This window comes from Coregonus clupeaformis, chromosome 36 (genome assembly GCF_020615455.1).
Source record: "Coregonus clupeaformis isolate EN_2021a chromosome 36, ASM2061545v1, whole genome shotgun sequence".
Taxonomy (NCBI): Eukaryota; Metazoa; Chordata; class Actinopteri; order Salmoniformes; family Salmonidae; genus Coregonus; species Coregonus clupeaformis.
The window spans coordinates 21467534-21539622 of NC_059227.1; the positions used below are offsets into that span (position 1 = coordinate 21467534).

General features: G+C 42.4%; 2 protein-coding genes across 2 annotated transcripts in view; one reads left to right on the forward strand and one right to left on the reverse strand.

The window, feature by feature from the left end:
• Positions 1-8156: 8156 nt before the first annotated feature.
• Positions 8157-59367, forward strand: LOC121552268 (sorting nexin-3). Its single transcript, XM_041865044.2, has 4 exons — positions 8157-8464; positions 56311-56406; positions 56539-56663; positions 58496-59367. The coding sequence occupies exons 1-4, from the start codon at positions 8303-8305 to the stop codon at positions 58599-58601; spliced, it is 489 nt and encodes a 162-aa protein (XP_041720978.1). The 5' UTR covers positions 8157-8302; the 3' UTR covers positions 58602-59367.
• A 4117-nt stretch (positions 59368-63484) lies between these two features.
• Positions 63485-72089, reverse strand: part of LOC121552508 (nuclear receptor subfamily 2 group E member 1-like) — an 11548-nt gene continuing 2943 nt past the window's right edge. The window contains exons 2-9 of the mRNA XM_041865463.2: positions 71747-71892; positions 70994-71081; positions 70504-70739; positions 69976-70122; positions 69649-69745; positions 69230-69379; positions 66523-66631; positions 63485-63878 (exon numbers count right to left, since the gene is read on the reverse strand). Coding sequence (XP_041721397.1) covers positions 63716-63878; positions 66523-66631; positions 69230-69379; positions 69649-69745; positions 69976-70122; positions 70504-70739; positions 70994-71081; positions 71747-71892 — 1136 coding nt within the window. The 3' untranslated portion in view covers positions 63485-63715. The remainder of the gene's footprint in view (positions 63879-66522; positions 66632-69229; positions 69380-69648; positions 69746-69975; positions 70123-70503; positions 70740-70993; positions 71082-71746; positions 71893-72089) is intronic.

Below are 72089 nucleotides of genomic sequence, written 5' to 3' on the forward strand. Positions count from 1 at the left end.
GAAATTCTTCGATTGTGCAAACCCACAGTTTCATCAGCTGTCCGGATGGCTGGTCTCAGACGATCCCACAGGTGAAAAAGCTGGATGTGGAGGTCCTGGGTTGGCTTGGTTACACGTGGTCTGTGGTTGTGTGGACATACTGCCAAATTCTCTAAAACGGCGTTGGAGGCGGCTTATGGTAGAGAAATTAACATTCAATTCTCTGGCAACAGCTCTGGTGGACATTCCTGCAGTCAGCATGCCAATTGCACGCTCGCTCAAAACTTGAGACATCTGTGGCATTGTGTTTTGTGACAAAACTGCACATTTTAGAGTGCCCTTTTATTGTCCCCAGCACAAGGTGCACCTGTGTAATGATCATGCTGTTTAATTAGCTTCTTGATATGCCACACCTGTCAGGTGGATGGATTATCTTGGCAAAGGAGAAATGCTCACTTACACGGATCTAAACAAAGATATTTTATTTCAGCTCATGAAACATTGGACCAACATTGCGTTTATATTTTTGTTCAGTATATTTCTATGGTTTCATCAACATTCTTTCCAAATGTTTTGAGGGCAAGGCAAATGTCAGGAACATTATAATAAAGTGACTAATTGCTTCTGTTTGCTAACAGGGACACAGTAGGGGGAAAACACAAGTCTCTTGCCAACACTGGAGAATACTGATCCAGTTAGTGAGAGAAATGCCGTGTGACAGATGAGTCACCCAATGACAACTCAGCATTTTCCATCAACTTAAAAAGTATAGGGAAGAGAAAACTTATATGAAAGGTTTAATAACCGTGGTACAATATTGCTATGCAAAATAGGGCTATATAAGATCTCATGGTCATGCAATACAATAAGGACAACCATTCAGCATACAATTATGTATTGCATAAATTGGTTGCATTAGTGCATCAGTCAAGTGATCCACACCGCCTCTGTGGGATCATCATCCTCTTCCGTTTTACACAGTTTGGGGTCTTTTCATTTCTGTCGCTTTGCGTTACCGTCTTTTGCCTCCTTCACCTTTGTCCGGGTGGGGTCAGGTAGATGCTGTTGGAAAAGCTTTGCAGGGTTTTCTGCAGTTGCCCCAACTGATGTAGAGCATCTCTTTGCTGAGTGTCCTCCTTTAGCGAGCCACAGTGGATGAGACTATCGTAGTGCTGGCTTGGTTCAAGGGGGTCAATGGTGATGTGGATGGATTACCTATGCTTGTTGTGTAGCCTGTGTAACCGGTGTGAAATGGCTAGCTAGTTAGCGGTGCGCGCTAGTAGCATTTCAATCGGTGACGTCGCTCGCTCTGAGACCTTGAAGTAGTTGTTTCCCTTGCTCGGCAAGGGCCGCGGCTTTTGTGGAGCGATGGGTAATGGTGCTTTGAGGGTGACTGTTGTCGATGTGTGCAGAGGGTCCCTGGTTCAAGCCCAGGTAGGGGCGAGGAGAGGGACAAAAGCAACACTGTTACACCTGGCAAAGACAAAGATCCTCAAAAAGTTCTACAGCATCCTGACTGGTTGCATCACCGCCTGGTATGACAATTACTCTGCCTCCGACCGCAAGGCACTACAGAGGGTAGTGCGTACTGCTGCTCTTTAATTATTTGTTATTATTCGATTTGTCTTCTTTTTACATTTTTACTTATACATTTTTTACTTCACACTTATTGTTCTTAAAATTGCATTGTTGGTTAAAGGCTTGTAAGTAAGCATTCCACTGTGAGGTCTACACCTGTTGTATTCTGCACATGTGACAAATACAGTTTGATTTGATTTGATTATGTCAATCTGCTCCGAACTTCTCACAGTCACTCCCGTCCGCTTAGCAGCATGCCACTACCTTCGGTGACATGGGACCAGCGCTGATTGGAACAATCTTCTTGCTGTTCTCTGTCTACTTCACTACAGGATGGAGAAGGAGAAGCAGATGGAGACGACTTCCTTGGCAGGCAAGTTCCAGGTAGCGCAGGCCATTCAGATAGGGACAGATGACAAGGCGGGGAAACATCCATCAGGCCCAAGCGGCATCCAGCCATAGGAGTTGAGAACGAGAAAGTTCCAATTTGCGTTTTCCCCATAAGTTCGTGCAGAATTGAGATTTGCTTGCTAAGTATAGCCACCTCATTCCTGTAATCCTCACTAGCAAAGAATTGCCGCATTGGAACTCCGGATTGTCAATATTGTCCCTGACAAGAGCATAATAAACACAGCTTCTACAGCGCTGGAAACGTTCATAGATTTAGCCGGTGGTAACTTATGGAATAGACACCGGCTGGAATGCGGTTTTAACCAATAAGCATTCAGGATTAGACCCACCTGTTGTATAAACACACACACACATATATACAATGCCTTCGAAAAGTATTCAGACCCCTTGACTTTTTCCACATTTTGTTAGGTTACAGCCTTATTCTAAAATTGATTAAATTGTTTTCCCCCCTCATCAATCTACACACAATACCCCATAGTGACAAAGCAAAAACAGTTTTTTTGAAATTTTTACAAATCAAAAACAGAAATATCACAGTTACATAAGTATTCAGACCCTTTACTCAGTACTTTGTTGAAGCACTTTTGGCAGCGATTACAGCCTCGAGTCTTCTTGGGTATGACGCTACAAGCTTGGCACAGCTGTATTTGGAGAGTTTCTCCCATTCTTCTCTGCAGATCCTCTCAAGCTCTGTCATGTTGGATGGGGAGTGTCGCTGCACAGTTATCTTCAGGTCTCTCCAGAGATGTTCGATCAGGTTCAAGTCCGGGCTCTGGCTGGGCCACTCAAGGACATTCAGAGACTGGTCGCTAAGCCACTCCTGCATTGTCTTGGCCGTGTGCTTAGGGTTGTTGTGCTGTTGGAAGGTGTATGTCAAATCAAATCAAATCAAATTTTATTGGCCACATGCGCCGAAAACAACAGGTGCAGACATTACAGTGAAATGCTTACTTACAGCCCTTAACCAACAGTGCATTTATTTTTTAATGAAAAAGTAAAATAAAACCTCAACAAAAAGTGTTGAATAAAAGAGCAGAAGTAAAATAACAGTAGGGAGGCTATATATACAGGGGGGTACCGGTGCAGAGTCAATGTGCGGGGGCACCGGCTAGTTGAGGTAGTTGAAGTAATATGTACATGTGGGTAGAGTTAAAGTGACTATGCATAAATAATTAACAGAGTAGCAGCAGCGTAAAAAGATGGGGTGAGTGGGGGGCAGTGCAAATAGTCCGGGTAGCCATGATTAGCTGTTCAGGAGTCTTATGGCTTGGGGGTAGAAGCTGTTAAGAAGTCTTTTGGACCTAGACTTGGCACTCCGGTACCGCTTGCCATGCGGTAGCAGAGAGAACAGTCTATGACTAGGGTGGCTGGTGTCTTTGACAATTTTGAGGGCCTTCCTCTGACCCCGCCTGGTATAGAGGTCCTGGATGGCAGGAAGCTTGGCCCCAGTGATGTACTGGGCCGTACTCACTTCCCTCTGTAGTGCCTTGCGGTCGGAGGCCAAGCAGTTGCCATACCAGGCGGTGATGCAACCAGTCAGGATGCTCTCGATGGTGCAGCTGTAGAATCTTTTGAGGATCTGAGGACCCATGCCAAATCTTTTCAGTCTCCTGAGGGGGAATAGGCTTTGTTGTGCCCTCTTCACGACTGTCTTGGTGTGTTTGGACCATGATAGTTCGTTGGTGATGTGGACACCAAGGAACTTGAAGCACTCAACCTGTTCCACTACAGCCCCGTTGATGAGAATGGGGGCGTGCTCAGTCCTCTTTTTTTCCTGTAGTCCACAATAATCTCCTTTGTCTTGGTCACGTTGAGGGAGAGGTTGTTATCCTGGCACCACACGGCCAGGTCTCTGACCTCCTCCCTATAGGCTGTCTCATCGTTGTCGGTGGCAAACTGGCCATGCAGTCATGAGTGAACAGGGAGTACAGGAGGGGACTGAGCACGCACCCCTGAGGGGCCCCCGTGTTGAGGATCAGTGTGGCAGATGTGTTGTTACCTACCCTTACCACCTGGGGGCGGCCCGTCAGGAAGTCCAGGATCCAGTTGCAGAGGGAGGTGTTTAGTCCCATGATCCTTAGCTTAGTGATGAGCTTTGAGGGCACTATGGTTTTGAATGCTAAGCTGTAGTCAATGAATAGCATTCTCACGTAGGTGTTCCTCTTGTCCAGGTGGGAAAGGGCAGTGTGGAGTGCAATAGAGATTGCATCATCTGTGGATCGGTTGGGGCGGTATGCAAATTGGAGTGGGTCTAGGGTTTCTGGGATAATGGTGTTGATGTGAGCCATGACCAGCCTTTCAAAGCACTTCATGGCTACAGACGTGCGTGCTACGGGTCGGTAGTCATTTAGGCAGGTTATCTTAGTGTCCTTGGGCACGGGGACTATGGTGGTGTGCTTGAAACATGTTGGTATTACAGACTCAGTCAGGGACATGTTGAAAATGTCAGTGAAGACACTTGCCAGTTGGTCAGCACATGCTCGGAGTACACGTCCTGGTAATCCGTCTGGCCCTGCTGCCTTGTAAATGTTGACCTGCTTAAAAGTCTTACTCACATCGGCTACAGAGAGCGTGATCACATAGTCATCCGGAATAGCTGGTGCTCTCATGCATGCTTCAGTGTTGCTTGCCTCGAAGCGAGCATAGAAGTGGTTTAGCTCGTCTGGAAGTCTTGTGTCACTGGGCAGCTCGCGGCTGTGCTTCCCTTTGTAGTCTGTAATAGTTTTCAAGCCCTGCCACATCCGACGAGCGTCAGAGCCGGTGTAGTATGATTCAATCTTAGTCCTGTATTGACTCTTTGCCTGTTTGATGGTTCGTCGGAGAGCATAGCGGGATTTCTTATAAGCGTCCGGGTTAGAGTCCCGCTCCTTGAAAGCGGCAGCTCCACCCTTTAGCTCAGTGCGGATGTTTCCTGTAATCCATGGCTTTTGGTTGGGGTATGTACGTACGGTCACTGTGGGGACGACATCATCGATGCACTTATTGATGAAGCCAGTGACTGATGTGGTGTACTCCTCAATGCTATCTGAAGAATCCCGGAACATGTTCCAGTCTGTGCTAGCAGACTTTCTGAAGCATTGGAGTCTACATGGGCCAACATCCTTGTGGAACGCTTTCGACACCTTGTAGGGGGGGTGCCTATTTAGAAGACACACATTTTGTGCATGCAATATTTTTTTGTTCACAACTGAAGATAATGACCCTTCAAATATGAAAGATCATTGTTGAGAAGCAATGATGCATGTATGAGTGTTTATCTTACAAAGACCAACTGAATGTTCCAATGTAAAATTAGAATAAATATGAGTTGCATTTGGAGCATAGAATAGTGGAAATGCAGATGGTAAATAACACCAGTAGTGTATGCTAGTGATGAACAACAGCAGGAATACACTAATAGCCAATTTGCTGGAATTATTGTTGAGAGAGTACTCCATGTCCATGCAAACATAGGTCACCAATGTAGCACCTAATCACTGACATATAAGCCTGAAGTGTTAGACTACTTCTACTGTTACCTGATCCATAACTTGTAGACTAGTTATGAACCTGTAATCATTTTACATTTTAATCATTTAGCAGACGCTCTTATCCAGAGCAACTTAAAGTTAGTGAGTGCATACATTTTCATACTGACCCCCCGTGGGAATCGAACTCACAACCCTGGCGTTGCAACCGCCATGCTCTACCAACTGAGCTACAGAGGGCTACAATCTGGGTCACGAATTTGGTTGCCATCGGTGTGAGGATGCATCAAGTCAGGACCCCTACCACAACCCCCCCTTTTGCTCCTCCAACTTTGAGAGGACCTCTTCTGCAACCCCACGGTTGCGCAGGAAATTCGACATGGTGATGATTGACATCTTCAAGAAGCTGGACCGCTAGCTACAAACTGGACTGTGTAAATAGTGGTCATGAACCCAGTCATTTTGAACAGAGACTGTTCCGTCTAAATTACACCATAGTGACCTGGAAATACGATGACATTGCCAAAGTAGGCAAATATTTAGTTGGAAACAACTTTGCCATCATTATCAGGTCGTCAAATGTACTTTAGATGTGACAATGTTGTCATTAGCGAACAAAGTTAATCAAAAATAGCTAGCAATGCTAATGTTAGCTAGCTATCTAAAATCCACTGGTCTCCCCTCAATCTAGCTAGCTAACATTAAACTGCATCTAAAGTCAATTTGGCGACATAAAAATGATGACGTTTTTTTCCTAATAATTATTTGCCTCCTTTTGAAATGTCATTTTTCCAAGCCACTGTAATAAACAAACTAGATTTACAACTCAGCTGTGTACCGGCTGGCTGGGCTGCCAGTGGTGGTGTACCGACGGTACTACCATGATCTGTGCTGATGCCAGCAGTCGCATGTGATTATGGCTGTGAAAAAGATCTGTAGCCTAATGTAAAAAATATCTAAAGGTTTTGTACTTTATTCACAAAATGTTATTTCGACTTTATTCCCGAAATATTGCCACTTGCAAAAAATATTGTTTTCCATGTACCACAACCCATCGCCGTTTATAGTTTTTTCTATCTTCACAGTTTTTTCTACTCTTCACTAAACAGTAATGACACAAGTCGACTGGACCAGTGCTGTTCTTGAAGTGCAGCTCACGTGCGGAGCGAGAAGTGGGGGATTGCTTATCTAGGAGTTAGCTAGAGAGGAGGTTGTCACCGTAGGACGGTGAGATGGCAGAAACAGAAGTGTCGTTTGAAGCTGAAAGCGCGTCAAGTACAGTTAGCGAGAAAGATGAGTGGACAACAGTGAAGTCCAAGAATGGAACAAAAAGGGCTAAAATTGTTGTGGAAAATGAGTCTGATGAATCGTTCCTTGTTGGAGTACGTTTTTTGGATAAAGATGTTTATTTGGGAAACCCTTTTGAAGTCACAAGGATGGTGAAGATGGCGTTGGGAAAAGTGGATGCAGTCAAAGTAACCAGGAGTGGTGTGGTGTTGATATCGTGTGTATCTAAAGAGCAAAAGGAGAGTGCATTGTGGCTCGGAAAAATATCGACGCATGAAGTGTACAGTTTTGATTTTCAGAGCAGGGCACCGGTAAAAGGTGTTATTTCTGGCATCCGGTTGGACATTAATAATCAATATCTTAGGCACAAAATTCCAGGAGTAGTTAATGCATGTCACTTGACCCGCATGGAGAATGGGAAAAAGGAGTAAAGTTTATCTGTGTTATTGATGTTTGTTGAGTATTTACCACCCTATGTAAAGTTGGGATATATAAGATACGCTGTAAGAGCGTTCATGCAAAACCCGATGCAATGCAAGAAGTGTAAAACGTTTGGCCATGTGTCAAGTGTTTGCAGACGGAAGGAATATGTTATTGAAGAGTCTGTGAATGTAAAATGTTGCAACTGTGGTGGGGATCATATTTCCGAATTCCCTGAGCGCCCTGTTAGGGTGAAAGAGGTTGAGGTGTCAAGTATCAGGGCTGTACAGCAAATCTCCTATGTGGACGCGGTGAAGAGCATTGAAGGGACAAGAGGCCACATTTCTGAAGAAGATATGGCGGTGGATGCACCACAACCAGTTGCAAATGTTATACTTCAATCAAGTAATCTGGATACACTTATTGTGGAAAAGGTGGATTTTGTAGCTTTTATAGCCACAGTTATTAATTGTACTGCACAAGTGTCCAAGAAGTCCAAGAAGCTGGACATCATTATATCTTCAGTTTTTGGGCCTCCAAGACCTAACAGCAGAAGCACTGCAAGGACTACTGTCGCCTGGAAACGTCCCGCCATCACAGGATCCTTCTGAGCCTGTGTAGGGACCTGATTAAAACAGAAAAGCAGGCTGATTTAGTTTAATTAACATTTCGTTACTGATAATTTGTATGGAAGTTTTTGAATGTGTTTTTTTTCCTTTTTTAGATCCTTTTTATCCACCTGTACAGTAGGTGGCGGAATGCACATATAATTGTTGCGAACGCCATTATACCAAAGAAGAAGAAATAACGCAAGTCATTTTCTTTGTAATAAACTACATTATGGACGAGTTATAATGCCCATCAAAAGGGTTTACATGTAATATGTCTTCTGTAAAGTGTATTTTGGTATACGTATGTGGGTTTTTTATTTAGTTTGTGGGGAATGAAATGCAACACTTGACACAGCGCATATAACTCTGATTGGTCAATATTTGAGATAGTACAATTATCAACCAAGAAAATTCAAATGCGTTGAGACATCGGTTGTAAACAAAACACAAGGAAGCTGCCAAGCGTCAGCTGCATTTCAGCTGATCGGAAGTGGAGCGCGCAACGCGAAACGATTGAGGCTAACTTAGCTAGCTAGTGGGGGAGAAATGGCTGATACCATAGCTGATACAAGGAGGCTATTCTCCAAGCCACAGAACTTGAACGACGCGTATGGACCACCTAGTAACTTTCTAGAGATTGACGTGAGCAACCCTGAGACGGTCGGTGTCGGCAGGACCAGGTTTACCACTTATGAAATCAGACTGAAGGTGAGCAGACCAACTAGCTTGCTCTTTAGGGCAATGAACCTGGTCATCTTGATAAAGGGAATTGAGTTTAGCGAGGGTCACACTAAGAGATGTGTACCAGTCAGATGTTAATAATATTCAAGCTGTCAAATCAGTTACAGTAGCTAACTAACAGCTAGTTAGCCAACCAGCTTTTAGACACGGGGTAACTAGCTAACGTTAGCATAATAGTTAGCCAACTACCTGGTGGGTTTAGTTGAAATAAACTAACGCGTCGTTATAGTGACATTTTACCAAATCAGATGTGTATTAAAACAAATAAACTAAATCTGGTGAGGTTGTCAAAGTATTGATGCATTGTATCATTGCATGGGCCTCCAGTTATTGTCCATAGCCTAGCCAACTTGCTTGCTAATTGTTAGCTAGCTAGCTAGATGTTCTCTTACTTAAGGAATGTGACGTCAATGGCAAGTTACAAAAATGTTGTTGAAGGTAGGGAACTTGTTTTGTTTGCAAGAGCTCTATGTTAAAACTTCAGGGAGCCATGTAGTTAGCTACAGTAGCTAATTTGTATTATCTACTTGCTAGGCTATATTTACCAAAGTAACTGTCCTACGAACCGTTAACAAACGCTTGTTTTGTTCCAGCCACACCCCTGTCATCGGGTGTAAAGGGTAGATAATGGTATTTGTCACACACACCCCAACAAAAGTAAAGAGCTTGACAAGGGCGTATTTAAACACAGTAAATTAGACTTTAATTCCAAATCTCTACCTAGAAACAGAGCCAGAGCTCAGAGACCAGCTCCCTCACTCAGTAAAGAAATGTCTGCTCTCTTATGCCCCAACTCAGATATTGAGCAATACAGATTACCCCAGTGTTTGTCCCTCCCCCTCTTAGTCAGAGTAATACTATTCCAGTGAAGGGGCACTGTGTAAAGTTCAGTTCTATGTCACGTTGATGTATTGAAACTGTACTGGTCAGCTTCTCTGGAAGGAAGGCAGGATGTTGAGCAGGCTCAGCATCAGCGAGCCCCACAGACCACTCACTCACCCCATGCATTTCCTTCCTGCTCTGCTGAGGAGAGGATGGGCTGGGGGGTTAAACAGGACAAAATGCATGTCCTCACAAAGCCAGACATTGGGTCCTCCAATTCTCTCCTTGCTTCCCTCTGGTGGGGAAAGGACAGTTGGATTGGAATCGAAGATGGATTTTTGAGATTCACCTTTGGTTTCATCCATGTTTTATAAACTGCACTATGAAAGTCACTCTTCATCAACTGTTGAACCCTCAAATCAGCTTAAGGTGCTCTTGAGTGCTTGTAAAGAAAACAAAGTTACTAAAAGTATCATCATGACAATTAAGATGAGGACAGACATAATGCATGGGGTATAACACAATTTAAAGAAATATATTTATTTACATGTCTGGTGCTTGTTCTCATGTTTTTATGAAAACTAAAGCAAACCAACTGAATATGGTTACCAACGCAACAACACTTTTTTTGAGAATACTCTGTTTTTCATCCTCTGCTTTTATGCTATATGTTTCACACGACTCTTTCCGCCACCTACACAATGTGCAGAAAATACAAAACAAATGTCAAATGACCAGATTTATTGCATTTGAAGCAGTACATCAAGAGCTAAGCATGTTATCACCGTACGACCATCAACCCTGTCTGATTGTCTGGGCTGTCTCTCTGTTGTTGTTTGCCTCTGTGTCTGTCTGAAGCCTTGACTGACGTCCCCCGTGGTTATCAGTAGCGTGGTGGTTTAGCGCCTAGCAGTCCTATAGTATTTATAGCTTTTCCCTACCTAAAGAAGCCAGAGCAAGAGAAGCCAGTCTAGGCATTAGAGCTGAATATAAGGCTACTGTACTTGATTAGCGTGCAGTAATGAGCATATGCGTGTAATCAGCATTATTGTGCGCCTCGTAGCCCTCCTTGACCCTGCTTTGCATAAGAGCCTGGAATAAGAGGAACATCCCTCACTTCTCAACAAACGTGGCCTCAACTTTGCTTCGCTTCTCTCCTCATTCCTTTCTTTTCCCTTTCTTTAGAAACTTTACTCCCGATTCTAAAGGCGTTTCAGCTATAGCGAAAGGCCTGCCTGGTACCTTGACCAGCTTGGAATGCTTTGCAGAGTTAGTGTTTCAGGTTCCCTCACCACTTAGCTATAATATTTGGAACTGATTTAGATTTTTGTTTTTCTGTAATTATGCCATAAAATATTAGTTGATCAGCCCCCCGTCTCCTCTTTCCCGGTCCCATTCATCCGTCCCAAATCAACCTCCCCCAATACGGCCGTACTGAGAGAGTCTTCTTAATCCCCTCATTGAGGGGGAGAAGAATGGATCAGGCCGGTGGGTAGGGGAAGGCCCCCCCTGGGAGACCACAAAGGCACTGCCTTGCTCTTCATCTACCATATCCCTCCGTCTCCAACGTCCCTCGCCCACCCATCCCAGTTGAGAGAATAGTCACCTTGGCCCACGATGACTCTTTAAAGTCTACTGATATGACACCTGACCTTTTAACAGGTGAAATGTGTGCTGTACCTGCAGCAGCAGAGTCGGGGGTCAGGCAGGTCAACTCTTCCCTGCAATGCCTATAGGCTAGCGCCTATACTTTCTCCCAACTTCAGTAACTGTTGCACAACTCTTTAAACAAGTAGTATGCCTACTGTAGCCTAAATAACAATCATGCAATGTCTTGGTTTGGTAGTATACATTTATTGTCATTACGGTATTCGCTGATATAGTCATATGACATTTTTTTCATGGTCAGTGCAGTGGTCATTTTATGGTCACTCACGTGGCGCATTTCATGATGAAAGGTGACTTATTATGGTCACATGACAAAAGCCACGGTGAGAGCGTGTGTGGTCAGTCAGTGGTCGTTTAGGCCTATCGATTGAATATCAGAAACTGCGTTGTGCAGATGGTGACAGTTTCTCTGCTAAAACCAGTGTCATGTCCTCAAGTTAACCTAGAATTCACATGTGCAGACTTGTAAACCTGAGAAATATGGTGTTGCAAAAAACAATGGAATGTTGCCTTTGGTCTTTTCATTTGTTATATTTTAAGTGTGCCTTCTGCCTATAATATGCCGTTTAAATAAGCCCCCTGAGAATAGAAGGCTATTGGTTATAGGCCTACATTTGTGGACAACAGGTTGGAGCGCCTAATTTTAGTTCGCTTTTCAGTTAGTTCATCCACAGGCTTTAGTTGTGGGTATTTAAAAAATAAAAAATGGTATTGAATGCTGAGGAGATGCAACATAGTCCTGATGTCTCTCAAATGGTTTTCAGTTTGATGTGAGGGTGAAATGACTTTTCTCCATCTCTATCTCTCTCAGCAGAGTAGTGTATTTGTTTTTTAACTCAACAAACAGGGGAGGGGGGTGGAAGCTTTGCCACCAACATTAGACCTTGCCTTTGGTAGCCTCCATCTCCCCCTTCAGAGAGCACACACTGGAGAAAATGGACTTTGGGATCTCACTTTATTTATGGACAGACTGGAGCATATAAAAAGGACTCTTACAGCTCTCTCTCGTGTCCTCCACCTCTCCACTCCCATAGCTTGCTTCTTTCTTTCTTTCTTTCTTTCTTTCTTTCTTTCTTTCTTTCTTTCTTTCTTTCTTTCTTTCTTTCTTTCTTTCTTTCTTTCTTTCTTTCTTTCTTTCTTTCTTTCTTTCTTTCTTTCTTTCTTTCTTTCTTTCTTTCTTTCTTTCTTTCTTTCTTTCTTTCTTTCTTTCTTTCTTTCTTTCTTTCTTTCTTTCTTTCTTTCTTTCTTTCTTTCTTTCTTTCTTTCTTTCTTTCTTTCTTTCTTTCTTTCTTTCTTTCTTTCTTTCTTTCTTTCTTTCTTTCTTTCTTTCTTTCTTTCTTTCTTCTTTCTTTCTTTCTTTCTTTCTTTCTTTCTTTCTTTCTTTCTTTCTTTCTTTCTTTCTTTCTTTCTTTCTTTCTTTCTTTCTTTCTTTCTTTCTTTCTTTCTTTCTTTCTTTCTTTCTTTCTTTCTTTCTTTCTTTCTTTCTTTCTTTCTTTCTTCTTTCTTTCTTTCTCTTTCTTTCTTTCTTTCTTTCTTTCTTTCTTTCTTTCTTTCTTTCTTTCTTTCTTTCTTTCTTTCTTTCTTTCTTTCTTTCTTTCTTTCTTTCTTTCTTTCTTTCTTTCTTTCTTTCTTTCTTTCTTTCTTTCTTTCTTTCTTTCTTTCTTTCTTTCTTTCTTTCTTTCTTTCTTTCTTTCTTTCTTTCTTTCTTTCTTTCTTTCTTTCTTTCTTTCTTTCTTTCTTTCTTTCTTTCTTTCTTTCTTTCTGGGAACCTTTTTGGTCATTAATAAAATAGGTGGGGGTGCGGGGGGTTGTCAGGCCTTGTCAACTGTAATCCAAACTCTACAGCATCCTCTCTGACAACTATTTTAATGGAAATGGGAACATAATGTATCAAGGCTACCATGTCCTACTTGAAATGACAGTATCAAAAGTGGGAGTTGATACTATGGCAACAAAGCAGCTTTCTGCCAGCTAGGCGAGTCGGAGAGGAGAGAGGGAAGGCTGTAGGGGCGAGAGAGAGAAAGTGAGCGTGCACAGAGAAAACGATAGAGAGAGACCGACAGACCCAACGCCATTGTTCCCCCCTCTCTTTCCCTTTTGGAATAAGATGCGATGAGATGGTATTGTTTTGCCATTTTTCATACTTTGTATTTTTAAAAGGGAGTGCTAGGTAAGAAGGGTGCAAGGGGGTTAGGGATGTGGCACTCTCGAACTTGACTTAATCCATCCTGCTAAAAGCTAAAAAAAAAAAAAAAAAAACATATTGAATATTCGGTGGATATTCGGTTTTCTCTTGTCAATAGATATTGAACCAAGCATGCCATGACTATGAAGATGGTATATTCTGAATCGGGTGGATGGAGAACAAAAAAAGAATAAGTAAATAAGATTTCGGATTTCAATCTTCAGTAGCTCTTACACAAAGCGTGCAATGACTGTAACCAGGTTTCCATTCAACTTTTTTATGCAGGTAAAGTACATGTCAGATAAAAATATTAATGACAGGCCTGATGGAAACAGAACATTTGTCGGTAAACTTTCCAAATGTCGACAAAACAAAATACACTAGACAAGGTGGGATCTTTTTGTGTCGGTAAAATTAATAATGCGAGAAATGTCGGTGGAAACGCTTTTATGTGCAAATATTGATATAATAACCATCATATCGAAGTAAACTTGGAGTCACGTGATGACATGTTGTGTGGTCCTCCCACTACGACTAGGCTACAGATGAAATCAATTATGATCAACTTCACAGGGTGGTGAAAGTGCAAGGTAATGAGCTTGAGATGCTCCTTTCCAATAAATATTGAGGGTCTTATTCTGGTGACATGATAATCGATGCTTGGCTGCCGTTTGACAAATAAAAATAAACTTGCATTTTTGTCCGTAATAATCTCATCATGTAGGCTATAGGCCTACCTGCACTGTATCTGCCAACTGTTGGCTAGACTAGAGTGTACGTGTCATTACCAGCGTGGGCACACTCGCTATGTAACACACTTTTTTTGTGAGAAAAGCATTAGTTGAAAATGCGATTGAAACCCATTTAACTTGTATGTTTTATTTGGTATATGGGAATTTTACCACAAAAGGTATTTTTATGTGCACTGCGTCATCACGCACAGCCTTTTATCCCCAACAAGTCAATTTGATGGAAACACATCTCTGGTGGGACAAAGTGCATATTGTTTTTATGCAGATTTTAGAATATTCACATGAAACTCTGTCGCCAATTGGATGGAAACATAGCTTGTGATAATGACATATTCTGAATCAGGGCAGGATGGACAAAAATCCACTGCTTTTTGGGGGTGGGATTTTTGATTGTAGTTTATTTTCTTCCGGTTTTCAGTCTTCAATAGCTCTTACAAAAAGTGTGCCATGACTACAGCGGAGGCTCCTCAGAGCAGGAAGGGGAGGACCATCCTACTCAGTGATTTTCAGAAAAATAAATATAGTGAAACATTAAAGTTATCCTTTTTAGATAAAACTATACTGAATATATTCACGTCTCCAAATAACTGTTTTAAACCTACTGTTTTGCAATGAAGGTCTGCAGTAGCCTCAACAGCACTCTTTGGGATAACACCATGGTATAGCCGGAGGACAGCTATTTTCCGTCCTCCTCTGGGTACATTTGACTTAAATACAAAAACCTAGGAGACTCATGGCTCTCACCCCCTTCCATAGACTTACACAGTAATTATACTGAACAAAAATGTAAAGTGTTGGTCCAATGTTTCATGAGCTGAAATAAAAGATCCCAGAAATGTTCCATATACCGTATTTTCCGCACTATAAGGCGCACTTAAAAGCCTTTAATTTTCTCAAAAAACGACAGTGCGCCTTATAATCCGGAGCGCCTTATATATGGATCAATTGGTTAATTGGTTGATCCATACTGGTTGTACACGGTGCTCAAGGTGCTCTGTCAAAATGTTTCAGTATGAAAAACCAATAAAAACAATTCAATAATAATGAAATGTTTCAGTACGACTGGTAAACTACAAAGCCGCACCACTTGCAGCATTACGGTAGCCAGTACACACCGGTATTGTGCTTACTCACAGTCCCACACCACTTGTGTGTGTATAAAGACCCCAAAATGGCACCTTTCAAGAGACACGCTTACGACGCAGAGTTCAAGCTCAAGGCTGTCGGTCATGCAGTAGAATATGGGAATAGAGCAGCAGCGAGAGAATTCAACATTAATGAATCAATGGTACGGAAGTGGAGGAAGCAAGAAGATGACCTGCGCCAAGTAAAGAAGACTAAACAGAGTTTCCGCGGGAACAAAGCGAGATGGCCACAGTTAGAGGACAAACTCGAACAGTGGGTTGTTGAACAGAGAGCAGCAAGTAGAAGCGTCTCTACAGTCACTATTCGAATGAAGGCAACAGCGCTAGCACGGGACATGACAATAGATGAATTTCGAGGCGGTCCTTCTTGGTGCTTTCGTTTTATGAAAAGACGTAATCTCTCCATCCGCACACGAACTACCGTCTCGCAGCAACTGCCAAAAGATTACCAAGAAAAGCTGGTCACTTTCCGCGCATACTGCAAAAGAAGATCACTGAAAAGAAGATCCGGCCAGAGCACATCACCAACATGGACGAGGTTCCACTCACCTTTGATATTCCCGTGAACCGCACTGTGGAGAAAACGGGGACCAGTACGGTGTCTGTACGTACCACAGGGAATGAGAAGTCATCCTTCACTGTAGTTCTCGCCTGCCAGGCTAATGGCCAGAAACTTCCACCCATGATTATTTTCAAGAGGAAGACCTTGCCAAAAGAGAACTTTCCAGCCGGCGTCGTCATCAAAGCTAGCCCGAAGGGATGGATGGATGAGGAAAAGATGAGTGAGTGGCTGAGAGAAATTTACGTCAAGAGACCGGGTGGCTTTTTCCACACAGCTCCGTCCCTATTGATCTACGACTCAATGCGCGCCCATATCACCGATGCTGTCAAAAAAACAAGTGAAGCAAACTAATTCGGAGCTTGCCGTCATTCCGGGTGGATTAACTAAAGAACTCCAGCCGCTAGATATTGGTGTCAACAGGGCGTTCAAAGCTAGACTGCGAGCTGTGTGGGAGCAGTGGATGACAGAAGGCGAACACACGTTCACCAAGACGGGGAGACAGCGCCGGGCGACTTACGCCACTATCTGCCAATGGATCGTGGATGCCTGGGCTGATATATCGGTCTCAACTGTGGTCAAAGCTTTCACGAAGGCAGGAATAATCTCTGAACTGTCAGGCAACAGCAGCGACACTGACTCGGATAATGACGAGAGGGAGCCGGGCAGGTTGGATGCCGTAGTCACCCAACTGTTCAATTCGGACACTGAAGAAGAAGAATTCGAGGGGTTCGTGGATGGGGAATGAACTGAAAAAGTGAGCTTTACGTGTTATATGTAACTGAACAATGTTGAGTTATGCACTAACGTTTGATTTAGTGGTATCAGACTGTTTCTTTTACTACGTGTTTACTGAATCAGGGAAAGGTTCCCCTCCACGTTTGGGAGAAGAGTGAGCAAGGCTGGGAGATATTGTTAATATGCACATTAACGTTTGAACAACATTACCATGGGAGTGAACGGAGTTGTCAGAACGCTTAATAAAGTTTGACTTTATCTGACTGTTTTGTTGACATTCCTTTTAGCACAGCTCCATCTAGTGGATGCATAACGCAACCCCAGTCAATTCGTTTGACTACAGTATCTTCTATTCTATGCGCCTTATAATCCGGTGCGCCCTATATATGAAAACAGTTCTAAAATAGGCCATTCATTGAAGGTGCGCCTTATAATCCGGTGCGCCTTATAGTGCGGAAAATACGGTACACACAAACCTTATTTCTCTCAAATGTTGGGTACACATTTCTTTACATCCCTGTGAGCAATTCTCCTTTGCCAAGATAATCCATCCACCTGACAGGTGTGGCATATCAAGAAGCTGATTAAACAGCATGATCATTACACAGTTGCACCTTGTGTTGGGGACAATAAAAGGCCACTCTAAAATGTGCAGTTTTGTCACACAAAACAATGTCACAGATGTCTCAAGTTCTGAGGAACGTGCAATTGGCCTCCAATGCCGTTTTAGAGAATTTGGCAGTACGTCCAACCGGCCTCACAACCGCAGACCACGTGTAACCACGCCAACCCAGGACCTCCACATCCGGCTTCTTCACCTGTGGGATCGTCTGAGGCCAGCCACCCGGACAGCTGATAAAACTGTGGGATTACACAACCAAATAATTTCTGTACAAACTGTCAGAAACTGTCTCAGGGAAGCTCATCTGCGTGCTCGTCGTCCTCACCAGGGTCTTGACCTGACTACAGTTTGGCGTTGTAACCGACTTCAGTGGGCAAATGCTTACCTTCGATGGCCATTGGCACGCTGGAGAAGTGTACTCTGCATGGATGAATCTTGGTTTCAACTGTACCGGGCAGATGGCAGACAGGTGTCTTGTGGGCGAGCGGTTTGCTGATGTCAGCGTTGTGAACAGAGAACCCCACCGCCATCATGGGGCAATGGTATTGGCAGGCATAAGCTACGGACAACGAACACAGTTGCAATTTGAATGCACAGAGATACCGTGACGAAATCCTGAGGCCCATTGTCATGCAATTCATCAGCCGCCATTACCTCATGTTAACGCATGATAATGCACGGCCCCATGTCGCAATGATCTGTACACAATTCCTGGAAGCTGAAAATGTCCCAGTTCTTTAATGGCCTGCATACTCACCAGACATGTCACCCATTGAGCATGTTTGGGATGCTCTGGATCGGCAGGTATCTCTGACCAACAGATGCATATAGCCTATCTATTCCCAGTCGTGAAATCCATAGATTAGGGCCTAATGAATTTATTTCAATTGACTGATTTCCTTATATGAACTGTAACTCAGATTTTTTTGTTTGTTGCGTTTATTTTTTTGTTCAGTGTATAACGACTTCCAGAGGACGTCCTCCAACCTATCAGAGCTCTTGCAGCATGAACTGACATGTTGTCCACCCAATCAAAGGATCAGATAATTAATCTAGTACTGAAAGCATAAGCTACAGCTAGCTAGCACTGCAGTGCATAAAGTGTGGTGAATAGTTGATTCAAAGCGAAAGAAAGACAATAGTTGAACAGTTTTGAACAAATTAATTTCGTAAATATATATTTTGTATTTTTTCACTTACTTAGCTAGCTAATACAGCTAGGTGTGTAGCATACTCAAACACCCAGTTCAAACAGAGGAATGCTATTTATGTTGGCCAGCTGGCTAAGGCTATCCAACACTGGAACTCTTCCAAGTCAAGGTAAGCGTTCGGTTTTATTGATGCATTGTAATGCAGTGTAACTGCTAAACTGCTTGCTGTACACTGTACTGCGTGATTGTAGCGGGTTTACTAACACGTTAGTTCTCGTAGCTATGTTGACTATGACGTTAGCTAATATGGTGACATTGACAACGATGTAGGCTGGCTGTCTGTAGTGATTAGCGGATATGGTATGAAGGTTTGGCTTGGAAAGTGCCTCTGAAGTCCACAAGCGACTGGAAAAGGTGAGGAGTGCGCTTAGATGCGAGAAGGAATTGTACAACAAGCAAAGTGATCATGCTGTTTGTATGTGGCTGCAATGAAAGTGAACTGTGTGCAGGTGAACAGGGGTGTATTCATTCCGCCGATTCTGTTGAAAATCTTTTCTTTAAATGAAAGCAAACGGAACAAAACGGGGATAAACCTACCTGAATTTGTCCAATAGAAGCCTAAACCAATTGATGTTATATTGAGCTGGGTGAATGGAATATGAATGACAGTCATCCAATATGCTGTAATAGAAATAAGGCCATGCTCAATAAAAAAAAAGACATTTGTCCTCCCTAATATTAAACGCCACTGACTATGAAAATGATATATGGATGGACAAAAATCCACGTTTGAAAAATGAATACAATTATTTCTGATTTTATTGTTGTTGGGTGCTTTCAATCTTCAATAGCTCTCAGACAAAGCTTGCCATGACTATGAAAATGATAGATTCTGAATCGGGAGGATGGACAAAAATCCACTGCTTTTATTTGTTGTTTAAATTTCATATTTTTTTGCTTTCAATCTTGAATAGTTATATAATTTAAATGAAAATAATCAAAATAATGTATCAATTAATTCTAAATTGATATATAAAACATTCTCCAGTCTCTAAAATCAAACATATTTGGGTCCGTAAGACAGCCTGGACATGCATCTCTCCGTTGACACTATTGGCCTATGAGGACAACTCTGGGTAAGATGATATTTGACCTATACATGAAAATAGGCTGAAATTGCCAAGAAACTGAAGATCTCGTACAACGCTGTGTACTACTCCCTTCACAGAACAGCGCAAACTGGCTCTAACCAGAATATAAAGAGGAGTGGGAGGCCCCGGTGCACAACTGAGCAAGAGGCCAAATACATTAGTGTATAGTTTGAGAAACAGACGCCTCACAGGTCCTCAACTGGCAGCTTCATTAAATAGTACCCGCACAACACCAGTCTCAACGTCAACAGTGAAGAGGCGACTCCGGGATGCTGACCTTCTAGGCAGAGTTGCAAAGAAAAAACCATATCTCAGACTGGCCAATAAAAAGAAAAGATTAAGATGGGCAAAAGAACACAGACACTGGACAGAGGAAGATTGGAAAAAAGTGTTATGGACAGACAAATCGAAGTTTGAGGCGTTCGGATCACAAAGAAGAACATTTGTGAGACGCAGACCAAATGAAAATATGCTGGAGGAGTGCTTGATGCCATCTGTCAAACATGGTGGAGGCAATGTGATGTTCTGGGGGTGCTTTGGTGGTGGTAAAGTGGGAGATTTGTACAGGGTAAAAGGGATCTTGAAGAAGGAAGGCTATCACTCCATTTTGCAACGCCATGCCATACCCTGTGGACGGCGCTTGATTGGAGTCAATTTCCTCCTACAACAGGACAATGACCCAAAGCACAGCTCCAAACTGTGCAATAACTATTTAGGGAAGAAGCAGTCAGCTGGTATTCTGTCTATAATGGACTGGCCAGCACAGTCACCGGATCGCAACCCAATTGAGCAGTTGTGGGAGCAGCTTGACCGTAAGAAGTGCCCATCAAGCCAATCCAACTTGTGGGAGGTGCTTCAGGAAGCATGGGGTGAAATCTCTTCAGATTACCTCAACAAATTGACATCTAGAATGCCAATGGTCTGCAAGGCTGCAAATTGAGGATTATTTGACAAAAGCAAAGTTTGAAGGACACAATTATTATTTCAATTAAAAATCATTATTTCTAACCATTATTTCTAATCATTTTGCTATATTTCCTATTCAAACTAATTTCATGGATGTTTTCATGGAAAACAAGGACATTTCTAAGTGACCCCAAACTTTTGAATGGTATACGTGTGTATATATTGAAAAAAATTAATGGGGATTTTTCTCCATCCTCGCATGATTCAGAATATACCATCTTCATTAGGGGTGTGCCGACATGGCCATACTCGTAATCGTAGCCATAAATTGACAGTTGATAGTCGGATCGGATGATACTCGTGAATCAGAAAAAACTGAAGTGTTTTAATATGCCTAAGTATATGTTGGCAAAATACCTACCTGCACGTTCTCGCTGCAAAGAAAGCTGCAGATAAGGAGCAGTGTGCAGAGGGGTGTGTGTCTGTGTGTCCTCAACATGCAGCAGGCAGCTAAGTTTTTTCTGTCACTCAGTCAGATTGCACATCAGCGTTTTATCTTTTGTCCCTACCCTTGCCCCGCTTTTTAGATATTATGCACATTGATAGCTTGATAGCAAATGTCCTCACCATGTGATTTATCATAGTAGCAGGCAGCAGACCGAAAACATGCAAGGAAAAGTGATCGGTTGAAATTATGAAGCGAGTGGATGGAGAAATACAGCTTCACTCTATCCAATCAGAGCAGCGGGATCAACATACAGCCCACCTTTCTCTTTACAGACATTGAGTTATTTAGACCACGGAGAACCTTGCGCATGACTGACTGACTGACATGAGAGAGATGCCTGCTGGCACCCACACAGATATTTACAAAAAATATTCTGCTCATAATCGTAGCCAGAAAATTGTCGATATCCGTTACGATACTCGTTTGTCCGACTACTCGGCACACCTCTAATCTTCATAGGCATGGCATGCTTGGGTCAATAGCTATTGACGAGAGAACCGAATATAAAACTACATTTACCTCGGTTACTGACTGTATAGCTCCAGATTGGATTAGATTCAGGCCGGTGATGCCCTTACCATTTGTATTAGTCAGACTCAGACATGAGTTATCTACCACCATAGCTGCATCCATTATTTCGTTTTGGCCTAGACAATACAGAATACACTTGTATGAGCTACGAACTAACGTGCAAATGCAACTTGTAGGCTAACATTAGCTAGCCTGTAGCTAACTAGCTAGCCTGCCTCGCTAGCATTACCAAATGATAGCGTTACAAACCAGCAGTATCTAGACAATACACAATAAACTTGTATGAGCTACGACCTAACTAAGTTGCAATGAGGTAGTTAGCTAGCTAGCTACGCTAACATTAGCTAAAATGTTAGCTAGCCTGCATCGCTAACTAACGTTAGCTAGCCTGCCTCGCTTTATCAAAAGATAGCTACCTACATAACCAGCAATAACGTTCTCTAACGTCATTAGCAAAGTTATACCAGAGAGGTCAGTATATTCCATAATCTCTGGTAATACTCACCACAACCGGTTGTTGCACATCAAGCTAGCATTACTGGTGCAGACTTGGGGACCGACGAACTCCAACCACCTATTCTGCATACTAGGGTCTTTTCGCAGGGCATGCAAACCATAGAACTTTGGCTGTATAGGGCTTTTCAGTCTGCCGTCCTTTTAAACGTGTTGGGGACGATGAAACAACAGAGCCCCATTCAATGAAGGGAAGCAAATTGGGTGGAGGGACGATTTGCAAGTGGAGCTTGGCAAAAGTGGATATGATTTATTGAAATAATTTTAATCCAAACCCAACCTTCATTTACTCGTTGTGGCGCACTGAGGTTCCAAACTCCGTTTTAGACGAGACTGACTTTATGATCAAAATGATCCTATTTACACTTTGTAGTCCATTTTGACACTAGAATAAATGTTTCTAACTCATATCGATGCCATTGGCCTTTTCAAAAGGGTTAGTTGCTTTTTAGGGGCAGTCAATCTTAAAAAATTGTGATTTCTGTTGTGTGAAGGAAGGAAGCAAAGTCTCGTCCCTCGCAAAAGGAAACTCAGTCAAATCCCTCCCTTCCGCAAATTTGTTTATGATCCGTGTGGACACGTGCGAAGCAGTCAAAGCAAAGTAGTAAACATGGAAGAAGTGAGTGAAGATGTTTTCAACATAGCTATTTTGAATCTTAGCAGTGTCCATTCCATCCCGTTGTTTAAGCCACTGCAACAGTTGTTTTAAAATGGTTGACTGGCAAAAGAGACGTTTTAGCATTCTAAGCCAACTGGCTATGGCAAAAGCTATTTCAGCAAGCTGTTGAAAAGACTTGCAATGAAGGAAGTGCACGCTGTTGTTCACCGGTAAGTCTATATTTCAGACGAACTCCTGGCTAGCCATTGGCATTGCCGCAGCAACTAGCTAGCTGTATCATTCGTCCTGCTTTACTATCAACTGGCAAGATGTACCTGGCAGCTTTAGATGGGAGGGAAGTTGGGAAAATGCTATTAACTAGTTTGCTAGATTGAAACTGCTGGGGGAAAGCTAGCAAACATTTGCTAATGTTAGCACCAACCATCAGTCTGAGGTGAGTTCACCTTAGCTAGCTAGCTAATTGGATTGTAGCTAGGTTTTTAGAAAATTAAAAACGAGCTATATTGTTGCTAGCTATATTTTAGACTAGTTACTATTGAACACTTTTTGTCAAACTACTTCGTTCCTCTGCCTGTTTATTGATGCATTAGTGACTGAAAAAGTTGCCAATATAAATGCCTCTCCCGATTTCACTGCAAATAGGCTGTTTTGATATCATTTGGCTGATTAGGCTTCTGCACATTTACCTGAGTGTTTCGTTAGTTAGATAAGTTACTGACTGAATAGGCAAATTCTTATTCATGTTTTTGTTGTTGTTGCATTACAGTGGAGAGGAAAGCAGCATGCTGCTGACAGACCAGGGCTGTATTCACAAAGCATCTCACAGTAGGGGTGCTGATTTAGGATCAGTTTTGCCTTCACACGGAGTACAATTACATTGACAAGGGGGATCTGATCCTAGATAACAATTCCTACTCTGAGACGCTTTGTGGATAAAGGTCCTGGAAGGAAGCTGTTGCCCAATACCTTGAACAGTAGTCGTTTCACCACAGGACCCTAGAGGTATTAAAGTTGATGCTTAACTGAATATTGTATGTGAATTGTCATACATCAGTGGCACAGAAAAAGGGTTGGATTTTCAGGAACATGTATTGTATGTAAGCACTTAAATTCATAGGAACTGCTACAGGTGAAAGCACTGACTTACACTGGGTGTACAAAACATTAGACTGACCAGGTGAATCCAGGTGAAAGCTATGATCAAACAGGCAAAGAGTCAATACAGAACTAAGATTGAATCGTACTACACCGGCTCTGACGCTCGTCGGATGTGGCAGGGCTTGAAAACTATTACAGACTGCAAAGGGAAGCACAGCCGCGAACTGCCCAGTGACACAAGCCTACCAGACGAGCTAAATCCCTTATATGCTCTCTTCGAGGCAAGCAACACTGAAGCATGCATGAGAGCATCAGCTGTTCCGGATGACTATGTGATCACGCTCTCCGTAGCTGATGTGAGTAAGACTTTTAAGCAGGTCAACATTCACAAGGCCGCAGGGCCAGACGGATTACCAGGACGTGTACTCCGAGCATGCACTGACCAACTGGCAAGTGTCTTCACTGACATTTACAACATGTCCCTGACTGAGTCTGTAATACCAACATGTTTCAAGCAGACCACCATAGTCCCCGTGCCCAAGGACACTAAGATAACCTGCCTAAATGACTACCGACCCATAGCACTCACGTCTGTAGCCATGAAGTGCTTTGAAAGGCTGGTCATTGCTCACATCAACACCATTATCCCAGAAACCCTAGACCCACTCCAATTTGCATACCGCCCCAACAGATCCACAGATGATGCCATCTCTATTGCACTCCACTGCCCTTTCCCTCCTGGACAAGAGGAACACCTACGTGAGAATGTTATTCATTGACTACAGCTCAGTGTTCAACACCATAGTGCCCTCAAAGCTCATCACTAAGCTAAGGACCCTGGGACTAAACACCTCCCTCTGCAACTGGATCCTGGACTTCCTGACGGGACACAACAATTACATATTTATTTCATTTATTTCATAAACAAAGTTATGCAACACCCAATTCCCCTTTGTGAAAAATGGGACCCATCTCATCCAAAAGGTTGATTCAAGTTTGCCAAAAAGCACCTGGATGATCATCAAGACTCTTGGAAGAACGTTCTATGGACAGATGATTCAAAAGTATAACTTTCTGGACGACATGGTTCCAGTAATGCCTGGCGAAAACCAAACTCTGCATTCCACAGTAAGAACATCATACCAAAGGTCAAGCATGGTGGTGGTGGTGTGATGGTTTGGGGATGCTTTGCTGCCTCAGGACCTGCACGACTTGCCTTAATAGAAGGAACCATGAATTCTGCTCTGTATCAGAGAATTCTACAGGAGAATGTCAGACCATCCGTCTGTGAACTGAAGCTGAAGCGCAGCTGGGTCATGCAGCAAGACAATGATCCAAAACACACAATCAAGTCTACATGAAAATTGCTAAAAAGCAACAAATTGGAAGTTTTGGAATGGCCTAGTCAAAGTCCAGACCTAATCCCAATTGAGATGTTGTGGCAGGACTTGAAGCAAGCAGTTCATGCTTGAAAACCCACACGTGAATGAGTTAAAGCAGTTCTGCATGGAAGAGTGGGCCAAAATTCCTCCACAGCAACGTGAGAGACTGATCAACAACTACAGGAAGCATTTGGTTGGAGTCATTGCAGCCAGTTATTGAGTGTAAGGGGCCAATTACTTTTTCACACAGGAGAATTGGGTGTTGCATAACTTTGTTTATGAAATAAATGAAATAAATATGTAATTGTTGTGTTATTTGTCCACTTATGTTCCCTTTATCTAATATTAGGTTTTGGTTGAAGATCTGATAACATTCCGTATCACAAATATGCAAAAGTAGAGAATTCAAATTTTTCATAGCACTGTACATGCATGCATACAGTGGGGGAAAAAAGTATTTAGTCAGCCACCAATTGTGCAAGTTCTCCCACTTAAAAAGATGAGAGAGGCCTGTAATTTTCATCATAGGTACACGTCAACTATGACAGACAAATTGAGAAAAAAACTCCAGAAAATCACATTGTAGGATTTTTTATGAATTTATTTATAAATTATGGTGGAAAATAAGTATTTGGTCACCTACAAACAAGCAAGATTTCTGGCTCTCACAGACCTGTAACAACTTCTTTAAGAGGCTCCTCTGTCCTCCACTCGTTACCTGTATTAATGGCACCTGTTTGAACTTGTTATCAGTATAAAAGACACCTGTCCACAACCTCAAACAGTCACACTCCAAACTCCACTATGGCCAAGACCAAAGAGCAAAATTGTAGACCTGCACCAGGCTGGGAAGACTGAATTTGCAATAGGTAAGCAGCTTGGTTTGAAGAAATCAACTGTGGGAGCAATTATTAGGATATGGAAGACATACAAGACCACTGATAATCTCTCTCGATCTGGAGCTCCACGCAAGATCTCACCCCGTGGGGTCAAAATGATCACAAGAACGGTGAGCAAAAATCCCAGAACAACACGGGGGGACCTAGTGAATGACCTGCAGAGAGCTGGGACCAAAGTAACAAAGCCTACCATCAGTAACACACTACGCCGCCAGGGACTCAAATCCTGCAGTGCGAGACGTGTCCCCCTGCTTAAGCCAGTACATGTCCAGGCCCGTCTGAAGTTTGCTAGAGTGCATTTGGATGATCCAGAAGAGGATTGGGAGAATGTCATATAGTCGGGTTGAAACCAAAATATAACTTTTTGGTAAAAACTCAACTCGTCATGTTTGGAGGACAAAGAATGCTGAGTTGCATCCAAAGAACACCATACCTACTGTGAAGCATGGGGGTGGAAACATCATGCTTTGGGGCTGTTTTTCTGCAAAGGGACCAGGACGACTGATCCGTGTAAAGGAAAGAATGAATGGGGCCATGTTTCGTGAGATTTTGAGTGAAAACCTCCTTCCATCAGCAAGGGCATTGAAGATGAAACGTGGCTGGGTCTTTCAGCATGACAATGATCCCAAACACACCGCCCGGGCAACGAAGGAGTGGCTTCGTAAGAAGCATTTCAAGATCCTGGAGTGGCCTAGCCAGTATCCAGATCTCAACCCCATAGAAAATCTTTGGAGGGAGTTGAAAGTCCGTGTTGCCCAGCGACAGCCCCAAAACATCACTGCTCTAGAGGAGATCTGCATGGAGGAATGGGCCAAAATACCAGCAACAGTGTGTGAAAACCCTGTGAAGACTTACAGAAAACGTTTGACCTGTGTCATTGCCAACAAAGGGTATATAACAAAGTATTGAGAAACTTTTGTTATTGACCAAATACTTATTTTCCACCATAATTTGCAATAATATTCATTAAAAAATCCTACAATGTGATTTTCTGGAAAACATTTCTCATTTTGTCTGTCATAGTTGATGTGTACCTATGATAAAAGTTACAGGCCTCTCTCATCTTTTTAAGTGGGAGAACTTGCACAATTGGTGGCTGACTAAATACTTTTTTCCCCCACTGTACATACATACATACATACATACATACATACATACATACATACATACATACATACATACATACATACATACATACAGTTGAAGTCGGAAGTTTACATACACTTAGGTTGGAGTCATTAAAACTTGTTTTTAAACCACTCCACAAATGTCTTGTTAACAAACTATAGTTTTGGCAAGTCGGTTAGGACATCTACTTTGTGCATGACACAAGTCATTTTTCCAACAATTGTTTACAGACAGATTATTTCACTTATAATTCACTGTATCACAATTCCAGTGGGTCAGAAGTTTACATACACTAAATTGACTGTGCCTTTAAACAGCTTGGAAAATTCCAGAAAATGATGTCATGGCTTTAGAAGCTTCTGATAGGCTAATTGACATCGTTTGAGTCAATTGGAGGTGTACTTGTGAATGTATTTCAAGGCCTACCTTCAAACTCAGTGCCTCTTTGCTTGACATCATGGGAAAATCAAAAGAAATCAGCCAAAATCAGCCAAGATAATTGTAGACCTCCACAAGTCTGGTTCATCCTTGGGAGCAATTTCCAAATGCCTGAAGGTACCACGTTCATCTGTACAAACAATAGTACGCAAGTATAAACACAGTGGGACCACGCAGCCGTCATACCGCTCAGGAAGGAGATGCGTTCTGTCTCCTAGAGATGAACGTACTTTGGTGCGAAAAGTGCAAATCAATCCCAGAACAGCAGCAAAGGACCTTGTGAAGATGCTGGAGGAAACGGGTACAAAAGTATCTACAGTGAGGGAAAAAAGTATTTGATCCCCTGCTGATTTTGTGCGTTTGCCCACTGACAATGACATGATCAGTCTATAATTTTAATGGTAGGTTTATTTGAACAGTGAGAGACAGAATAACAACAAAAAAATCCAGAAAAACGCATGTCAAAAATGTAATAAATTGATTTGCATTTTAATGAGGGAAATAAGTATTTGACCCCTCTGAAAAACATGACTTAGTACTTGGTGGCAAAACCCTTGTTGGCAATCACAGAGGTCAGACGTTTCTTGTAGTTGGCCACCAGGTTTGCACACATCTCAGGAGGGATTTTGTCCCACTCCTCTTTGCAGATCTGCTCCAAGTCATTAAGGTTTCGAGGCTGACGTTTGGCAACTCGAACCTTCAGCTCCCTCCACAGATTTTGTATGGGATTAAGGTCTGGAGACTGGCTAGGCCACTCCAGGACCTTAATGTGCTTCTTCTTGAGCCACTTCTTTGTTGCCTTGGCCGTGTGTTTTGGGTCATTGTCTTGCTAGAATACCCATCCACGACCCATTTTCAATGCCCTGGCTGAGGGAAGGAGGTTCTCACCCAAGATTTGACGGTACATGGCCCCGTCCATCGTCCCTTTGATGCGGTGAAGTTGTCCTGTCCCCTTAGCAGAAAAACACCCCCAAAGCATAATGTTTCCACCTCCATGTTTGACGGTGGGGATGGTGTTCTTGGGGTCATAGGCAGCATTCCTCCACCTCCAAACATGGCGAGTTGAGTTGATGCCAAGGAGCTCAATTTTGGTCTCATCTGACCACAACACTTTCACCCAGTTCTCCTCTGAATCATTCAGATGTTCATTGGCAAACTTCAGACGGGCCTGTATATGTGCTTTCTTGAGCAGGGGGACCTTGCGGGCGCTGCAGGATTTCAGTCCTTCACGGCGTAGTGTGTTACCAATTGTTTTCTTGGTGACTATGGTCCCAGCTGCCTTGAGATCATTGACAAGATCCTCCCGTGTAGTTCTGGGCTGATTCCTCACTGTTCTCATGATCATTGCAACTCCACGAGGTGAGATCCTGCATGGAGCCCCAGGCCGAGGGAGATTGACAGTTCTTTTGTGTTTCTTCCATTTGCGAATAATCGCACCAACTGTTGTCACCTTCTCACCAAGCTGCTTGGCGATGGTCTTGTAGCCCATTCCAGCCTTGTGTAGGTCTACAATCTTGTCCCTGACATCCTTGGAGAGCTCTTTGGTCTTGGCCATGGTGGAGAGTTTGGAATCTGATTGTTTGATTGCTTCTGTGGACAGGTGTCTTTTATACAGATAACGAGCTGAGATTAGGAGCACTAATCTCAGCTCGTTACCTATATAAAAGACACCTGGGAGCCAGAAATCTTTCTGATTTGAGAGGGGGGTCAAATACTTATTTCCCTCATTAAAATGCAAATCAATTTATAACATTTTTGACATGCATTTTTCTGGATTTATTTGTTGTTATTCTGTCTCTCACTGTTCAAATAAACCTACCATTAAAATTATAGACTGATCATTTCTTTGTCAGTGGGCAAACGTACAAAATCAGCAGGGGATCAAATACTTTTTTCCCTCACTGTATATCCACAGTAAAACGAGTCCTATATCGACATAACCTGAAAGGCCGCTCATTAAGGAAGAAGCCACTGCTCCAAAACCGCCATAAAAAAGCCAGACTACGGTTTGCAACTGCACATGGGGACAAAGATCGTACTTTTTGGAGAAATATGGTCTGATGAAACAAAAATAGAACTGTTTGGCTATTTATGACCATTGTTATGTTTGGAGGAAAAAGGGGGTAGCTTGGAAGCTGAAGAACACCATCCCAACCGTGAAGCACGGGGGTGGCAGCATCATGCTATGGGGATGCATTGCTGCAGGAGGGACTGATGCACTTCACAAAGTAGATGGCATCATGAGGAAGGAAAATTATGTGGATATATTGAAGCAACATCTCAAGACATCAGTCAGGAAGTTAAAGCTTGGTCGCAAATGGGTCTTCCAAATGGACAATGACCCCAAGCATACTTCCAAAGTTGTGGCAAAATGGCTTAAGGACAACAAAGTCAAGGTATTGGAGTGGCCATCACAAAGCCCTGACCTCAATCCTATAGCAAATGTGTGAACTGAAAAAGCATGTGCAAGCAAGGAGGCCTACAAACCTGACTCAGTTACACCAGCTCTGTCAGGAGGAATGGGCCAAAATTCACCCAATTTATTGTGGGAAGCTTGTGGAAGGCTACCCAAAACGTTTGACCCAAGTTAAACAATTTAAACGCAATGCTACCAAATACTAATTGAGTGTATGTAAACTTCTGACCCACTGGGAATGTGATGAAAGAAATAAAAGCTGAAATAAATCATTCTCTCTACTATTATTCTGACATTTCACATTCTTAAAATAAAGTGGTGATCCTAACTGACCTAAAACAGGGAATTTTTAGAAACTGAGTTTAAATGTATTTGGCTAAGGTGTATGTAAACTTCCGACTTCAACTGTATGTGGATGACTCAACACTATACACGTCAGCTACTACAGCGACTGAAATTACTGCAACACTTAACAGAGCTGCAGTTAGTTTCAGAATGTGTGGCAAGGGATACGTTAGTCCTAAATATTTCAAAAACTGAAAGCATTGTATTTGGGACAAATCATTGACCAAACCCTAAACCTCAACTAAATCTTGTAATGAATAATGTGGAAATTGAGCAAGTTGAGGTGACTAAACTGCTTGGGGTAACCCTGGATTGTAAACTGTCATGGTCAAACATATTGATACAACCGTAGCTAAGATGGGGAGAATTCTGTTAATAATAAAGCACTCCTCTGCCGTAACAGCACTATCAAGGCAGGTCCTACAGGCCCTAGTTTTGTCGCACCTGGACTACTGTTCAGTTGTGTGGTCAGGTGCCACAAAGAGAGACTTAGGAAAATTACAATTGGCTCAGAACAGGGCAGCACGGCTGGCCCTTGGATGTACACAGAGAGCTATATGCATGTCAATCTTTCCTGGCTCAAAGTGGAGGACAGATTGACTTCATCACTACTTGTATTTGTGAGAGGTATTGACATGTTGAATGCACCGAGCTGTCTGTTTGAACTACTGGCACACAGCTCGGACACCTATGCATACCCACAAGACATGCCACCGGAGGTCTCTTCACTGTCCCCCAAGTCGAGAACAGACTATGGGAGGCGCATAGTAATACGTAGAGCCATGACTACATGGAACTCTCTTCCACATCAAGTAACTCATGCAAGAAGTAAAATTAGATTTAAAGAACAGATATAAATACAACTTATGGAACAGCGGGGACTGTGAAGCAACACAAACATAGGCACAGACACATGCATACACACACGTACACATGCATTTTTTGTTGTAGATATGTGATAGTAGAGTAGGGGCCTGAGGGCACATACTTAATGTGTTGTGAAGTCTGTTGTGAATGTATAGGAATGTTTTTAAAATTGTATAACTGCCTTAATTTTGCTGGACCCCAGGAAGAGTATGGGGATCCATAATAAATACAAATACCCCTGAGTCATTACTTGTGGAAGCACATTTGGCGGTGATAACAGCTTTGAATTATCTTGGGAATGTCTGTATCAGCTTTGCACATCTGGATTTGGGAATTGTCTCCCATTTTTCCTTGCAGATTTTCTCAAGCTCTGTTAAATTAAATGGGGGAGCAGCGGTAAACAGCAATCTTCAAGTATTTCACAGATTTTCAATGGGATTCAAGTTTGGGCTTTGGCTGGGTCGCTCAAGGACTTCGGAAGTATTTCCAGCGTTGCTTTGGCTGTATGCTTGGGGTCATTGTCCTGTTGGAATGTAAAAGGTCATTTGCACTCTGAAGCAGGTTCTCATCAAGTATTTGCCTGTATTTAACTCCATTCATTTATCCTTACCAGTCTCCCAGTCTCTGCCGCTGAAAAGCATCCACATAGCATGATGCTGCCACCACCATGCTTCACGGTAGGGATGGTGTTAGACGGGTGATGAACTGTGCCTGGTTTTCTCCAGACATAGAGCTTTGCATTCAGGCCAAAGTGTTACATTTTTGTCTCATCCGACCACAGCATCTTTTGCCTTATGATCTCAGTCTTTCACGTGCCTTTTTGCAAACTCCAGGCGTGCTGTCATGTGCCTTTTTCTCAGGAGGGGCTTCCGTCAGGCAACTCACCCATAAAGCCCAGATTGGTGAAGTGCTGTAGAGACTGTTGTCTTCTGGCAGGTTCTCCCATCTCAGTCAAGGAACTCTGTAGTTCTGTCAGAGTGGTCATTGGGTATTTGGTCACCTCCCTGACCAAGGTCCTTCTTGCGTGGTTCCTCACTTTGGTCGGACGGCCAGCTCTAGGCAGAGTCTGGGTAGTTCCATATTTTTTATATTTCCCAATGATGGAGACCACTGTGCTCTTGGAAACGTTCAACACTCTAGAAATTGTTTTATACCCTTCCCCAGATATATATGCCTCATCACAATTATATCTCTGAGATATACGGACAGTTCCTTGGACTTAATGGTATAGTTTCTGCTCTGACATGCACTGTCACCTGTGGGACCTTATATGGACAGGTGTGTTTCTTTCTTAATCATGTCCAAACAATTGAATTGGCCACAGGTGGACTCCAATCAAGTTGTAATGACATCTCAAGGATGATCAAAGGAAATTGGATGCACCTGAGCTTAATTTGGAGTGTCATATCAAAGGGCTGTAAATGCATATGTGATTCGTTTCAGGAAACTAGGTGTATGTCGCGCGTCACTACTTCACACGAGAGCCATTTGAACGTAAACTTTTTTAATCAAAATGCGTTTTTTGGCAGAAATGCTTTCTGGAACATGAGAATAACAAACTTGTATGCCATCTGTAAATACGAATAAAATTGTTAAATTACAAGCCTAGTTGGTTTAGCCACAGAAAAAGACAGCAACCTTCCCGCTAGCGTTGATTAGCTAAAATAATGAGTGGGCTGGACATGCTGAGAGATTAGTTCGGATTGGTGTGCCATGTAGCACGCTTCTGTCTATGTGAGCTGGTCAGTATGTGTAGGTAATCCTGTCTAACGCGGCTTTTTTTATATATATATCGCGTAGTAGAACTGAATGAGTGTTGCTCTCCACTTTCTGGAGGACCGAGTTTTGAAATCAGTGGAATTAGACTATGATGGCTAAAGAGAAGGAGAAAAAACCTTTCTCCAGATTACATGTTCAAACTAAGGGCAACCATGGCATCTGTGACAGAGAGGGAGAAGCGTCCATCCATGTATATGGGTAAGATAGTCTAGCTAGCTACATTTTCAGATATTACATGTTTCTAATTTTGTCAGAAAGTCGTTTTCATTTCAAGTTAGTGTGCTGTTAGCTAGCTAGCTAATGTTAGCTGGAAGGCTCGCTAGCTAACGTTACTTGTATGATCTGTGTAGTAATATTATTCGTATCTCAGAGCCATTTGCTTTGCTAGTTATAGCCTAATGTTAGCTAGCTAACATTGAACCTGGTTGTTTAGCTACCTGCAGATTCATGCAGGGTAGTAACGTCATGAGTTGGGATTATGATTCATTGTTTAGCTAGCTAGCTAGCTACCTGTCTTAACAAAAGACTCCACTATGCAAGTAACCATTTCAATAGAATGTTAATGATGTCAGTGCGATAACTGTTGATAGATGTAGCTGGTAAATTCGCTCTGGCTATCTACTCCGATTTCAGAGCACTCTCGTCTGAGTGTGCCAGAGCGCAGAATAACTGACAAATTTACGAATGCTCAACACCTGCTGAATATGGCCGGTGTCAGTAAACGTTGGCAAAAAAGCATAATTAAATGGTTGCCAGCAGTACAGTTGCAGTCACCAACGCTCTGCATAGCATAGAAACAGCCTAACCAGCTCTGCTAGGGCGAATAAAATGGTCAGTGAGCTGTTCATTTGTGTCTGGAAGTAGCTAGCAAGCTAGCCAACGTTAGCCAGTTAGCTTGGGTGCTTGACTGCTGTTGTTAGGATGGAGCTCTGGGATCAACCCTTAAAGAGATGGGTGGGGCTAAAGCTTAAGAGGGTGTGAGCAATGCTGAATGGGTTTAGACAAAGAACAGCTCTCCAGTAGGTGTACCAAAACATTCAAAGGCCAATTTCTCAAAAGTGAGGTTACAAATTTATCAACTTTCAAAGCAGAGTTACTTTCCCATTGTTCCTCAACTGTAGTGTAAGATATACAATTTTCTAGCTCTGTCTCTACTTTTATCCAATGTAAAAAACACAATTTCAAATGTTGCTACATAAGACCAAATCGAGCCAGTTGGTCACATGCAAATGGAATTTCTGTATTTCATTTTCAATATGTTTTCAAACATTTCTAAAAAATGTTTTCACTTTGTCATATTGGGGTAATGTGTGTAGATGAGTGAGAAAATTCTGGCTTTAACACAACAAAATGTGTATTCTTTCTGAAGGCACTGTAAATTGTGTGTATACTGTAGACTATATATGAGTAGAACATGTGTGTACAGTCGTGGTCAAAAGTTTTGAGAATGACACAAATACTAATTTTCACAAAGTCTGCTGCCTCAGTTTTGATGATGGCAATTTGCATATACTTCAGAATGTCATGAAGAGTGATCAGATTAATTGCAAAGTCCCTCTTTGCCATGAAAATGAGCTTAATCCCCAAAAAACATTTCCACTGCATTTCAGCCCTGCCACAAAAGGACCAGCTGCCATCATGTCAGTGATTCTCTCATTAACACAGGTGAGAGTGTTGACGAGGACAAGGCTGGAGATCACTCTGTCATGCTGATTGAGTTAGAATAACAGACTGGAAGCTTTAAAAGGAGGGTGGTGCTTGAAATCATTGTTCTTCCTCTGTTAACCATGGTTACCTGCAAGGAAACACGTGCCGTCATCATTGCTTTGCACAAAAAGGGCTTCACAGGCAAGGATATTGCTGCTTGTAAGATTGCACCTAAATCAACCATTTATCAGATCATCAAGAACTTCAAGGAGAGAGGTTCAATTGTTGAAGAAGGCGTCAGGCCGCCCAAGAAAGTCCAGTAAGCGCCAGGACCGTCTCCTAAAGTTGATTCAGCTGCGGGATCGGGGCACCACCAGTGCAGAGCTTGCTCAGGAATGGCAGCAGGCAGGTGTGAGTGCATCTGCACGCTCAGTGAGGCAAAGTCTTTTGGAGGATGGCCTGGTGTCAAGAAGGGCAGCAAAGAAGCCAATTCTCTCCAGGAAAAACATCAGGGACAGACTGATATTCTGCAAAAGGTACAGGGATTGGACTGCTGAGGACTGGGGTAAAGTCATTTTCTCTGATGAATCCCCTTTCCGATTGTTTGGGGCATCCGGAAAACACCTTGTCCAGAGAAGACAAGGTGAGCGCTACCATCAGTCCTGTGTCATGCCAACAGTAAAGCATCCTGAGACCATTCATGTGTGGGGTTGCTTCTCAGCCAAGGGAGTGGGCTCACTCACAATTTTGCCTAAGAACACAGCCATGAATAAAGAATGGTACCAACACATCCTCAGAGAGCAACTTCTCCTAACCATCCAAGAACAGTTTGGTGACGACCAATGCCTTTTCCAGCATGATGGAACACCTTGCCATAAGGCAAAAGTGATAACTAAGTGGCTCGGGGAACAAAACATCGAAATGTTGGGTCCATGGCCAGAACTCCCCAGACCTTAATCCCGTTGAGAACTTGTGGTCGATCCTCAAGAGGCGGGTGGACAGACAAACAACCCACAAATTCTGACAAACTCCCAAGCATTGATAATGCAAGAATGGGCTGCCATCAGTCAGGATGTGGCCCAGAATTTAATTGACAGCATGCCAGGGCGGATTGCGGAGGTCTTGAAAAAGAAGGGTCAACACTGCAAATATTGACACTTTGCATAAACTTAATGTAATTGTCAATAAAAGCCTTTGACTTATGGAATGCTTGTAATTATACTTCAGTATACCATAGTAACATCTGACAAAAATATCTCATAACACTGAAGCAGTGAACTTTGTGAAGACCAATACTTGTGTCATTCTCAAAACTTTTGACCACGACTGTACATCAGTAGTTATATAGGATGAACCATGACTAGATTACAGTAAATACAGATAAAGTTGGTAAAACAATATGCAATCATTAAGTGACCAGTGTTCAATGTCTCTATATACATGGGGCAGCAGTCTCTAAGTTGCAGGGGCAGAGTACCGTAGCCTGACGACTCAAACTAAATTCTTCCGCTGCTCTGTCGTTCGCTACATACAGTGAGGGGGAAAAAGTATTTGATCCCCTGCTGATTTTGTACGTTTGCCCACTGACAAAGAAATGAGCAGTCTATAATTTTAATGGTAGGTTTATTTGAACAGTGAGAGACAAAATAACAACAAAAAAATCCAGAAAAACGCATGTCAAAAATGTTATAAATTGATTTGCATTTTAATGAGGGAAATAAGTATTTGACCCCTCTGCAAAACATTACTTAGTACTTGGTGGCAAAACCCTTGTTGGCAATCACAGAGGTAAGACTATTCTTGTAGTTGGCCACCAGGTTTGCACACATCTCAGGAGGGATTTTGTCTCACTCCTCTTTGCAGATCTTCTCCAAGTCATTAAGGTTTCGAGTCTGACGTTTGGCAACTCGAACCTTCAGCTCCCTCCACAGATTTTCTATGGTATTAAGGTCTGGAGACTGGCTAGGCCACTACAGGACCTTCATGTGCTTCTTCTTGAGCCACTCCTTTGTTGCCTTGGCCGTGTGTTTTGTGTCATTGTCATGCTGGAATACCCATCCACGACCCATTTTCAATGCCCTGGCTGAGGGAAGGAGGTTCTCACCCAAGATTTGATAGTACATGGCCCCGTCCATCGTCCCTTTGATGCGGTGAAGTTGTCCTGTCCCCTTAGCAGAAAAACACCCCCAAAGCATAATGTTTCCACCTCCATGTTTGACGGTGGGGATGGTGTTCTTGGGGTCATAGGCAGCATTCCTCCTCCTCCAAACACGGCGAGTTGAGTTGATGCCAAAGAGCTCGATTTTGGTCTCATCTGACCACAACACTTTCACCCAGTTCTCCTCTGAATCATTCAGATGTTCATTGGCAAACTTCAGACGGCCCTGTATATGTGCTTTCTTGAGCAGGGGGACCTTGCGGGCGCTGCAGGATTTCAGTCCTTCACGGCGTAGTGTGTTACCAATTGTTTTCTTGGTGACTATGGTCCCAGCTGCCTTGAGATCATTGACAAGATCCTCCCGTGTAGTTCTGGGCTGATTCCTCACCGTTCTCATGATCATTGCAACTCCACGAGGTGAGATTTTGCATGGAGCCCCAGGCAGAGGGAGATTGACAGTTCTTTTGTGTTTCTTCCATTTGCGAATAATCGCACCAACTGTTGTCACCTTCTCACCAAGCTGCTTGGCGATGGTCTTGTAGCCCATTCCAGCCTTGTGTAGGTCTACAATCTTGTCCCTGACATCCTTGGAGAGCTCTTTGGTCTTGGCCATGGTGGAGAGTTTGGAATCTGATTGTTTGATTGCTTCTGTGGACAGGTGTCTTTTATACAGATAACGAGCTGAGATTAGGAGCACTAATCTCAGCTCGTTACCTATATAAAAGACACCTGGGAGCCAGAAATCTTTCTGATTTGAGAGGGGGTCAAATACTTATTTCCCTCATTAAAATGCAAATCAATTTATAACATTTTTGACATGCATTTTTCTGGATTTATTTGTTGTTATTCTGTCTCTCACTGTTCAAATAAAACTACCATTAAAATTATAGACTGATCATTTCTTTGTCAGTGGGCAAACGTACAAAATCAGCAGGGGATCAAATACTTTTTTCCCTCACTGTATATCCACAGTAAAACGAGTCCTATATCGACATAACCTGAAAGGCCGCTCATTAAGGAAGAAGCCACTGCTCCAAAACCGCCATAAAAAAGCCAGACTACGGTTTGCAACTGCACATGGGGACAAAGATCGTACTTTTTGGAGAAATATGGTCTGATGAAACAAAAATAGAACTGTTTGGCTATTTATGACCATTGTTATGTTTGGAGGAAAAAGGGGGTAGCTTGGAAGCTGAAGAACACCATCCCAACCGTGAAGCACGGGGGTGGCAGCATCATGCTATGGGGATGCATTGCTGCAGGAGGGACTGATGCACTTCACAAAGTAGATGGCATCATGAGGAAGGAAAATTATGTGGATATATTGAAGCAACATCTCAAGACATCAGTCAGGAAGTTAAAGCTTGGTCGCAAATGGGTCTTCCAAATGGACAATGACCCCAAGCATACTTCCAAAGTTGTGGCAAAATGGCTTAAGGACAACAAAGTCAAGGTATTGGAGTGGCCATCACAAAGCCCTGACCTCAATCCTATAGCAAATGTGTGAACTGAAAAAGCATGTGCAAGCAAGGAGGCCTACAAACCTGACTCAGTTACACCAGCTCTGTCAGGAGGAATGGGCCAAAATTCACCCAATTTATTGTGGGAAGCTTGTGGAAGGCTACCCAAAACGTTTGACCCAAGTTAAACAATTTAAACGCAATGCTACCAAATACTAATTGAGTGTATGTAAACTTCTGACCCACTGGGAATGTGATGAAAGAAATAAAAGCTGAAATAAATCATTCTCTCTACTATTATTCTGACATTTCACATTCTTAAAATAAAGTGGTGATCCTAACTGACCTAAAACAGGGAATTTTTAGAAACTGAGTTTAAATGTATTTGGCTAAGGTGTATGTAAACTTCCGACTTCAACTGTATGTGGATGACTCAACACTATACACGTCAGCTACTACAGCGACTGAAATTACTGCAACACTTAACAGAGCTGCAGTTAGTTTCAGAATGTGTGGCAAGGGATACGTTAGTCCTAAATATTTCAAAAACTGAAAGCATTGTATTTGGGACAAATCATTGACCAAACCCTAAACCTCAACTAAATCTTGTAATGAATAATGTGGAAATTGAGCAAGTTGAGGTGACTAAACTGCTTGGGGTAACCCTGGATTGTAAACTGTCATGGTCAAACATATTGATACAACCGTAGCTAAGATGGGGAGAATTCTGTTAATAATAAAGCACTCCTCTGCCGTAACAGCACTATCAAGGCAGGTCCTACAGGCCCTAGTTTTGTCGCACCTGGACTACTGTTCAGTTGTGTGGTCAGGTGCCACAAAGAGAGACTTAGGAAAATTACAATTGGCTCAGAACAGGGCAGCACGGCTGGCCCTTGGATGTACACAGAGAGCTATATGCATGTCAATCTTTCCTGGCTCAAAGTGGAGGACAGATTGACTTCATCACTACTTGTATTTGTGAGAGGTATTGACATGTTGAATGCACCGAGCTGTCTGTTTGAACTACTGGCACACAGCTCGGACACCTATGCATACCCACAAGACATGCCACCGGAGGTCTCTTCACTGTCCCCCAAGTCGAGAACAGACTATGGGAGGCGCATAGTAATACGTAGAGCCATGACTACATGGAACTCTCTTCCACATCAAGTAACTCATGCAAGAAGTAAAATTAGATTTAAAGAACAGATATAAATACAACTTATGGAACAGCGGGGACTGTGAAGCAACACAAACATAGGCACAGACACATGCATACACACACGTACACATGCATTTTTTGTTGTAGATATGTGATAGTAGAGTAGGGGCCTGAGGGCACATACTTAATGTGTTGTGAAGTCTGTTGTGAATGTATAGGAATGTTTTTAAAATTGTATAACTGCCTTAATTTTGCTGGACCCCAGGAAGAGTATGGGGATCCATAATAAATACAAATACCCCTGAGTCATTACTTGTGGAAGCACATTTGGCGGTGATAACAGCTTTGAATTATCTTGGGAATGTCTGTATCAGCTTTGCACATCTGGATTTGGGAATTGTCTCCCATTTTTCCTTGCAGATTTTCTCAAGCTCTGTTAAATTAAATGGGGGAGCAGCGGTAAACAGCAATCTTCAAGTATTTCACAGATTTTCAATGGGATTCAAGTTTGGGCTTTGGCTGGGTCGCTCAAGGACTTCGGAAGTATTTCCAGCGTTGCTTTGGCTGTATGCTTGGGGTCATTGTCCTGTTGGAATGTAAAAGGTCATTTGCACTCTGAAGCAGGTTCTCATCAAGTATTTGCCTGTATTTAACTCCATTCATTTATCCTTACCAGTCTCCCAGTCTCTGCCGCTGAAAAGCATCCACATAGCATGATGCTGCCACCACCATGCTTCACGGTAGGGATGGTGTTAGACGGGTGATGAACTGTGCCTGGTTTTCTCCAGACATAGAGCTTTGCATTCAGGCCAAAGTGTTACATTTTTGTCTCATCCGACCACAGCATCTTTTGCCTTATGATCTCAGTCTTTCACGTGCCTTTTTGCAAACTCCAGGCGTGCTGTCATGTGCCTTTTTCTCAGGAGGGGCTTCCGTCAGGCAACTCACCCATAAAGCCCAGATTGGTGAAGTGCTGTAGAGACTGTTGTCTTCTGGCAGGTTCTCCCATCTCAGTCAAGGAACTCTGTAGTTCTGTCAGAGTGGTCATTGGGTATTTGGTCACCTCCCTGACCAAGGTCCTTCTTGCGTGGTTCCTCACTTTGGTCGGACGGCCAGCTCTAGGCAGAGTCTGGGTAGTTCCATATTTTTTATATTTCCCAATGATGGAGACCACTGTGCTCTTGGAAACGTTCAACACTCTAGAAATTGTTTTATACCCTTCCCCAGATATATATGCCTCATCACAATTATATCTCTGAGATATACGGACAGTTCCTTGGACTTAATGGTATAGTTTCTGCTCTGACATGCACTGTCACCTGTGGGACCTTATATGGACAGGTGTGTTTCTTTCTTAATCATGTCCAAACAATTGAATTGGCCACAGGTGGACTCCAATCAAGTTGTAATGACATCTCAAGGATGATCAAAGGAAATTGGATGCACCTGAGCTTAATTTGGAGTGTCATATCAAAGGGCTGTAAATGCATATGTGATTCGTTTCAGGAAACTAGGTGTATGTCGCGCGTCACTACTTCACACGAGAGCCATTTGAACGTAAACTTTTTTAATCAAAATGCGTTTTTGGCAGAAATGCTTTCTGGAACATGAGAATAACAAACTTGTATGCCATCTGTAAATACGAATAAAATTGTTAAATTACAAGCCTAGTTGGTTTAGCCACAGAAAAAGACAGCAACCTTCCCGCTAGCGTTGATTAGCTAAAATAATGAGTGGGCTGGACATGCTGAGAGATTAGTTCGGATTGGTGTGCCATGTAGCACGCTTCTGTCTATGTGAGCTGGTCAGTATGTGTAGGTAATCCTGTCTAACGCGGCTTTTTTTATATATATATCGCGTAGTAGAACTGAATGAGTGTTGCTCTCCACTTTCTGGAGGACCGAGTTTTGAAATCAGTGGAATTAGACTATGATGGCTAAAGAGAAGGAGAAAAAACCTTTCTCCAGATTACATGTTCAAACTAAGGGCAACCATGGCATCTGTGACAGAGAGGGAGAAGCGTCCATCCATGTATATGGGTAAGATAGTCTAGCTAGCTACATTTTCAGATATTACATGTTTCTAATTTTGTCAGAAAGTCGTTTTCATTTCAAGTTAGTGTGCTGTTAGCTAGCTAGCTAATGTTAGCTGGAAGGCTCGCTAGCTAACGTTACTTGTATGATCTGTGTAGTAATATTATTCGTATCTCAGAGCCATTTGCTTTGCTAGTTATAGCCTAATGTTAGCTAGCTAACATTGAACCTGGTTGTTTAGCTACCTGCAGATTCATGCAGGGTAGTAACGTCATGAGTTGGGATTATGATTCATTGTTTAGCTAGCTAGCTAGCTACCTGTCTTAACAAAAGACTCCACTATGCAAGTAACCATTTCAATAGAATGTTAATGATGTCAGTGCGATAACTGTTGATAGATGTAGCTGGTAAATTCGCTCTGGCTATCTACTCCGATTTCAGAGCACTCTCGTCTGAGTGTGCCAGAGCGCAGAATAACTGACAAATTTACGAATGCTCAACACCTGCTGAATATGGCCGGTGTCAGTAAACGTTGGCAAAAAAGCATAATTAAATGGTTGCCAGCAGTACAGTTGCAGTCACCAACGCTCTGCATAGCATAGAAACAGCCTAACCAGCTCTGCTAGGGCGAATAAAATGGTCAGAGTGAGCTGTTCATTTGTGTCTGGAAGTAGCTAGCAAGCTAGCCAACGTTAGCCAGTTAGCTTGGGTGCTTGACTGCTGTTGTTAGGATGGAGCTCTGGGATCAACCCTTAAAGAGATGGGTGGGGCTAAAGCTTAAGAGGGTGTGAGCAATGCTGAATGGGTTTAGACAAAGAACAGCTCTCCAGTAGGTGTACCAAAACATTCAAAGGCCAATTTCTCAAAAGTGAGGTTACAAATTTATCAACTTTCAAAGCAGAGTTACTTTCCCATTGTTCCTCAACTGTAGTGTAAGATATACAATTTTCTAGCTCTGTCTCTACTTTTATCCAATGTAAAAAACACAATTTCAAATGTTGCTACATAAGACCAAATCGAGCCAGTTGGTCACATGCAAATGGAATTTCTGTATTTCATTTTCAATATGTTTTCAAACATTTCTAAAAAATGTTTTCACTTTGTCATATTGGGGTAATGTGTGTAGATGAGTGAGAAAATTCTGGCTTTAACACAACAAAATGTGTATTCTTTCTGAAGGCACTGTAAATTGTGTGTATACTGTAGACTATATATGAGTAGAACATGTGTGTACAGTCGTGGTCAAAAGTTTTGAGAATGACACAAATACTAATTTTCACAAAGTCTGCTGCCTCAGTTTTGATGATGGCAATTTGCATATACTTCAGAATGTCATGAAGAGTGATCAGATTAATTGCAAAGTCCCTCTTTGCCATGAAAATGAGCTTAATCCCCAAAAAACATTTCCACTGCATTTCAGCCCTGCCACAAAAGGACCAGCTGCCATCATGTCAGTGATTCTCTCATTAACACAGGTGAGAGTGTTGACGAGGACAAGGCTGGAGATCACTCTGTCATGCTGATTGAGTTAGAATAACAGACTGGAAGCTTTAAAAGGAGGGTGGTGCTTGAAATCATTGTTCTTCCTCTGTTAACCATGGTTACCTGCAAGGAAACACGTGCCGTCATCATTGCTTTGCACAAAAAGGGCTTCACAGGCAAGGATATTGCTGCTTGTAAGATTGCACCTAAATCAACCATTTATCAGATCATCAAGAACTTCAAGGAGAGAGGTTCAATTGTTGAAGAAGGCGTCAGGCCGCCCAAGAAAGTCCAGTAAGCGCCAGGACCGTCTCCTAAAGTTGATTCAGCTGCGGGATCGGGGCACCACCAGTGCAGAGCTTGCTCAGGAATGGCAGCAGGCAGGTGTGAGTGCATCTGCACGCTCAGTGAGGCAAAGTCTTTTGGAGGATGGCCTGGTGTCAAGAAGGGCAGCAAAGAAGCCAATTCTCTCCAGGAAAAACATCAGGGACAGACTGATATTCTGCAAAAGGTACAGGGATTGGACTGCTGAGGACTGGGGTAAAGTCATTTTCTCTGATGAATCCCCTTTCCGATTGTTTGGGGCATCCGGAAAACACCTTGTCCAGAGAAGACAAGGTGAGCGCTACCATCAGTCCTGTGTCATGCCAACAGTAAAGCATCCTGAGACCATTCATGTGTGGGGTTGCTTCTCAGCCAAGGGAGTGGGCTCACTCACAATTTTGCCTAAGAACACAGCCATGAATAAAGAATGGTACCAACACATCCTCAGAGAGCAACTTCTCCTAACCATCCAAGAACAGTTTGGTGACGACCAATGCCTTTTCCAGCATGATGGAACACCTTGCCATAAGGCAAAAGTGATAACTAAGTGGCTCGGGAACAAAACATCGAAATGTTGGGTCCATGGCCAGAACTCCCCAGACCTTAATCCCGTTGAGAACTTGTGGTCGATCCTCAAGAGGCGGGTGGACAGACAAACAACCCACAAATTCTGACAAACTCCCAAGCATTGATAATGCAAGAATGGGCTGCCATCAGTCAGGATGTGGCCCAGAATTTAATTGACAGCATGCCAGGGCGGATTGCGGAGGTCTTGAAAAAGAAGGGTCAACACTGCAAATATTGACACTTTGCATAAACTTAATGTAATTGTCAATAAAAGCCTTTGACTTATGGAATGCTTGTAATTATACTTCAGTATACCATAGTAACATCTGACAAAAATATCTCATAACACTGAAGCAGTGAACTTTGTGAAGACCAATACTTGTGTCATTCTCAAAACTTTTGACCACGACTGTACATCAGTAGTTATATAGGATGAACCATGACTAGATTACAGTAAATACAGATAAAGTTGGTAAAACAATATGCAATCATTAAGTGACCAGTGTTCAATGTCTCTATATACATGGGGCAGCAGTCTCTAAGTTGCAGGGGCAGAGTACCGTAGCCTGACGACTCAAACTAAATTCTTCCGCTGCTCTGTCGTTCGCTACATACAGTGAGGGGGAAAAAAGTATTTGATCCCCTGCTGATTTTGTACGTTGCCCACTGACAAAGAAATGAGCAGTCTATAATTTTAATGGTAGGTTTATTTGAACAGTGAGAGACAAAATAACAACAAAAAAATCCAGAAAAACGCATGTCAAAAATGTTATAAATTGATTTGCATTTTAATGAGGGAAATAAGTATTTGACCCCTCTGCAAAACATTACTTAGTACTTGGTGGCAAAACCCTTGTTGGCAATCACAGAGGTAAGACTATTCTTGTAGTTGGCCACCAGGTTTGCACACATCTCAGGAGGGATTTTGTCTCACTCCTCTTTGCAGATCTTCTCCAAGTCATTAAGGTTTCGAGTCTGACGTTTGGCAACTCGAACCTTCAGCTCCCCTCCACAGATTTTCTATGGTATTAAGGTCTGGAGACTGGCTAGGCCACTACAGGACCTTCATGTGCTTCTTCTTGAGCCACTCCTTTGTTGCCTTGGCCGTGTGTTTTGTGTCATTGTCATGCTGGAATACCCATCCACGACCCATTTTCAATGCCCTGGCTGAGGGAAGGAGGTTCTCACCCAAGATTTGATAGTACATGGCCCCGTCCATCGTCCCTTTGATGCGGTGAAGTTGTCCTGTCCCCTTAGCAGAAAAACACCCCCAAAGCATAATGTTTCCCACCTCCATGTTTGACGGTGGGGATGGTGTTCTTGGGGTCATAGGCAGCATTCCTCCTCCTCCAAACACGGCGAGTTGAGTTGATGCCAAAGAGCTCGATTTTGGTCTCATCTGACCACAACACTTTCACCCAGTTCTCCTCTGAATCATTCAGATGTTCATTGGCAAACTTCAGACGGCCCTGTATATGTGCTTTCTTGAGCAGGGGGGACCTTGCGGGCGCTGCAGGATTTCAGTCCTTCACGGCGTAGTGTGTTACCAATTGTTTTCTTGGTGACTATGGTCCCAGCTGCCTTGAGATCATTGACAAGATCCTCCCGTGTAGTTCTGGGCTGATTCCTCACCGTTCTCATGATCATTGCAACTCCACGAGGTGAGATCTTGCATGGAGCCCCAGGCAGAGGGAGATTGACAGTTCTTTTGTGTTTCTTCCATTTGCGAATAATCGCACCAACTGTTGTCACCTTCTCACCAAGCTGCTTGGTGATGGTCTTGTAGCCCATTCCAGCCTCGTGTAGGTCTACAATCTTGTCCCTGACATCCTTGGAGAGCTCTTTAGTCTTGGCCATGGTGGAGAGTTTGGAATCTGATTGATTGATTGCTTCTGTGGACTCCCTTTAAGAGTGTGCTCCTAATCTCAGCTCGTTACCTGTATAAAAGACACCTGGGAGCCAGAAATCTTTCTGATTGAGAGGGGGTCAAATACTTATTTCCCTCATTAAAATGCAAATCAATTTATAACATTTTTTACATGCGTTTTTCTGGATTTTTTTGTTGTTATTCTGTCTCTCACTGTTCAAATAAACCTACCATTAAAATTCTAGACTGATCATTTCTTTAGTCAGTGGGCAAACGTACAAAATCAGCAGGGGATCAAATACTTTTTTCCCTCACTGTACTTTAGTCTGAGACTGCAGTCATTTAAGTTGTTTGTGGTGACGAGGGGCACAAGGGGCGTTGTGTGTGTGTGTCAATAAGTGGTGTTTGTGTGAGACACTACTCACCTTCCACTGACTTGTCCTCTCCTCTTCTCTTCCCTCTCACCTGAAATACCAATCTCTTAATCATAGGGTGTGATGGGATGGTGTTTGAAAGAGCAGGTGACTTTCATTTTCTCTCTCTTTTGTCCTGAGCAGTGAGGTCCAGGCAGGGGTGTATATCAGAAGCCCAAGATTGAACATTTGGAAGGCTTAGTTTGAGTTAACTAGAATTATCTAATTGTCAAGTGTGTGTGTGTATTGTTGTGCAACCTTTTTTAAATGTGTTGTTCAACTCTAGCACATGTGTGTCCACATACAGGGTTATGCTCCTGCGCATGTGTGTGTGTGTGTGGGAGCATCAGGGCTGGGCCTGATGAGATTAGCGTCTCGGCGGTGGCAGATTACCTGTAACCATGATCTGTTGTCGTGGGGATTAACTTCCCAGCGTTCCGTGAAGCGCTCCATGCTGTGAAGTACCAGAACACTGAGGGGCGCTAAAGTTAGGCTAATCCCCTTCTCCTGTGACCTGAGAGGAAGGAGGAGGAGGAGGAGGAGGGGCTGACAACCTCACCTGGCGAGAGAGGGAAATGGGGAAGGAAATAAAGAGGAGAGAGAATGGCTGGATAGACGAACAAGAGAGGAAGCCTACTACTTCAGAAAGGAGGTAAGAAGAAAGGGGGTACTGAGAGGTGAAGGATGAGAGGGGAAAGAAAGGAGGAGCAAGAGAAGAAAAAAACCATTCCTTTATTTCTCGTTGTAGTGTTCTAGAGCCCCTCAGACAAATTCTAGAACTTTTTCCTCTCAACCTTGCTCTTTTTAGGTTATTTTCCTCAGTTTTCAACTGTCAGAAAACATTGCCTAATGTGGGGGTTCTATCTTCTCTTTCATTTTACATTTACATTTTAGTAATTTGGCAGACGCTCTTATCCAGAGCGACTTACAGTAGTGAGTACATAGATTTTCATTTATTTTTTTCAAACTGGTCCCCTGTGGGAATCGAACCCACAACCCTGGCGTTGCAAGCGCCATGCTCTACCAACTGAGCCACATGGTTACTTTTAATTCATTTTCTGATATTACCAATTTACTTCATTGTAGTTTTTGTGGTATTAAAAACTGAGTGGCTGCGGTTCTGGATTTTCTGGAACCCGGCTTTCCGTGGCTAATGATACGGAGATTTCTGTGCGTGTGCAGGATTTTTTTTATGTAGCTGCTGCCCACTCCGCTGCCTACGTAGCTTCTACTCAGTGCTTCACTGCCGCGTCGTTTTCCTTGACATGGAGGGGAAACTTCAAGTTGTACACTAAATACCTATTTCTTACAGTCTATGCTAAAGACATGGTTGACATGTTCAAACTATGCATTACGTGTCGCGATTTCATGTTCTTTTTTCAGAATAGGTGTTAGGCTACATGCAGCTATCATGTTGAACACAAGCGACATGATCAACATGTTCGTACAAACTTTGCAAACATTAGCATGACACAAAGGCACTCTAGCGATTTCATGTTCTTCGTAGCTGCTGAGTTGCATGTAGTCTCAAAAACCTGACCCTAGGCAACACAGTGACTAGGTAGGGTCTGGTTTCAATGATAGACTCTTTTGGCATAGAGGAACTACGTCACTGCCTACGTCACTACTTTATCCGCATGAATAAAATACTGAATATTAGCTAGCAAGATGGAGATCACGGCGGGTATTTTTAATGAGTGCATTTCGCAAGTGGCTAGTTTGCATCAACTACCTTAAAGACGTGCTTTGGTACTTGGGTGACCAAAGTATTTTTTAAACCTCCCGCTTTGGGCTGGATGTGTCAATGTGTAGCTCATACATACATAATCTATGAGCAGAATTACTGTCTTAACTCAATTAGCCACGAAATCCCTTGTTTTAAATCCCTTGTTTGAAAGCGACAAGATGGCGCCGGAGGAGATGGCTGCCGTTTTACGGCCCCCTACCAATTGTACTATTATGTGTTTTTTTCGTGTTATTTGTTCATTGTTATTCTGTACATAATGTTTCTGCACCATCTCTTATGACCAAAAAGAGCTTCTGGATATCAGGACAGCGATTACTCACCTCGTATTGGACGAAGATTTTTTCTTCAACGAGTTGGACCCGAAGGATTTTCTACAGACACCCGACAAGGCCCAAATCCCCGTTATTTGCATGAGAAAGAGACGGAGATATCGTGGACGTAGGTCGGGTTGCCTTGTAAGGATCCGACGGCGAGCGAGTAATCTGCCTCTTCCATCAGTCCTATTAAAATAAAAAAATTATAGGTCCAAAAGGCTTCTTAACAGCTTCTACCAGCAAGCCATAAGACTCCTGAACAGCTAATCATGGCTACCTGGACTATTTGCATTGCCCCCACCCCACCCACTCTTTACGCTGATGCTACTCTGTTTATTATCTATGCATAGTCACTTCAACTCTACCCACATGTACATATTACCTCAATTACCTCGACTAACCTGTGCCCCCGCACATTGACTCTGTACCTGTACCCCCTGTATATAGCCTCCCTACTGTTATTTTATTTTACTGCTGCTCTTTAATTATTAGTTATTTTAATTTTTTTACTTATCTATTTTTTACTTAACACTTACTTTTCTTAAAACTGCATTGTTGGTTAAGGGCTTGTAAGTAAGAATTTCACTGTAAGGTAAAATACCTGTTGTATTCGGCGCATGTGGCAAATACGATTTGATTTGACTGTTTTCTTGAAGCTGTGCTACGCCATTTTCCCTACATTTCCCCCCACATGGGCCTGCCCCCTAGCAATTTGAGTTCTAGCAAATGAGCTCCAGCACCTCACATTTGAGTGACAGCTAACAAGATGTCTGCCCAGCATTATCGAATGAGGATGCAGGGCAGGCCCAACAGCTCAGTGGACACAGCAGAGAGAGATCGAGAGAGAGCATTGATGTGGTGCACATACAGTGGGGAGAACAAGTATTTGATACACTGCCGATTTTGCAGGTTTTCCTACTTACAAAGCATGTAGAGGTCTGTAATTTTTATCATAGATACACTTCAACTGTGAGAGACGGAATCTAAAACAAAAATCCAGAAAATCACATTGTATGATTTTTAAGTAATAATTTGCATTTTATTGCATGACATAAGTATTTTATCACCTACCAACCAGTAAGAATTCCGGCTCTCACAGACCTGTTAGTTTTTCTTTAAGAAGCCCTCCTGTTCTCCACTCATTACCTGTATTAACTGCATCTGTTTGAACTCGTTACCTGTATAAAAGACACCTGTCCACACACTCAATCAAACAGACTCCAACCTCTCCACAATGGCCAAGACCAGAGAGCTGTGTAAGGACATCAGGGATACAATTGTAGACCTGCACAAGGCTGGGATGGGCTACAGGACAATAGGCAAGCAGCTTGGTGAGAAGGCAACAACTGTTGGCGCAATTATTAGAAAATGGAAGAAGTTCAAGATGACGGTCAATCACCTTCGGTCTGGGGATCCATGCAAGATCTCACCTCGTGGGGCATCAATGATCATGAGGAAGGTGAGGGATCAGCCCAGAACTACACGGCAGGACCTGGTCAATGACCTGAAGAGAGCTGGGACCACAGTCTCAAAGAAAACCATTAGTAACACACTACGCCGTCATGGATTAAAATCCTGCAGCGCACGCAAGGTCCCCCTGCTCAAGCCAGCGCATGTCCAGGCCCGTCTGAAGTTTGCCAATGACCATCTGGATGATCCAGAGGAGGAATGGGATAAGGTAATGTGGTCTGATGAGACAAAAATAGAGCTTTTTGGTCTAAACTCCACTCGCCGTGTTTGGAGGAAGAAGAAGGATGAGTACAACCCCAAGAACACCATCCCAACCGTGAAGCATGGAAGTGGAAACAGCATTCTTTGGGGATGCTTTTCTGCAAAGGGGACAGGACGACTGCACCGTATTGAGGGGAGGATGGATGGAGCCATGTATCGCGAGATCTTGGCCAACAACCTCCTTCCCTCAGTAAGAGCATTGAAGATGGGTCGTGGCTGGGTCTTCCAGCATGACAACGACTCGAAACACACAGCCAGGGCAACTAAGGAGTGGCTCCGTAAGAAGCATCTCGAGGTCCTGGAGTGGCCTAGCCAGTCTCCAGACCTGAACCCAATAGAACATCTTTGGAGGGAGCTGAAAGTCCGTATTGCCCAGCGACAGCCCCGGAACCTGAAGGATCTGGAGAAGGTCTGTATGGAGGAGTGGGCCAAAATCCCTGCTGCAGTGTGTGCAAACCTGGTCCAGACCTACAGGAAACGTATGATCTCTGTAATTGCAAACAAAGGTTTCTGTACCAAATATTAAGTTCTGCTTTTCTGATGTATCAAATACTTATGTCATGCAATAAAATGCAAATGATTACTTAAAAACCATACAATGTGATTTTCTGGATTTTTGTTTTAGATTCCGTCTCTCACAGTTGAAGTGTACCTATGATAAAAATTACAGACCTCTACATGCTTTGTAAGTAGGAAAACCTGCAAAATCGGCAGTGTTTCAAATACTTGTTCTCCCCACTGTATATGATGTAGTATGCAATTTTCAGGGACCACTTTTGCTTGCAAGTGCTACTTTCAGAACTACTGGCTAAAAAGTATACAAAAGTACTGGAGAATCTCTTTAACGAAAGCCACTGCAAAGGTTTTGTCAGCAAACTTTGGTTTTGAATCACAACATTCTGGCATGTCTGCCTTGTGATTTGTTGGGAGAGTCCCCAGAATATTTTTTTCCCTTATCGACGTAGGCAGTGACGTAGTTCCTCAATGCCAAAAGAGTCCATAATTGGAACCAGATCCTAGTCACTGCGTGCGGTCCAACCGTGAAGTAGACATCCCTCGGCCCTAAATCCAATCGAGGGAGGGTGATGAACGTAGTGGCAACGTCCTTGGTGGAAATATTGAAGTTGAGCTTAAAAACAACCAACCTAAAGCTATTGATGCACCTAGCAAGCTAATGTAGCTAGCACTCCTGTCAGGTAGCTAGCTACTGTTACCTTTAGCTGGCTAGCTAGTTTTATAGTTCATTTATTCCAATACATTTTCAGAATTCCCAAAAATATGTTTAGAAAGCTAGCTAGCTAGCTAGCTACGCTTTATTGGCTCCTCACTACGAGTCCCAGACACTTTGAGCGTCATTACGCTTTGCCAACACTAAAATCAATGTTATGTTGTTTTTTCATCCAGCGGTGTTGAGTAAATTTGACATTTCGCAGCAACCAGAGTTTGACACGTGACTACAGTTTGCATTGAATTGTGGGCTATATCAACCCCGCAAGTGATCAAAGTTGTTCACTCACTCCCTCAAGCTCAATCGAGGGCCGAGGGGGTAACATTTGTGAATTGGACCGCCACTTAATATGGCAATCAAACTGCGTCTGGTTTTGACAGGGATTCCCCCGAGGGAAAGTGGCTAGCGTGAGGTTTGAGGGGGTAACAATAACGCGACTGGGCCGCAGCCTGTATTGCCTAGGGCTGGTTTTCGGCAAACATATTTAAGCAAGCATATCAAACACAAGCAAGACACAGACAGGCAGTCAAAATAGCGATTTAATGTTATTTTCTCATGATCATTGCAAACATTGGCTAGTTATTTTTTTCAGCAACTCTTACTACGATATTGCATCATAACTCTATGAAGATTATGATCACAAATAGTAAGCAATCTAATGCAGTAGTTGACAAACGACGTAAGGAATAATAGCGCACCGGACGACGCAAAACAAACTCGCCCATTGTCAGACTGTGGTTACCGGTCCAGATACACGTTCGGCTGCCTAGAAGGTTTGGCTGCCCAGAGGAATAGCTAGGTATCATATTCGTGCGGTGCTTGCATGATCATTAAGAAGCAAAATAGCATTTAGTAGGCCCTGTGTGTGGTTAAAACGCAGATCGTTTTTTGCCCCAATGCAAAACTCAAGTGGCGAGTTAAATGCAGCTATCTAGGCAGCATATTAAACACAAGCAAGACACAGACACGTGTCGTGTATGACGATTATGACTAGTCTTGAGGGACAAAGAAGAACTGTTTATCTTAAGTTTGAATGTAGCCGTTTGGAGGGTGACGCCCCAGGGGAGACTGGTGATTGGCCAGAAGAGGGAGCCACCCATCTTTTTGCATTGTTTATAAGTAAGGGGCTAGACAAAGAGAGGCAGAGCGGCCATTCTGAGGCGTCGCTCTCCGGATGTCATGACATCTGTCACTTATGCTGAAGCTTGTGATCTGAATAAACCTTATGATCAAAGTTCAGTATGAGCGGACTCCTTTGTTTATCAGCAATAATTGCCACCATTCACCCGATACGACACACGCAATCTAATTAGCGAATTAATGTTATTTCCTCATCATCATTGCAAGCATTGGCTAAGCAGGAGGCACACAAGCAGTCAAAGTAGTAGTGTTATTTTTTCCGAAACTAGTCGCTAGTGGCTACGATATGGCAGCAACTATAAAGATTAGCCTACATCATCACACAAAATGCTGAATATTTTTGCTACAATGCAATGTTTAGGGACTGCGTCCTGCTTGAGCAACAGACAGAGAAGGTTGTATAGCCATTTCTTGGAATGTTTGTTCAAATCGCCGCAGGGTTTTTATTTTTGCTGATCAGAAATATTAGGCAGAGACAGGCTACATCGTAGTTCAGAAGAGGGTGAGTAAAGAGCGGTGCGTGAAGGGAGGGGGATTGTGAACAGCAACTACGTATGTGTGTGTAAAATAAGACATGCGCAGAACATGATCCGGATCCTTAGCTTTGAGAAAGAGGTTTCTGGAGGGGTGGGTGGGGGTGAAAACTCTCTATTTGCAGCAATGGCCTATTAAAGCTGCAATATGTAACTTTTTGAGCGAGCTGACCAAATTCACATAGAAATGTGTGTTAGATCTGTCATTATCATTGAAAGCATGTCTAAGAAGTGGTCGATCTGTTCTATGTGCGCTATTTCTATGCTTTTCGTTTTTGTGTCTTAACTTTTGGTTTTGTACACCAGCTTCAAACAGCTGAAAATACAATATTTTTGATTATGGAAAATATATTTCACAGCGGTTTAGATGGTACAATGATTCTCTACATTATACTTCCTCGTTTTGTCACATGAAATTAGGAAAACTATTTGAATTTTAGCAGCCAGGAAATGGTGAAGAGATTTCTGCATAGTGCATCTTAAAAAAAAAGAAGCTATTGTTATTGTCAAATAACTTTAATTTGTTGTTAAGCCTGCCAAAAGATGTCTCTCTCTTCTACTTCTCATTACCATAGAGGAGAAACATCCATAATTTTAGAGAGGAGAAGGGAGGACCGAGGGAGTTAAAAGGGAGGGGGGGGGATAGAGAGAGGACCAAAAGGGAGGGGGGGATAGAGAGAGGACCAAGCGGAGAAGAGAGGACAGAAGAGGAGAGGCCTGTGTTTTTCACAGTGAAAAGACTCAAGAGGGGTTTCAAGGGCAAAACACTGACTTATTCTAGGAGAGAGAGGGAAAATATGAAGAGGAGGGAGAGAGGGAGACCATGAGGACCAAAAGGCCATGTCTGCTCAATTAGTCCCCCACAGTCCGTACCCCCCTCATACCCCCATTTATTCATCCATTTGCTCTGCCCGCCAGTTACCTATCCATCTTTTTATCACACACTCCTTCATTCTCCTGCTCATCAATCAGTTCGCCTCTGCTCACACACATCGCCCCGCATCCATCCAACTAGATAGTAAGCTGTCATGGTCAAAACATTTAGACTCAATGGTTGCTAAAATGGGAAGAGGTCTGTCCATGCTTTGCATTCTTGACATCTCAGTTGACCAGACAGGTCCTACAGGCCGTAGTTTTGTCGCACCTGGACTACTGCCCAGCTGTGTGGTCATGTGCGGCAAAGAGGGACATAGGTAAATTGCAGTTGGTCCAGAACAAAGCAGCACGTATCACACTTAGATGTACACGGAGGGAAATGTCAGTAACATGCATGTGACTGCATCACTATTGGTCTTTGTGCGAAGTATTGATGTGTAGAAGTTACCGAACTGTCTGTTCAAGCAGTTGGCACACAGTTCGGACACTCATCGGTACAACACAAGACATGCAACCAGAGGTCTCTTCACAGTCCCCAGGTCCAGAACAGAGGCTGGGAAACGCACAGTATTAAATAGAGCCATGACTACATGGAACTCTCTGCCACCCAGGTAACTCAAGCTAGCAATAAAACCAGATAAAAGAATACCTTACTGCACAAAAGGGACTGTGAAGAGACACAGCCATTTTATATATCTTGTATTTTAATTAGCACTGTATTATAGATTAGACCTAGATATCACGTGTATGTGCTGATATGTAAGCTATGTGTGACATTTGAAATGTATACTGAACAAAAATATAAATGCAACATGCAACAATTTCATTGATTTTACTGAGTTACAGTTCATATGAGGAAATCAGTCAATTGAAATAAATTCATTAGGCCCTAATCAATGGATTTCACATGACTGGGAATACAGATATGCATCTGTTGGTCACAGATACCATAAAAAAATGGGCCTCACAATGAGCCTCAGCATGTCGTAATGGTATTTTTGTGCATTCAAATTGCCATCAATAAAATGCAATTGTGTTAGTTGTCCGTAGCTTATGTCTGCCCATACCATAACCCCACCGCCACCATGGGGCACTCTGTTCACAAAGTTGACATCAGCAAACCGCTCGCCCACACGACGCCATACACGTGGTCTGCGGTTGTGAGGACGGTTGGACGTACTGCCACATTCTCTAAAACGTCGAAATTCTCTAAAACGACGTTGGAGGTGGCTTATGGTAGAGAAATAAACATTTAATTCTCTGGCAACAGCTCTGGTTGACATTTCTGCAGTCAACATGCCAATTGCACGCTCCCTCAAAACATGAGACATCTGTGGCATTGTGTTGTGTGACAAAACATGCACATTTTTGTGTCATTTTATTGTCTCCAGCACAAGGTGCACCTGTGTAATGATCATGCTGTTTAATCAGATTCTTGATATGCCACACCTGTCAGAGGGATGGATTATCTTGGCAAAGGAGAAATGCTCACTAACAAGGATGTAAACAAATTTGAGATAAATAAGCTTTTTGTGCATATGGAAAATGTCTGGGATGTTGTATTTCAGCCCGTGAAACATGGGACCAACACTTTACATGTTGCGTTTATATTTTTGTTCAGTGTAGTTCAGTCCTTTACTAATAATTTTCTGTACTATGTATTATGTCATGTTTCATGTGGACCCCAGGAAGAGTAGCTGCTGCTTTTGCAGTGACTAATGAGGATCCTAATAAATACCAATACCAACTGCTCAATGGTTCTGCTCTTGTGGCTCTCCATGAATTCTGACCTTCTGTGATTGTCGTCCATCTATGAGGAAATTTATTTTCTTTCCTCCCGGCTGTGTATTGTTGCTAGAATGGCCGCCGGATGCTGGTTTCTTGACAGGTGAAGAGCTTTGGCATTGTATTCTAATGTGCTGCAGTTCGCTTCAGTGAAACATTTAATGAAATCTACTCTCCAGTGCTCTTTAAACAGCAACTTACATTTCTTTAAGAGTCCGGTCACCACACCTACTGTCCACTTTCTCTCTATCTCTAAGGTAATCCAAAGTGCATCAGAGCTTGGTGAGCAGTATGATAACTTTTTTTATTTTTCAGTCCTCAATACAGTATTTCCAATTGAATTTCTATTTGTATGGCTCTTAAGTCATTTGCCACAGAGGGCTTCACACAAGGATAGGCCCAAACGCCACAATGGCAAGCGTGGGTCATTCACTCCGCATCTACTCTCCACTCTCATAGCTAGTGTATGGTGAGTGTCTCTGGTACAAAATGGTGGCTGTGATTCACTCAGGTTAATGAAGCGTAGCCAGTTCAGACAGGAAACCTGAGTGATTCATCACTCTACCTTAATATGGCACTATATTTAGTTGACCAATTTCTGCACATCCTCTGATGGTTGCCACGTGCAAGTTATGTGTTGGTGTTTCTTGGTGACATGCTGTTGCTGTAACGTGTTACTCACTATGCATGTCTGTTTTCTGCTAGCCCGCCGCCACCCCAGCCTCCACCTGTTTGCCTCTGCTTTTGTTTCAGTCGGGGGGGACTGGTATAGCTATTATCATTTACTTTCTAATAAATGGTTAAACGAATACGTGGTGTTTTCTGTCTGAACTACTCATTGGTGGTGGATGGGTTGATGGTAACATACAGTGTGCTATGAGACCTAGTGAAAAAAGCTTTATACATGTTTAGTATCAATATAATCTATCACTGACTCAATCGACAATGTAGCCAACTTTCCACTCGATAAGATCATGGTTTAGTTCAAACTCTCTTGGACTGATCCCTAGTGTTCTTTATACTCGAACTCTCTGACCTCAGTCTTTCGTTACCCTTCAATTTATGCTACCCTTATACAGTATGTTAGCTCTGGTTCCCCTAAGCCTGATTTCTCTCTGTTTCAGACCAACCTGCCCATCTTCAAGCTGAAGGAGTCTCGTGTGCGGAGACGGTACAGCGACTTTGAGTGGCTCAGAGGGGAGCTGGAGAGAGACAGCAAGGTGAGCCCTCTGGGGGGTTTACAAGTCTCAATACACTTTACACAGGAATCATTTAATCAAACCCAAGAGATAAAGACAACAATATAACTGATACAAGATTTGAACTTGTTAACATGTGTGTGTCCCTCTCAGGTGGTGGTACCCCCTCTCCCAGGGAAGGCTCTGTTCAGACAGCTGCCGTTCCGAGGGGACGATGGGATATTTGACGATTCTTTCATCGAGGAGCGGAGAGCTGGGCTGGAGCAGTTCCTCAACAAGTGAGTCTACACAGACAAGATCCTACACAGACAGAACCTGGATGTTGTGCTGTGTTGCGATTTATTACTACTTTTTGATTGATGTCAGGTGTGTGTGGGAGCGTACATGTAGGCGTGTGTGTTTGTTAAACATTTCAATGCAGTCACTCTTGGCTCAATCTTAACCTTAGGAGCCTATGAAACATTTAACATAAATCAGATTTTCTCTCATCTTTCTTGGCATCGTTAAGACTGTACACATACAGCAGGACATCTCCCCATCTCTACTCCTTCATTCTCCTTCATAATTGCCTGTTAAAGGAACAAGAGGCTGCAAGTGCGTCCCTTAGTACTTGTTTTTTTCATAAATTAGTTTTATCTTATATGTGTAATTTATGATAATTGAGTCTCAAATTACAGCGAGCGGTTCCTTGATGGATGGTGTGTGCACCCCTGCTTATTTTTTACCCAAGGTGTTCTCACCCCCACGTAGAGAACAATAAAAGTTACAGTGGGGCTGTTATTATTTGCTTTGATTGCAGACTTGGCTATTATCTTTGTTTCATGTGCAAATTATACCTGTTAGAATATTAAGTACGCTAAAAGACTGTGGCGAGAGAGAAAAAATTGTTTTTTATTCGAAAGAGCGAAGAATGTGTTGGTAATTAATCTTTTTTTCCCTCAAATTAAACACTGCTGTTGATCATGGCATTGTTCAGACTTAATAGCTGCACAGCGGAGTGGAGTTGGTTCGCTCTGCTGTTATGAACTGTGATTGAGTATATTGTGGAGAGAACCTTTTACCTAGAGGTAAACATGGTTATCACTTCTAAACAACCCAGCAGAGGGGAGAGAACAGCACAAGGGAAGTTCGCTGGCCATATTGTTCAAAAACAAAATGTGTGAATACGGTCAGAGTTAGGATGGAGGAGTGGGGACAGGGTTGTGTGTGACCAGGGGCCAGCTTATTTACAGTTTAATTGAACCCCATAAAAAAATGTCAGTTTTGATTGAGTCATGCATGGAGTGTCGGGAGGGGGGGCTCAACATGCTCATCTAATGGCAAATGGAAGCCTCCTCAAATCCTCCACAATGTTTCTGCTGTACATGAACCCTTGGGGTCATGCTTGCCCTTCAGAAATATTTCCCATTTAAGAATGTAGCTGAGTACACAGGATGATGAGAGTATGTCTGTCATGGGAAATTGGTCTGTTAAGAGGAAGTAGATTTTTTTTGAGTCTCAGGTGCCCTTTCACGTTTTTGCTCCCTTGTTCTCCTTTGCTTCCCCCCCTCCATCTTTCTTTCTTTCTCTCTCTCTCCATCCCTCTCCCTGACCTTGATGGTAATTATGAGCAGCTTCCCAGAATACTTTCCTCTCTATCAAATTCTCTGCCTCCTGCTCCAGATGTGACATGGGGACATTATGAATGTAAAATAACATTTAGTAAAGGTGTTCCCTGTTCCCCTCTCAATTCCATCATACATAGGTCAGTGGTCTTCTAAATACACCTGATCTGACCATTTGGACAAAACAAACCTGCTGAAAATGTGGGCACATTTTGCTTAACTTTTGACAACACTTTACACAGTACTTTAATACTGTCCTATTATGGTCAATCTCTCTCATGGCACTCTCTCATGGAAGCCCTATGTTCCACATAGGAACAAAGAGGATTAAGTAAGGAAGTCACTATGGTAAAGAATGTATTTAGAGATTTTTCTCCAGGAAAAAAAAGAATGTACAAAATGTGTTCTTTGTTACCATGTACTTTGTGGCCATGTCAGACAGACTGTAACAACATGAATTCATAACCACTTGTAACCTCTGTGTCTCTCCCTGTTTTGTGTTTCAGAGTGGCTGGTCACCCCTTGGCCCAGAACGAGCGCTGTCTGCACATGTTTCTACAGGATGAGTCTGTGGACAAAACCTATACCCCCTCCAAAATACGACAAGCCTAAGACAAGGGCCACCACACGGGCCAGCCCCGGGCCACTCTCGGCCCTGGTCTATCCTCAGCCAGGCCCCGGCTCTCTCTACTGCTAACGGTCCTGCTCTGCTCTGACCACAAACACTTGTAAGATCTTCTTCACTCTTCTTTTGTTTGCAATCACTTTTCTTCTTTCTTTGTCTTTTATCTCCGTTTTGATTAGTGATCTCATGTAGTGCTCGTTTTCAACTCTCAATTGGATCAAACTAGGAAATGGTCTACGTGTAATAACTGTGGTTGAAAATAATATATCGTTTTTGTTGTCTCAACGCCACGAACTTGGGTGTTTTACAGTATGTTATCTATATTTATCAGTGAGGTATGTCTTGGATATTTTCATTTTTAAAGAAATATATAAAAAAAATACCTTTCCATGTATGCAATCCTCATGTTGAAACCCCATACATTACACACTGTTGTTTCTATTCAATGTCCAATTGGAATGATTGTCCTCACCACCATAACTGTGACTTGTCACACTTTGTCCCTGACTCTGAAAATCACACTTTGTAGACGGTCCATCCCTACCATAAACTGAAGCATGTGTGTCTCTGTGTGTACTACCAGCCAGCACTTCCCCTTTTAGTTAGCCTGTAAATTATTTTATAATGAGAAAATGCACCAGAGAGGGGAACCCCACAGCATTTCTACCAACTGACTGTGCGTTTATGAAATGTGTATACTGCTGTGCCATTTAGTTTATTTAGAACATTTTCCAATAAAACAGGTCAAACTCACTCATACGCATGAGGTGATGCGTTGTCATGTTTTTCCTGAGTAAAGATTTCAGTGAATAGACACACACATTGGTCCATGCTGCTTCTGATATACAGAGGTTAGATCCCCCTGTCAATGGCAACCATGGTAGATAGCCTGCTGAACCCTGTTTTGCTTCACTTTAATTGGATTGAACGACATTGACTGCTACTAATGATGTTTTTAATTGTGCTTGAGGTTTTTTCAATCATTATACTGAATATGAAACGCAATTAAAGGTAAAGCCCTTGATTCATCAGACAACACTTGAAACCCCTGAGCAAATGTATTATTGCATCTGGGGCATTGCATTGGTCATGGCTCAATGTGCACTTTACTGCAGCCTAGCTTTAAAACCAATGGCATTTGTTCTCACTGGAGTTTCAGGGAATTGTAACCTTCATTGTGGGTCATGCTCAAGTGATTTTGGATTCCAAAACTGCCTTGTAAAGTGCCTTTACTTTTTCCATATTTTGTTGTGTGACAGCTTGAATTTAAACTAGATTAAATTTAGATTTTGTGTCACTGATCTACACAATATACTCCATAATGTCAAAGTAAAATTTTGTTTGCAGACATTTTTTAAAATTAAAAGCTGAAATGTCTTGAGTCAATAAGTTTTCAACCCTTTTGTTATGGCAAGCCTAAATAAGTTCAGGAGTAAAAATGTGTTTAACAAATCGCATAAGTTGCATGGACTCATTATGTATTCAATAATAGTGGTTAACCAGATTTTTGAATTACTACCCCATCTCTGTACCCCATACATAACTATCTGTAAGGTCCCTCAATCCTGTAGTGAATTTCAAGCACAGATTCAACCTCAAAGACCAGGAAGGTTTTTCAATGCCTCGCAAAGAAGGGCACCGATTGGTAGATATGTAAAAAAAAATAAAAAAAGCAGACACTGAATATCCCTTTGAACATGGTGAAGTTATTAATTAGGCTTTGGATGGTGTAATAATGCACCCAGTCACTACAAAGATACAGGCGTCCTTCCTAACTCAGTTGCCGGAGAGGAAGGAAACTGCTCAGGGATTTCACGATGTGGCCAATGGTGATTTTAAAATAGTTACAGAGTTTAACAGTTGTGATATGAGAACTGAGGATGGATCAACAACATAACCACAATACTAACCTAAATGACAGAGTGAAAAGAAGGAAACCTGTACATAATAAAAATATTCCAAAACATGCATCCTGTTTACAGCAAGGTGCTTAAGTAATACTGCAAAAATGTGGCAAAGAAATTAACTTTTTATGCTGAATACAAAGCGTTATGTCTGGGGCAAATTCAATCACTGAGTACCACTCTTCATATTTTCAAGCATGGTGGTGGCTGCATAATGTTATGGGTATGCTTGTCACCGGAAAGGACCAGGGAGTTTTTTTTTGGATAAAAATAAATGGAATACAGCTATACGCACAAGCAAGATCCTAGAGGAAAACCTGGTTCGGTCTGCTTTCCAACAGACACTGGGAGACGAATTCACTTTTCAGCAGGACAATAACCTAAAACACAAGGCCAAATCTACACTGCAGTTGCTTGCCAAGACGACATTGAATGTTCTTAAGTGGCCTAGTTACAGTTCTGACTTAAATCGGCTTAAAAATCTATGGCAAGACTTGAAAATGTCTTTCTAGCAATGATCAACAATCAACTAGAAAGAGCTTGAAGAATAATTGGCAAATATTGTACAATCCAGATGTGCAAAGCTCTTAGAGACTTACCCAAAAAGACTCACAGCTGTAATCGCCGCAAAAGGGTTGTGAATACTTACAGTACCAGTCAAATGTTTGGACACCTACTCATTCAAGGGTTTTTCTTTATTTTTACTATTTTCTACATTGTAGAATAATAGTGAAGACATCAAAACTATGAAATAACACATTTACATTTTTACATTTTAGTCATTTAGCAGACGCTCTTATCCAGAGCGACTTACAGTTAGTGAGTGCATACATTTTTCATACTGCATCATGTTATGGATATGCTTGTCACCGGAAAGGACCTATGGAATCATGTAGTAACCAAGAAAGTGTTAAACAAATCTAAATATATTTTATATTTGACATTCTTCAAATAGCCACGCTTTGTCTTGACGACAGCTCTTGGCATTCTCTCAACCAGCTTCATGAGATAGTCACCTGGAATGCATTTCAATTAACAGGTGTGCCTTCTTAAAAGTTAATTTGTGGAATTTCTTTCCTTCTTAATGCGTTTGAGCCAATCAGTTGTGTTGTGACAAGGTAGGGGTGGTATACAGAAGATATCCCTATTTGGTAAAAGACCAAGTCCATATTATGGCAAGAACAGCTTAAATAAGCAAAGAGAAACAATGGTACTGTATGTAAATGAGATATTTATGTATGTTCAAGACATTTGCAAACATTTCTAAAAACATGTTTTCACTTTTTCATTATATGGGGTGTTATATGGGGTATATATTTAATCCATTTTGAATTCCGACTGTAACACAACAAAATGTGGAATAAGTCAAGGGTTATGAATACTTTCTGAAGGCACTGTACCTGAGAGAGCTGGGAAGCATATTTAGTCAAAAAAGAAATGTAAATCAATTTCACAAACATTGTGGTATAGGGTAACTAAATGACAATTTGGGACACCCATATTTGAATATCATTTATTCTTCTAATATATTTCAGTACAACTCTCACAAGATTAAAACTCCCACTTTGTACAACAGAGAAAAATATTTACAGCCAACAACAAAATCCTCAAATCCAAGTGCTGAATATTTTTTTCCAGTGTTAGTGTCTAACTTCACAGAAAGTAGGCCTAATCATTTTAATGCTTCCCCACACACTGACACACAAACGCAAACAGGCAACATTTCACTCAGCCTTGAACACTGAAACCTGCACATACCAATTAGTTGTTTTATTTCTCCATTCTAGGGTAGCATTTGTCAAGTACTCGTACCTCTCAATCCTCTCTTGTATGGGATCATCACACAAGCTAATAGAGGACAGTCAGCGTTGTCCTACCTTGAGGAGGTGGCCCCTCATATTCATGGAGGCAGTTGTGACGCTTCACGGCCTTTGGTTTCAGCATTGAGTCAAAGGGACAGCAACCCATTGCACATCTGACCGTGGCTCGTGCTGCGAATCATCTTTTTTGGTTTCTTCCATTCGATCAGATTGAACATTGCAATAAAAGATTGAAAGGGCATTGGTCGTAAAGCTCATTGGTCTTAGAGACACTCAAAAACATCTCTACATTTTAAAGGTTCATCAATTGCGCACAGATGGCTCATTTCAACTAAAGAATGTCCTTATTTTGTGTAAACCAGAGATTGCAGTATTTTGTGATATTGTAGCCTACTTAAATTGGCTAGGCAATTCTATTAGGGACATTATACTGAACAAAAATATAAATGCAACAATTTCAACGATTTTACTGAGTCACAGTTCATATAAAGAAATCAGTCAATTGAAATGAATTCATTAGGCCCTAATATATGGATTTCACATGACTGGGCAGGACCGCAGCCATGGGTGGGCCTGGGAGGGCATAGGCCCACCCACTGGGAAGCCAGGCCCAGCCAATCAGAATGAGTTTTTTTTTTACAGACAGAACTACTCCTCAGTTTCATCAGCTGTCTGAGTGGCTGGTCTCAGACGATCCCGCAGGTGAAGAAGCCGGATATGGAGGTCCTGGGCTGGCGTGGTTACATGTGGTCTGCGGTTGTGAAGCCGGTTGGACGTACTGCCAAATTCTCTAAAATGACGTTGGAGGCGGCTTATGGTAGAGAAATAAACATTTAATTATCTGGCAACAGCTCTGGTTGACATTTCTGCAGTCAACATGCCAATTGCACGCTCCCTCAGAACTTGAGACATCTGTGGCATTGTGTTGTGTGACAAAACTGCACATTGTAGAGTGTATTTTTATTGTCCCCAGCACAAGGTGCACCTGTTTAATGAACATGCTGTTTAATCAGCTTCTTGATATGCCACACCAGTCATGTGGGTGGATTAACTTGGAAAAGTGGATTAACTTGCTCACTAACAGGGATGCAAACAAATTTGTGTTCAAAATTTGAGAGAAATAAGCTTTTTGAGCGTATGGAAAAATTCTGGGATCTTTTATGTCAGCTCATGAAATATGATACCAACACATGTTCCGTTTATATTTTTGTTCAGTATACATCCTCAAAACGTAAGGCTAACCCAAAGATTGGTCAAATCAAGGTTTTTATGTTCTTCAAGTTCAATTTGCCACGTGCTCATTCAAATGTTTGTGTCTGTGAGCCTTATCAGACACTCTTGGCTAGTGCGCGTAATGTTGATGTGGTGGAAATAAACTCATATATCGCTTGATTTGTACATGTCAGAGAGGAGTCTTGTGATGGGCACGTTCCCGATGGTCTTCTTGAAAAATACTTCTTCTATGGTGGATGGGCTGACTGACCGCAGAGCTGGTAGAAGTAGGAGCAGCTTCCCAAAGCGGCAGGGCTGAGTTGGATATCTGCAAATAACAAAAACAAGAAAGATGCAAATATTCCACTCTGCCCAGAGTGGCCAAAAACTCGCTTTGGTGATGAAATTTCACTTCCCTATGTCTTAAAATGCATTTGACCAAACTATGATTATTCATGTTCTGGATCGTTCAGTGGGGTCTTTCTCTAACATTATATCCAGGTGGTGCAGGTTTCTGTAACAACTTTGAGGATTTTACATTTTGTGGTCGTTGTCTTCAAAGTTGTTTCCGCAGGTCGCAAAAAGCAAAATTAGCATGACATGAGCTGAATTAAATATAAAAGGCTTTGAAAATAGAAAGCTTGGTATAAGCTTTAGTGCTCCTTGAGAAATCTTCAAGAAGAACAGGAATTTTGAATAAATATGAAAACAGGTCCTGGCTTGCTACCGACAGAACATTACAATAAAGTATTTTCATGACCATTAGGGAGCGTCCCCTTTTGGCTCTGACAGGACGTTCTCCTCATGACATTCAACGACCACACAGGAATGTTTCATACAGGTCCTAGTTTGCTCACGTTAGTACGTTGTCATGGTCCAAGAGGGCTCTGTCTAGTTCCCAGTACGTTCCGGGGATGTCATCAAGGACGTTTTTAGGACATTCTCATAGAGCTGGATGATATGGACAAAAAGTAATACACTACATATACAAAAGTATGTGGACACCCCTTCAAATTAGTGGATTCGGCTATTTCAGCCACACCCGTTGCTGACAGGTGTATAAAATCGAGCACACAGCCATGCAATCTCCATAGACAAACATTGGCAGTAGAATGGCCTTGCTGAAGAGCGCAGTGACTTTCAATGTGGCGCCGTCATAGGATGCCTCCTTTCCAAGTCAGTTCGTCAAATTTCTGCCCTGCTAGAGCTGTGCCTGTCAACTGTAAGTGCTGTTATTGTGAAGTGGAAACATCTAGGAGCAACAACGGCTCAGCCGCGAAGTGGTAGGACACACAAGCTCACAGAACGGGACCACCAAATGCTGAAGCACGTAGCGCGTAAAAATCGTCTGTCCTCAGTTGCAGCACTCACTACCAAGTTCCAAACTGCCTCTGGAAGCAACGTCAGCACAAGATCTGTTCGTCGGGAGCTTCATGAAATGGTTTCCATGGTTGAGCAGCCTCACACAAGATCCAATGCATGATTAAATCATTTATGGGTAACAATGAAGTACTGTACTGTAATTGTTTTCAATTAAAATGGTCAAAAAATAAACAAAAATAGCTTCTTAGCGAAGAGCAATGACTGAAGCAAGAATTTTGCTAGGACTGTCTGGGAGTGGTCTGAGTGGGGAGGGGAAAACTGAAAACTAGCTGTTATTGGCAGAGAGGTTTGGAACTCTCTTTCTTATTGGTTTATTAACTCATTTATGTCACCAGGCAGGCCAAAACTCCATCCCACCAAAACAGGCTGAAATTTCAGGCGGTCTTTTCAAACAGTTTTAGTACACTAAAAGGGAATCATCATCATTTTACAATTTCACAGTATTATTCCAACCTCATAGTGTGGAAATATATATAAAACACAGGGAAATCACGTTTTTGACTGCACTGGGACTTTAACACAATATGTATTTATTTGCAAAGTATGGCAGTAACCCAACTATCAGAGGCAGATGATCTCTCTTTGGCTACTGCTGACAACAGCTGCATGTAAGTTGTTCTTCTACGTCATAATAATTATATGTCTGCATAGCTACTTGTCTTCATTTTGGCAGATTAACTCATGCTTATTTATTTATTCATTTTTTATTTTTCTCAGGAACCAGCCAGGCACCAACCCATACTGTACTTGTTCCATAAAGAAGTCAGCCAGAGTTGGTACCAAGATTGACGTGGGCCATCATTCAAACAAAGAGATGACTCCCTGGCCACCAGTGCATATTTCCAAACTATGTTTGGTATTCTTTTGTCGATTATTTAATTGTTTATTATGTTATATTCTTAGCAAAAAATATTACTATTTATTAGTAGTAAACATAATTCATAAATGGCACCATACAGGATTCTATATGGAACCAATTTTGGTTCAGTGAAGAAGAACCTTTGGGGTTCTGATCAAAGAACCCTATAAAGGGTTCTATATAGAACTTTTAGAGGTTCCATATATGAAGCAAGCGAACACTTTTTGGTTCTATAAGGAACCTTTTTTCTAAGAATGTAGCTAGATTGCTATCTCTAAGTATGATATTGTTGCTAAATAGCCATGTAGTTGATGAATCTATCAGTACATTTAATGTCCTTTCAAAAATGTTCTGTCTGTAGCCCTAGGCTACCTGATGTGTTCAATGCAAATGGTGCGCTACACTCTGCGGGCGCATCATTTCAAAACCATATTAGCCTACATATTGGGTTGTAAAGTGTTGCCATTTGCTCAATATTGAGAATTGAGAAATGGCACAATGTCCTGATGTCCATTTCGTGACATTCTGGGGACGGCCTAACGACTCATTTTGTTTGCAGGGTAACCTATCTTGCTGCAAAATAGCCTATTGTAGATACAGTAAATATGGCCATATTGGCCACCTGTGTGCCAAGTATTTTGGTAAATGGAACAAATAGCTGAATTAAACAAGAGCATATCTGTTAAGGAAAAAAGATTGAGCAACTGTTTGTTTAGATCAAATGTCTCACCTGGTGTGTATGTAACTGTTTAGGGTGAGCTGGGCCTCGTCCTGTAGAGCAGCAATGGCACTGGCGTTGCGGAAACTCCTCAACTCCGACCCGTCATGCGTTGGCACTGCTTGAAGGGAAAAGGCATAGACAGCATGGTTACTGACTGCCATTATATTCACGCTGCACCAGACAAATGCATTGCTTTCAATTGAAATGTTCATACGTGTTGGCCAAAGTACTTCAGACATCTGCATTGTAATGTTAAAAAAAAACATGTTATTTGGCTTTAACATCCTTAGCTATTCAATTTATTTTCTTTTTTTCTGACCTATTGATGACCTTCTTGCAGGGTTGGGGTCAATTCCATTTAAATTCCAATCAATTTCAGAATGTACACCAAATTCCAATTCCAAATGTTCATAATTGAAAAGCATTGAAGAGAATTGGAATTGGAATTTCAGTGTACTTCCTGAATTGACTGGAATTCAAAACGTTGTGTAGGCACGGGTGGGCCTGGATGGGCCCAGGCCAACCCACCGGGGAGCCAGGTCCACCCAATCAGATTGAGCAACAACAACAAAAATGCTCTCTACTTGTCAGAGTTCCAAACGGAACATTATTTGTATTTTTACCTAAACATGCAAACAACATCAAATAGAATTCATAGACGCACAAATATCACACCCACAAAACATGCAAACCTCTCACCATTACAATAACAGGGGATGGGGGGGTATCATATTTATGTCTCTGTAACTTCCTCACTCATCATTATTCACGATTCAGTCAGGATTATCCGTAATCATGGTAGCATCCACATTAATGTAGACGTGTTTAGAAACATATTATTTTCTTATTTACAATAAAAGTGACTCCAAAAAGACACAATACATTATTTGCCATTCATTTATATTGGGCACAAAATAATCTGAAACACAACCAAAACAAACAGCAAATGCATCCAACAAATTTGTAGAGTCACAAGCTTAATGTAGTCATTGTGTGCTATGAATATGGGACCAAATCCTTGACTTTTTACTACTTTTTAAAACACGTGAATTTGTCCCAATTAAATAGTGGGACTATGTACAAAAAGTGCTGTAATTTCTAAACGGTTTACCCGATATGGATGAACATACCCTCAAATTAAAGCTGACAGTCTGCACTTTAACATCAGAGTCATTGTATCATTTCAAATCCAAATTGCTGGAGTACAGAGCTAAAACAACAAAAAATGTGTCACTTTCCCAATACTTTTGGAGCTCACTCTACAGTACTTAGTCAAACGTTTGGAAGCACCTTCTCATTCTAGGGTTTTTCTTAATTTTTTACTATTTTCTACATTGTAAAATAATAGTGAAGACATCACAACTATGAAATAACACATATGGAATAATGTAGTAACCAAAAAAGTGTTAAACAAATCAAAATATATTTTATATTTGAGATTCTTCAAATAGCCACCCTTTGCCTTAATCACAGCTTTGCACACTTTTGGCATTCTCTCAACCAGCTTCACCTGGAATGCTTTTCCAACAGTCTTGAAGGAGTTCCCACATATGCTGAGCACTTGTTGGCTGCTTTTCCTTCACTCTGCCGTCATCCCAAACCATCTCAATTGGGTTGAGGTTTGGGGATTGTGGAGGCCAGGTCATCTGATGCAGCACTCCATCACTCTCCTTCTTGGTATAATAGCCCTTGCACAGCCTTGAGGCGTGTTGGGTCATTGTCCTGTTGAAAAACAAATGATAGTCCCACTAAGCCCAAACCAGCTGGGATGGCGTATCACTGCAGAATGCTGTGGTAGGCATGCTGGTTAAGTGTGCCTTGAATTCTAAATAAATCACAGACAGTGTCACCAGCAAAGCAACCCCACACCATAACACCTCCTCCTCCATGCTTTACGGTGGGAACTACACATGCGGAGATAATCCGTTCACCCACACCGCATCTCACAAAGACACGGCAGTTGGAACCAAAAATCTCAAATTTGGACTCCAGACCAAAGGACAAATTTCCACCGGTCTAATGTCCATTGCTCGTGTTTCTTGGCCCAAGCAGGTCTCTTCTTCTTATTGGTGTCCTTTAGTAGTGGTTTCTTAGCAGAAATTCGACCATGAAGGCCTGATTCACACAGTCCCCTCTGAACAGTTGATGTTGAGATGTGTCTGTGACTTGAACTCTGTGAAGCATTTATTTGGGCTGCAATTTCTGAGGCTGGTAACTCTAATGAACTTATCCTCTGCAGCAGAGGTAACTCTGGGTCTTCCATTCCTGTGGCGGTCCTTATGAGAGCCAGTTTCATCATAGCGCTTGATGTGTTTTGCGACTACACTTGAAGAAACTTTCAAAGTTCTTGAAATGTTCTGTATTGATGACCTTCATGTCTTAAAGTAATGATGGACTGTCGTTTCTCTTTGCTTATTTGGGCTGTTCTTGCCATAATATGGACTTGGTATTTTACCAAATAGGGCTATCTTCTGTATACCAACGTTTTCTCTCAGCCTAATGGCGAAATGTGTAGAATAGCATGAGATTAGCTATAAAGCTGCAAATTTTTCTCTTTGCCCAATGGCAAAATGTGTAGAATTGCTGTCCCCCCACCAACGAATGTCTGGCTATTTTACTGAATTCAAATGACATTGACCCCAACCCTGCCTTCTTATGACTTTAGTGAGGATAATTTCCTTTAAAATAATTTTTGAGTACCCCCTCTTTAACTCACCAGCTTTAAACGTGACGATGCACTTCAAACAGGCGAACTCAGTTGCGTCCAGACGCAGCTGTCTGAAGCAGGTAACTACCTCTTGCAGGGTTTGTATTTCTGAGATTATTTTATTCATCCGCTGGGATTCTGTGTTGTCTATATTCATACCTTCAAATATGGAGGGGGGGACAATAACGATATTAGCTACAAAACATATGCACAAACATTTACAAAGTTTAGTTACATTGTATTGAGGATAATGTGAATATTTCTAAAAACAGAAAATGAATGGAAAATCTGTCTCCATTTTCGTTTTCTTTCCAACGCCACATTTAAATCTTAGGGAACTGAAACAGAAATAATCTAAACAAAACATGATAGTAAGTAGCCTAAATCTAATAAATAGAGTTAAGCTGTTGATCATTTGGATTACATACCGGAAACAGCGAGCAGGGTGTTGGAGTCCACCGGAATGGCCCACTGCGCTATGCCCAGAACAAAAAGTTCCCTCCAGGCGTCCTCCAGGAGGATCAGCTGCAAAACGGATTACAAACCTCAGTCAGCGCCCCATGAGTATAGGTAATATACTTTTAAGAAAATGTAGATAGGGATTTATGATTTGCACACATTAGTAATATTATTTGATTAATGAATATAGGGCTATGGAATTGTAACTGTTCTCTTTGGAAAGGGATAGCTTAATAATGTCGCTAATTGGCTAATATCTAGCCTATAATATCCATATACTGAATATAGTGGCTTACCTGGTCAGGTAAGGGGAGCGTGGAGAAGGCAGGCACGCTCTTGGCCCACTTAATGCTCATGAACAGCAGGCGCGCGGCTGACTCACAGACGGACTCAGTAGCGACCTCATAGAGGTACATGGGCGTGCTGCTGACCTCGTGAGGGTACTACAATGCAAGAGGTCAATAAACAAATAGCGCCTTTGGGTTCCATTTGAATAAAATAAAAATAATTTGGTATAGGACTAATAAATAACATGCTGCACGTTGGTGACAAATAGGCCTATGTGTGTATCTCATAAAACTCTAAGCACCAACACTAGACTAAGATGTAGACTATAAACTCATGTTGCCTGCATTGGATTTAGGTGAAAATATGAATGACAGATTATGTGACTCGAAGCTGCTGAATCAGGACCAGAATATCAACTTCTAAAGCGCTGAAAAGTGGAAAAAATTAATCACTTTACAACGTGCTTGGCCTCGTTGACTCCTTGCCCACATAGCGCTGCTCCATGAGTGAAGGGTGAGCCGAGGACAGGGGCTTACCTTCGGGGTGGGCTGGGCCAGTCCCACGATGGCCTGCCTCTCCGGGGTGCAGGCTACTGTGCTCATCTCCAATTTATGTGGCTCCAGTTGCGTGACCGTAGTGAAAAAAGGCGGCCCCGGTAGGCTCGAGCCCGGGAAGTGGGTCGAAGAACCGTTCACCTCTTTGTGCCCCCGGAAATATAGGGCGACCTGCTTGCGTATGGTAGACGTCCTGGGACCCCTCTCGTGTTGAACGGCTGTGAAATTGGAGAGCAGGGACAAGAATTTAGTAAAATAATGGTCTGTGAATGCCTTATTTATAAACTTTTTTATTTTGTTCGAAGCTTGTTGAGGTAAAAGGCTTTGCCTCTCATGAGAAATTTATGAATACGTCCTCTGTTTACCCCGCTCTCAGCTGATTCTGTTAAATACAGTTTCCATCCGATTTGGCCACCTTAAACCGAAATGTCACTGTCATAGCCAAAATAATAATTCAATTAAGCCTGTTTACCATCTTTATTCATGTTCACTTCGAGACACTTTTTCAAGCGGCACGCTCGGCATTGGTTTCTGTGCGTTTTGTCCACGGGGCATCCTCCCTATTTTGGAAAAGAGAGAGAGAGGGAGAAAGACAGAAAGCGTGAGGTGGGGAGGGAGGGAGGGAGGGAGGGAGGGAGGGAGAGAGAGAGAGAGAGAGAGAGAGAGAGAGAGAGAGAGAGAGAGAGAGAGAGAGAGAGAGAGAGAGAGAGAGAGAATCACAGTTCAGTTTAATTGCTCTGGCACAGTGAGTGAACAAGAAAATCAACACGTTGTTTGAGGGAGAGGAAAATCTACAGGTGAAGGATGTGTTATTATCATAGCTATTGACTCGATCCCCCGCGGCTCAGCAGCGGTCTTATCCCCGAGGATAAGTAGGGATATCCTGCCCACTGTTGGCTAAATCCTCGGGTTAGTGTCATTACATTAGATTGGATTACACCTGATAAATTAAAGCAGGACTGTGTTTAACGCCAGTCAATGGCCATGGTAGGCGATGCAATTAGGCCTTGCCGTGCCCTGGATTGCTGGGCCCTCTCAGAGACACATCTCAGGGGAGATTGAACCCTGCAGACTCAAGGCTGGCCAATAACTTAAGACGCGTAAAATGTGTAATGTGTGCACCAAAACTACAGGTAATATTTGCATACATTTAGGAGAAAGTCACAGCCTGAATTGAAAATAGATTTAACATGAAATGGAGAAACACTGTAGTTAGGCCTATTACCTGAGAGCCTGATTTACAGACGTATGTTCTGTTTCTGCGGATGCTCCTCTTGAAGAAGCCAGAGCAGCCGTCACACGCATACACGCCATAGTGTTTCCCAGAGCTCCGGTCCCCACACACTTTACACGGGATATCCAAGATACGACCTGGGTAAAAATAAATACAAATTAATTAATTAATCTTTATTCCTTTTGATAGTTAATGTATTTTGTGGCTCAAAATCAAGAATCAGAAAGGTGTTTTACGCGTCATAAAAGGCTTGGAAGAGCACCCATCATAATAAATTCTGCATCCAAAATCATGCACTGTACCCCCTCCACCTCATCACCCCCCTCCCTCCCTG

Bases quoted from the DNA above. Each gene is read 5' to 3' on its own strand.
- LOC121552268 (XM_041865044.2), top strand. From the start codon at position 8,303: ATGGCTGATACCATAGCTGATACAAGGAGGCTATTCTCCAAGCCACAG. The intron at 56,407-56,538 runs GTGAGCCCTCTG...TGTCCCTCTCAG, and splicing joins AGCTGGAGAGAGACAGCAAG to GTGGTGGTACCCCCTCTCCC. The intron at 56,664-58,495 runs GTGAGTCTACAC...TTTGTGTTTCAG, and splicing joins CTGGAGCAGTTCCTCAACAA to AGTGGCTGGTCACCCCTTGG.